Source organism: Pelecanus crispus, chromosome 9 (genome assembly GCF_030463565.1).
Source record: "Pelecanus crispus isolate bPelCri1 chromosome 9, bPelCri1.pri, whole genome shotgun sequence".
NCBI classification, from domain to species: Eukaryota; Metazoa; Chordata; class Aves; order Pelecaniformes; family Pelecanidae; genus Pelecanus; species Pelecanus crispus.
In genome coordinates, this window is record NC_134651.1 from 9751525 (window position 1) to 9812472 (window position 60948).

The following is a 60948-nucleotide window of genomic DNA, read 5'->3' on the forward strand; positions in this document are numbered from 1 at the left end:
ACTTGGAATGTAATTGAAGATGGTTGTCTTCTCTCTCATTTTATGTAAATTCTCCTATCACCTAGTATCCAAGTGCTTTGTAACCTTTCCTTGGGAAAGGGAACTTTTTAACTTTTGAGGTTTGCTCATTATTTTCCCAGGTAGGAGATTGTGTAGGCAGAGAGGTCTTTTTGCTGGCAGAGTTCACAGGTTTAGCAGACTGTTTTAAATTACACTAAAATATATTTTGGTTTCTAAGCCAAAATACAAGCTACTTGCAGAATTGTCCACCTTAACTTGGTCTCCTGCTTGCAGTGTTTCTAAGCTGAATATAATGAAGATCTATTCTAAGAATTCCTAAGAGATCTCTTCACACAGAATCTGGAACTGATCCATGGGTTTCCACACTTTAATCAATGCACTGTCTAATACTGATTTCCTTCAGAAGTCAAAGCGATTTGTTTCCATTCCCTTGAGACTTTGGGTTTTTACCTTTGGCTGCAGTCCTTGAATTAATATGGAAATTGAGAACATCACTTAGGACTAGTCTCAGGTGCAAGCAAAATGTGCAGTTGCATGGAGCCAGGTATCCTGTGCATGCTCAGACACTCAGATGACTGCTCTGTCTCCTCTGGCAGCTGGACGACTCACGCAATTCTTTGCTCGTCTCTCTCTAAGCGTCTTTATCTGAGGAGCAGAATAGTAAGTGACTTATTACCGATCTCTTTTTTCCCCCCCTTTCTTTTGATAGCTCTTCTTCATGTCACTCTGGAGTAAAGGTCAGCACAGTTGCCTCTGGAAATTTGCTTAGGCTGGTAAGGTACTAAGGAGCTGATTACAAGCCAGAAAGCAGCTACATGGAAAGCAGCCATTTCTCCCATCATTAATCCATAGTCACCTATAGGTGACTGTCTATCAAGCAAAAAGTTTCAGAATTGCAGCTACAGCCTAATACCTTTCTTCTAACCAGCATTTCTGAGCTGGCGATAAGAACGATCATAACACTGCCTGCGTGAGGTTTCCTTTCATCATTTGGCAGTGTCAAGGCAGAGTGGCTCTCACTTGCTTTATACCACATAAAACTGGAAATGAATTACTGGGGAATCAGATGTCAGCATCAGGGTGTTCCATGTTGGAATTACTCGTGTAAGCCTCAGTATCACAGAGGACTGAGGATCTCGTGCTTTCCTCTTCCTCGTCACTGTCTCTGTGCGCATGCTGCGTGCTGTACGCATGTAGGTACAATCGAGCGTAAAGAAATACATAGCATCACGGGAGCAAGGGCACCTGCAGCAGTATAGAGGTCATCAAAGTCATTCTTTTAAATTATATATGTGATCTTGTCAATTTGTCACGATGCCAAGGGAGCTGAAACAATTCCTCCTGGACACAAAGACACGAGTGCAGGCAGTGATGTAATCAGTTAGGGTCATACTCAGCCTCATTTGAAGAGTAAGGTTCTTGGTGGTGTTAAATGACAATCTGTCCTGAATTTGTCAGGCCCATATGTCATCAGTAACAACTTACAAAACACACCTCTCATTTTAGATCCAAGTTTGCATCTGTTCCAAACAAAACATGTGCCATCTCCCTGTATATTCCTAGCAAGTCTATATTAGACAACACAAGAGTAAGCTGAAAGTGAAACAGGAAAAAGTCCTTTCTATATTATAGGGAAAATAATTGCAAATCACTATCATTTTTGCCTGACTTTACTTGAATATAAAACCTCAGTGGAGAAAACATCTCAAAATACTTCACCATATTTCAGTGACATACGAAAGGTTATTGTAGCTCATGAACTATCCCTTAGGAGAAACACATTTTCATATGTTTTCCAGAATGTGATGGTAAACAACATATAATTTGCCCTGAGGGGGGTGGGGTGGGGGGGAATCAATCAAAAAGGTGTAGAAATTTAGTAACCGGTGACATCACAACGGATGCTTCAGTTGTGATTTGTCCATCTGTGTTTCATTGGTCCATTGTACAGGTAAGAGACATCTTTAAAATAAGGACCCAGGCTGAGAGGAATCCATCCCTGGATACTGAGATGCCGGACAGCTGATACAGTTTATGAGAGGTCGTAGCTTCAAAGGAATTGATTTATAAATGTTTTCTATTTTTAAATATGCAGCTGGACATCTAGTACGATTTACAGAAGCATCTGACTGGCTTAGATGCTTAATTTTCGTTGACTAACAACCAATGTTTAGGTGCTTCTATAAATCTCCCTAGCTGTTTCTCTTCATCTTTAGACACATAAATGCTTTGTAAAGCTGAAACAAAAAATTCAGGGCCTTACTTTCAAAATCTCAGATTTTATGTGACATCAATGGCCAGGTTTCAAAAATGCACTTTTCTCAGCATCCTAAAATCTTGAAAATTCTGCAAATTCTCTATCATTATTTGATATGTGCTTTTTCAGGAATTTTGAACTTCTAATCTGAACAAAATTAAGCCATATTGCAGAGAAATCTGCAATCCCAGAATATAAACATTTTAGCACTAATATTTACAGTTAAATGTTTTTTTACAGTTACAATGATGCAGAACAAAAAACCTTTGAAGTATAATTCTGCTCTAAATAAATATTGTTGGTGCTTTTTTTGCTTAGTCTTACTGATTTCAAATACACTCCCTTTACATTTTAAAATATCTTTTACGAAGTGACAGATCAGGAAAAAAAGTCAAACCCGTTTTCATATGTTTTTGTCAAGAACAACATTTCTGAAGGCTAGACTCTTTAGACTTCTAGACCTACGCAACCCCAATGCCTTCAGGGAGACCCTACAAAGGCAAGTAATGAAAATGTACTAATTCTGCTGTTGTACAATGTAGTAATCGAAACAGATTTTCATCCTCTTAAATGCATCGATTCCAGCAGGTATGGGAGAGCAAAAGTTTACTTTTAGCATTTAAGTGAGCAGCCGTATCAGAGAGCAGCCTTGTTGAACAAGAAGGTGCTGTGATTGCTTACCAGAACAAGACTGCTTTAAAGGGTTTAAATAACTGTGCTTTATTTAATATTCAGAACAGATTTGACTGTCCAGATTTTTTTTCTAAGAGAAGCTTCTGCTGGGCTGGCACTGAAATTCTAAGTTGCAGAACTGAGGAAGTGTTTCAGATCCAATTAAAATGAAAAAAAGAAAGCAAATAATGTCCCATAGAAATGCTGACACTAGTATAAACATGGTGACATTCTCAAGTGCTGCCTTCGTTATTAATGTTCTTATTTTTCCTTGTATTTACACTTTGGTGGTACAAGGTCACGCCATATACTAGCATGATTTTTGGAATTGTTTGCTGATATGAATATTAACATCTTGTAGAGTTCCTTCTCTCCTTTCTCTTTCCCCATCGTCCCTGCTTCCTGTTACATGTCAATATGAATAAAAAATAGGCCAAAAGGATTTGTGGTGATAAAACCTGAGATGAATTATAACTGAAGGGATAGAACTGCATTGCTGAGCTCCGCTGTGCTTTGAAATATTCTGCTGAAAGTGGATGAAATGCGCTGTACCAAATTATCTGCTTTCTAAACTGCAAGTCTTTCTACTAGGAGAGATGTTACGAGTTTCTAGTTGTTTTACAAGGCTATAGTTTGGGCTGCAAACTCCTATTTTTAGATACTTCAGTGACTACTGTGAGAGTTTGTGTGATAAGTAAGACTGGGAAGGCAAATTCACATCTTCCCAAATTAGCACCCTCTATGCACCCATTTTTCTGCTCTTTGTCCCATTTTGTGCAAGACCAGCTGCCCGTGCAAGGGTATAAAAGAAGGTGCTATCCATATGTATGCAGTGTTATATATTGTAGAATCTCTAAACATCTAAATGGATTTCCTTAGCAAATGCTTCAGAGTGCCTAATATTATATATATATAAAAAATAACCCTAAGTATTAGGGTTAGAGTTAGGCCTGGAATATATTTTGTTTGTTTGACTAGAAGTTTACTGGTTTTCTGATGTTTCTTTAAAACTAGCAAAAATACTTTAAAACCAGACAATATAATCAGAAAGATTTTTGGGACAACTTCATAGTTCAAGGGAAAGTAAGAAAATACTCAGAAAGTAAAAAAATCCCTATCTTCATATATATTCAAACCCCAAGTTTAGATTTTAAAATCACAGCAGTTCAATTTCAGTTTCAGATTCAAGAATATTTTAAAAATTAGTAAGGACCTACAGTTGGCTACTTACTGAGATGCCAAGCATGTATAAATCTGACCTGATCCAATACAAGATTTCCTAATTCAGAATAAGCCAAACGCAAGTTAAGCTCAATTATACATGAAAATTACTCAAGGAATGTACAGTTTAAAAAATTTCAATAAATTATGTATGAAATTGAGTCATTTCACCGTGTTGTTGTCACAAATGCGACATGTCAAGGAGGCCACATTAAAAAATTTGTGGGTGAATACAGAAAACACAAAACATAATTAACTCTGACTGCTGTTAGACTCACATTTTTCTTGCCTGATTAAAATTTAACCCAAATAAATTAAAAATAATTGAAAAAATCTCCCAGCAACCTGAAACCTCTTCCTAAGCTTTGTACACTTGCTGCAGTTTTCTTCCTGTAGTTGTGTTCACTCCAAACAGATAATAGCTGTGGAGGTTCTAGCAGGTAAATATGGCATTTTCATAAAGGTCCCAGTAGGGGAATGTGAAGAATATAGTCTTACCTGAAATAATGGTCGGATGAAAGTAGCCATCACCACCCCAGCTCTTCTCACGCTGCCAGGGCTACTTAAGGAAGACGAAGCCTATTCTTTACAGGTACCTCTCCCCACCCAACCCTGCCCCTTGCAGTAGGATTTAGCTCTAGTTAATTCAGAAGTGACAAGGGTGATTCCACTCGCAGCTCTTTTATAGAAAGGCCCAGTCGCCTCTCCCTTCCTTCGCTGCCAAACGGGTGCAGTTTCAGCAGTTTATCAGTGCTACTCTCTGGCACACGTGAGAGGAGCAGAAAAGAGGTTTGTGGCAGGAACAAAACCACCTGCAGCTAGGACAAGCTGTAGCCTAATTAAACTTAACTGTCCCCAAGTGCTTTCTTGAGAATAGTTACTCAAAATTACCTACAGCAATCCACTTTCTTAAAACCCCCTGAGGCTTTGTTTTCCTCTCGTTTATTAGGATTTTACCTTTCTAATGCCCCTGATTGTGATAATGTTGCTTTGGATTTATGCTGAGGAATCTGCAAGCAGAATTTGGCCATTAGGCATTAAGACAGAAGTACTCATCTTTATAGAGCTCTTCAGCCTGAGAAATGTTTTCACCCCTTGCCCACTAACATTAATCCCAGCGCTCTCCATCTGCCAGCAAGTAAGCTGCAAGCTAAACTGTTTATTAAAAGTTTTTGAGAAACACCAAAGTTAGGCCCTGAAAACAAAAGTTCACGGTGAGTTGAACAGCAGATTCAGGGCCTCAGAAAGAAAAAAAGAAAAAACTTTCTTGTTAATGAGAAAACATAATCTTCTATTTATATAACTCCTTTTATTCTAGAGAACCTCATCAGTTTGGGCTTGACCTTATCTTTCTCCCCATTTGTTCACCACTTATGTATCTTCTATGCAGTGTCTCACAATTACGGGGACTGTAAAAGCAGAATTAGGCCCTTTATAAGTGCATAGCTATAAATGAGTAATAATCTACCACTTAGCAAAAGCCTTTGAGAGGGCAAAAGAGCACCGCAGTGTTGTATAACAACTGTCACAGCCGAGTTCAGGAGAGGAAGAGGAGGAGATCCCAAATGGAAAAAGGGAGAATTTAGGTGCATAGATAAATGTAATTAGAAAAATGGAGTTTGGCTGTGCTGGCATTTCAATTTGGGCACATAAGAAGAGCTCATTGGAAATTTTCTGGAGGAATATGTTTCCTTTGGAAACTGCCGATAATATCAAAATGTAAACGTTTGGCTGGACTGTGTACTACGGCAGCGGCCTCCCCAGAAATCCGGCAAGGGAGGGAAATCTGCCCGGCCTTGGGCACCCTGCCCAAGCGCAGCTCTTGGATCCCACATCCTGCATTGCCCAGGCCAGAGCTTACCCTGCGCCCAGATGGGTTTTTCCCTGAACTTTAGGCACAGAACAAATAACCATTCTGTATAACAGCATACAGAATTATCCATACCTCCCCTTTTCAAGCCACTGCTATAAAAACAATGTAGGTGTTCCCAGCACTGTGGCGGGACTGTAGCCCCCATCTCCACCTCACCACCACATCCCAACGCGTCAAGTGTGCCTCTGTCGCGTAGTCCCAAGCGGGTAGGACTTACCCTGTGCCACATGCGCTGATGCTGGGCACCTCCCACACGATTCCCCACCTTGTCCCATGTACTCAAAGGACTTCTGTGTTCCTGGGAACAGACTGAGTTGGCCTGATGCTGAAGAAAGGCATCGAGGTGCTGGAGCGTGTCCAGAGAAGGGCAGCGAAGACGGTGAAAGGTCCGGAGCACAGGTCTTATGAGGGGCGGCTGAGGGAACTGGGGTTGTTTAGCCTGGAGAAGAGGAGGCTGAGGGGAGACCTTATCGCTCTCTACAACTCCCTGAAAGGAGGGTGTAGAGACGTATTTCATTTAATTGGCATTCCATTCATTTTTCCACAGTTTTAATGAACATACTTATTTACAGCCTTATTTTTACTGCAGAATTGCACTGGTATAATTTAAAATATGAATTTAATCTAATATGGTTAAACTAGTGCAGGAAAACTTAGGTTTCTTTTAGTTCAATTTAAGTGGTTTATTTTTTTTTTCATTTTATGTGAAATTGTTAGAAACATTTTAATCTAGTTGGCAACAAGCTACTCTTCTCACTAAAATAATAGGATATGCAAAATTTTTTACATTGATGTAATTATACTGGTAGGGAATCTGGTTTATCTTATATGAATGCTACTTTCTCATATAATCATCCTATGTGCACCAAAAAAATTAGATACCTATAGGTTTCCTTGCTTCTGTTGAAGGATCTATTTGTGAACATTTGACACTAGAAAATAATACAGCCTTAAAAAGGCTATTTTATCTGCTTGGCAGTCAATTTTCTGTTTAGGTGAATCTGAGTAGTCATATAAAGGCTGGGTTTTTTCCATTTCAAACATATACGACAATGGCCTTCTGGACCCTTTCCTAAGCAATACAAGACATATCTAAGCATTGTATTCTGCCCTCAAACTGTGGATTTATGCATAGAGGTAATACTTCTGTTCACAGAAGCCAAGCCTGAGGCCACCTACATTAACAATTACTCTCCAGTATTTGCTAAGGACCTTTGATTCCACTCATCATTGTGCTGTTACAGCCGTGCCTTGGTGGTTACAGAGTTTGGCAATTGAAGAACATAATGCAGAAGGTAAAGTGAAAGCATGGGCTAGATTCTAGTCTTGAACACCCCTGAACCCGTTCAGTTTGCACATCGTAATGAACACTTTGTAGGAAAAAAATGAGATGAGAGACAGAAAGAGGATAAACACAGACTTATGTATCCAATGAACTAATTTTTTCTATTTGTCAGCTGAATATAGTTGCATCCCACAAAATTCTCTGCTTAATGTGATTCTCTGCATACTTTGATGAAAACCACAAGAATGTACTAAAGAGAATACAACGCCTTTCCTGCACCCCCTGTTATTCTGATCAGCTTTGATCTATGAGGCAGCTGTTGCTTGAAAACTTCAAGAAATGGGTATGTAATTAATAGCAAGGGAGCCAAAATTGTGAAACTCTTAAGATGTGCGAAAGAATTTCTTATAGCAAAAAGGACTACAATTTTATCTCTTAAAGGCAAACACTTATATTTACTAATTTTATATAACATACTTAGCATGTTAGGTTCCTCTACCTAGTTAAGGAGGATAACTTTCAGTGGCAATACCAGCTGCTCATTTTTAATATCTGGGTATTTCAAGAACCTGAATTTGATTTTCAGGTTTTGAATGGACCTCAATATCGGTAATTTCTCTTTGGAATTCTTCGACACATGAAGCTGTTGCAAAGGCTTTGAAATCTGTTTTTTTCACTGAAATTTCTGACCCACTGGAGGATTTTAGGCAAGGGACTTCATCTCTATGTACCTCAACTTCCCCATCTAGAAATTGAGGATAATTGCATTTCTGTATATTACTTTGAGACCTACTGATTGCAAGTACTGTATGAGAACAGTACTATAAGAATTTATTTTGTGCAGTGCCTCCATCTTGACAATCAGAACAGTTTGGTTTTAATTCAAAGTGATAAGAAGAGACACAAATTAAACAGGGCAGTTTGTGTATATACGAGACTCATTTTTTTCATATATAATTCTTTTCCATATGAATGTATAAATTTCTTTTGGGATTTATTGTATACAAAGTCTTCCTGAAAAGTTCAGAGCTCTCACCTCCCTTAACTGTAAATTATTGCTCTGTGCAACAGGTCAGACTGTGTGCTGCACTGACAAGCATTGAATTATATTCTTAGAAGCCTGTTTTTAATAATTTCAGAGCATTGATAGTATTTTTAATATTTTTAAAGATGCAGACTATCCAACAAGATGGAGATTAAAGAAAAAATATATTCTGTGTCTCCAGCAGGCAATAATCTCAGTCAAATTCTAGCTCTGATTCAGGTAAGATTTACCCCATCCCTCTTCACAGTCAGTGGAGAGGGGATTTTTGACTATAATTAGACCTGAGGAGCTGGGTTCCTCTTAAGAGTTTGCTCATGAGCAACAGAGAGGTGAGCTCTTGTTGTTCACATCTTTGCCTGCTTTTCACAGCTGGGGAGCCAGCATTAACAAGACCGTTCTGGAGATAAATAGTGCCCTGGTGACACGAGACGGAAGAAGAATAGCAGCCGTAGTGTTGCAGGTAACCCTTCCCAGCCTTAGGTTTCACTGATCAATCAGCAGAGCCTTGCAGAGCCGGCAGCCAGGAGAGTATCTGCCTCTTTATCCCTATATGATGATTTCTTCTCCTCCTCATCTTTGGCATGTTTTAGTTTGGACCTTGTTAGATATGTGATTCAAAGCATTACGCATTAGAGCCCAGGCGTAGAAGCACATGCAAATAGTAGATTTATAAATGTCACTGGCTGGTATCTTCATTGTTGTGGCACACAAAAGGCTATTCTAAACTCTGGACTCCTTAAGGCACAGAATCGTTGAGTAAAATTGTTTAAAAAATACATGTCTAATAGAGCTTTAGATCCTTGTGCTTCTCTCTAGAGTAAAATGCATTAGTTCCATGGGGAACTATGGGAAATTACAACTGCTGTTCTAATTTTCTCAAGAAAAGAAAATTTAAAAACCTTCAGCAAGCACTCAGGAAATAGCACTTTGCATTTGATGTTTGATCATGATAAAAATATTTATTCAGTGGAAGAATAAATGTAAGATAACATTTTAAGGGCTTCTATATAGATTTTTTTCTACCCAAACTTATGTCAGACATAGGCCTGTCAATCACCTGAAATGCACGTTCCAAAAACCTTTCCAAAAAGTACAATGAAACTATGCTTTGAGAAAAAGGAAAGTTCTGAGTTGAATTTTATTTTATTTTTTAATGGTAGCTGTTTCCATTGTGACATTTGAAAGGTCAGATGTGACATTAATGGTTTGTGAAGATGAACTGGCCAGTGACTCAAATGGCTCCCGAATTCGCTGTCCCAGGAAACAGCAGGCAAAGGCAAGCTGCAGAGTCTGTCAAGAGTTCAGCTGTTTGATCTGCTGCCTGGTAAGATCTCCAGGCACTATGCCCTGCTCTAACCTGTTTCTTATTATTTGCAGTTAAAGCTACTTTTGAGTCAGTCAGCAATTATATATTGTGCTTTCTCTTTGCTAAAAATTTACTTAATACTGGTACAGGATCTATAGTTACGTATTTGTTTTTCTTGGAGAAATGTTTGCCTTGGCTGAAATAGGGGTAAAATGGAGGCCACAGTGTGATAAATTTCAGCTCTACTTTGCCATCTAATACCGTACTTCTGACATTATCTTTTCTCAAATGTTTCTTTTGCTCTAAGCCACAGGCCTCAGATTCAGAGATGAGCTGAAATAACTGCTGGCTGAAAAAGTTATAGATGATACAGATACCCACTGGAACTGGATTTTAGAGAGAACATTCAGGTTATACAGAAAGGAACACCAAATTATATGTCATTACGCATGGGTAGTTTCCTGTAAATGTTTTGAAAAATATAATTGTGGACTAATGCATTTGGGCTAAATTCACGGCTGCCGTTAAGTGTTGCGACTTCAGCAGCATTTGCTATTGCGAAATTCTGACCTTCCTGTATCAGTATTATCAGAAAACTTGTGGGGAGTGACGTAGCTTTCAGAACTCATGGAGATTTCAGCATGTTTTGAGGAGGTCCCAGAAGACTGCAAAATACATTCAGGGGATGGTCACAGATACCATTCCTTAGCAATACATCCCTGTTCAACATATCACTTAAACCTATGCTTGGTCCAGAGGCTTACAGATTACTTTGTCATATATCCTGATCTCTCCTGATTTCTTTCGCTTGTATGTGGTGCAATCTGTAGGTCTTCTTGTTACATCTGACCAAAAGAGGTCCAACAGCAGAAGAGGGTGCCAGCCAGGAGAGAACTTCCCATGCTCGGGCGTCGTGAAGGGCACGTCCACACCACACTATGAAATTGAGAGCAGAGTAACTTCTTTAATGCAATGTTCCTGAACTAATGAGTCTGCCTGTGAAGCTGGTGTTATTACCTCAGATTTGGCACTGCACCAAAGCAGCTACGTTGCTGTCAAGACCTCAATGCTTTGTGCACTGTCTGAATGTCCTAGTGCTGGTCAGCAGTAGTGATGGGTTGTCCCCATGGCGTGCCTACTGCCATAGAAAGCTGCCTGTGGGATTTTTGTGTGAAAGGCATAACAAAGTTGAAAGATATATTGTAGATCAGACTGTATATTGATGTGTAGATCCTGAATTATGTCACAGCCCAGACAGCTCATCAAACTTAAGGTGAATCCCCTATCAAGCCATGAACAAAGGCAGGTGTTGCCCAGGGGACTGGGTGACATGAGCCAACCACAGCTATCACCCAGTGTGGTCATGTACCGGGAGCAGCTGCACGGTCCACCAGCATGGCTGCAGCTGCCTCCAGCTCTGTGTAAGGCATCAGGGCTCGCCGTGCCGTGGGCTGGGATTTCTGTGCTGCATCACTTAGAAGCACAGCACAGGAGATCACCATTCATTTTTCTCCCCTGTGGTTTGGCACAAACAAATAATAGCTGGAACTAAAATGGTTAGCATAGGTTTATTAACTTTGAGGAAAACAAATCATAAAAGGGTAAATTGAAATTAACTGGGTTGAGCACAGTGTAAATCAATAGGATTATACAAGAGTCACAAAAAGGGAGGACTTTCTTCTCTTCCGTGACCTCTTGTGAGGACAAGCTTGAGGAAACACACGAGACAAAAAAGATTCTGAGCTCTAGCTAAATAACAATAACCAGATGTTTTTAGCAGGTGGTGTAAGCCATGAACAGTGGGATTTTGCTACATGATGCCTTATTTGTCTAAATCCAAAAAAGGACTTAGACTGAGGCCAGAAAGATGCAGGTGGCTATGGGCTCTGCTTCCAAAAGCTCAATGGCATCTCATTTGCTCTGGCTGGAATGCGGAAGGAAAATTTCTTCTCAACAGACAACTGAACTAAGAATAACTCCCTCAAACAGACTTTCAGGCTTCTTTTGTACATAGATATTAAGCACAAGTAATTCTATGATAATGAGACAAATTTTATTAGGAATTTGCAGAAAGTTCTTGACGATTTCAGTTCACCATCCAGGGCAGTTTATACTGTGTTTGCATAGTGTATTATAATAATGTCTAAGGCTGCAAGCTTGCATGAGCTATTGCTGCAGGCAGCAGTTGCTACAGTATCTACTATATTACTAGAAACTGGTTGAAATAATTTTGAGTATGGAATATAAAATTATAATCTATGCAGTGAATCATACTCATTTTCATAAATATACCTGTGCATACATACACCAAAATTGCGGTTGTCTCCATTCCTGGAATATGATTCAATTGCTGTGATACCTTTTAATGTAAGCCAAACAGTTGTTTATTTCTTAAAGCCAATGGTGAGTCAAGAGTAACATCAGATCCAGTTTGATAAATGGGCGCATGCTGCGTTAGAACAAGGTGACTAATTGTACAGTAGAGATCACTGGTAGGTCCTGGGAAAATACAGTCACTAATAACCTAGACAAAGAAGTAACTCACATGTTAGTGAAACCTCCCAACTGCTTTGGATGTGCTCTGGATGAGTTATGAAAAAAATGATAGAAATCAACTGGGAAATAATCTGTTTCCTGGAAGTCTTAAAAACTTGATTAAAAGCAACAACAATTGGATTCAACCTGGAAAAATACCAGCTAATCTACGTCAAGAAAAATAATTCAAGTTGTACATACTTACTGTGAGGGAAAAATCTGGAAAGCAGTAATGTGAAGGACTGAGAAATTGTTGGAGTGCCTGTCCTCATGCAACATGAATAGGGAGGTAATTGTTCATCTCTGTCATCAAATCGTATCATCAAATCTGATAGAAGAATACATGCATTTCTAGGTAGCTCATTACAACAAACAAAATTGAAGGTCACTCCATGTACAGCAGAAATAACTACTGAGGGATTTTTGAACAGACAAATGAGGGAAGATTGGAATGAATCAATATTTATAAGTTGGTGAAAGGAAGGCTAAGTGGTTGAGAATCAAAGAACTTGCCAAAAATCTACAAATGGGATAAGCAGCAAGAAAGAAGAGGAATTATTTAGGATGTTCAGAGGCAGAAGGAAGGAAGAAATGAAAATTTAGGCTGGATACTAAGATAAAAACTCTGATAGAGAAATGAACTATACAGCGTAAAATTCTCCCAGGGAACTATTTAAACCTCATTGCTTGAAGACTGGACAAAGTCTTGACTAAATTTATTTCAGCGAATAATTTATTTCTATTAGCATTAGGACATGACCTTCTCACAAACTCCCATTAACTTCAGTGCATTTTGTATGTGCCTTATGAAGCGGCAGCAGGGACTGGGCTGGCTGTTCGTGCTTGGCAGGGGTACAGCGAACTCCAAACAAAGGCAGTTCAGACCCATGACAGGACCTGGGACCAGTCCGACCTCCAAGGTGAGTCTGTATAGATCTACGTTGAGTGAGTACCCCCAAAAGACTTTTAAACTCGTAAGTCAGGTTGTGTTAGAATACAAACTACGGCAATTAACTTCTTTATCTATAACCAGCTCTAAAGTGAACACAAATTTAAAAAATAATGTCTGTCTTTGCTGTTTGTGAGTTTGTAGATTGTGTCTTTCCTTCCAGATTTACTTTTTGACAACTCAGTGACTTTCTGTTCTGGTCCTTAGGAATTGTCTTCATGGGAGCACTAAGTGTCTCACTGTCTTTGCTTTGGCTACAGGCAAAGCTCCTTGCTGTGATTTTCTCATTCTCCTTTTGCCATATCGTGCCACTGGGACTATCCTCACCAAACAGGCTCAGTTTCTTCCACGGGAAGAGGCAGTCTCCCCATGGGCTAGATGGGTCCGTCAACTGCAGACACACTTTTAAGGAATATTCACAGACTGAGAAAGCCCAAATCACTTACTGTCCATTGCAACCTCCCATAGTACTCACATCCCACCTTTAGTTCAGACAGGCTCAGACAAAATTAAAAGCCTCTGGACTGTTTGACAGCATACGTGAAAGTAATTGCGACTTCGAATCACAGATGATCTAGATAAAAAGTACTGAAAGCTACTGCTGCACCTGGCACCAACAACTCTGTTGGAAGCCACAGCTAGGTGTGTCACCTAAAGATGAATCAAAGAAAGATTTCCCACAGGAACCTTTGCAACCCAGTAAGATACTGGTGTGGGGGAAGTTTTTGCTGATGCTACCACAGTGTGTTCATATGATGCCAAGACTAAGTTATACCTTTACATTCACATTATTACTAAATTTAGGAAATAAAAGTCTACGCTATTATATCCCAAATCATTTGGGGTGACTAGCATGAGGTAGCACAAAAGTACACCACCTTTCTGTTGGTTTTGTGTTCCAGGACAAATGGAGAGACCACTTTCACCGACAGGATCCTTTTAGTTTTCAAGTGTGTTTTGCCCTGTAGAAATGTCCTCTGGTGTGCTGGGTTTTTTTGGGTTTTTGTTTGGGTTTGTTTTTTTTTTTTAATGTCAATATGGGAGTACAGTGTGTGCCTGGGAGCAAATAATGACTCTAAGATGATTAACGTGTTATTATTAAACTATGGGATAATCGCTGTCCTGTCAAAGTGTCAGTGCATGCATTTCATCAGCCCCCATGTGATCTGCGGCTCCTGCGCTGAACTCCCAGTCAAAGCGACTTTGATCTAAGGAGAATATTTTTTGTGGTCAGCTGCTGAATGTGACCCCTTTGGAACTGCAAACGGCATAAAGAAAACAAAGGTGGATAAACACTACTAAGTCACCCCCCAAAAATAATACTTTTTTTGTACCATTTGCAGTAAACCTAAGCTGACTTTTCAGATGGCAACATACTGGTGGGACCGGTAATAGTGAACAAGCTGAGGCATAAAAAAGTGCGAACTTCTCAACAAATATGGGTAATTCAGCTTTGCAGACTGGCTGATGAGTCACATAGAAGGCACCTGCATGATGAAAGGGACCTGTGCCGTATGCTACAACTGCCTTTGCGTTGGTCAAAGTGCAAAGGCTGAGTTAGTGCCCGGGAACGGGTACCTGCCCTTCTGGAGTTTAGCTGGCTAGGCTCAGGGGTTTAGCGGGCTGAGCTCAAGATCAGCTCCTTCGCTGACAAGGAATACCGCGAAGAAAACTAGAAGTGAGGGCCTGCCCCTCCTTTCCCTTGGGAGTTACTTTTCAGCTGAGGGTTTGCTATTGCTTTCCGCGGGTTACTTTGCAGCCACATTGCCGCTATGTCTGTGCTGGGCTCTGACCTCCAAATGTGGACCTGGACCCAGACCCACTGGCCGGTCTTCCTCGTCACTGAGGACTCACCGGGCAATCGCTGGGCTGTGTCGGACCCTGAGTGCTGTGCCCAGCCCCGAGCCTGACCCTGACTTGCCACTCCACATCCTGGCTCTGTGGTGGGGTCACTGGTCCCACCAGCCTCCTTGTCGGGACCACCACCCAGCTCACCTTCCCTTCCGCACACAGGTGGCCCTTGCTGCTGTCACTTTACTGATTTCATGTACCTGAGTAACTGAGTTAACGCTGCTTGTCTTGAGGGTTCAAAATAAAGCATCTGGACTTCTATAGTAATTGCTTTCCAAGGTCCAGCATGTTGCATAGTCAGCAATGGAAGTCAAATTTTTAAGTAACGGTGTATTTTGCCCAAGCAGATGAGTAAGACTGAAGGCAGGCAGAGATACCCTGTGAAGCGGTATGTTCAAACTACACTTCACCTGCTGGGAGACTTTAATTTCTACCACCCTGCTGCTGTGTCTTTTCAGCTGTGAGAGCCACTGTACAAGATCAGAGAACAAGTGGCTTTCTCCACTGAAAAATTCATTTGTTTTGGTTTTTGGGTTTTGCCAGGGAGCCAGCATTTAATCACTAAGACGTGTCATGCTGCTAAGCTGCATGACAGCTTGATCCACCAAAGGATGCTCTCCACTGAAAATGTAAACTATTTATGCTGTATATTTTTCTACCTAAGGAATCTACAGATTTTTGCTAGTAGTGGCTTTCCTTTTTTCCAGCTAAATTACAAAAAAGTGTCTGCATTTCCATTCTGCTGGTATCGGTGAAGCTAAACAGCTCTTGTACTCTTATCGTACTTTACAATATATTTTTCTTCTCTATGATCATTATTTTAAAGCATGAAGGCAATAGTATGTTTTCCTGTGAAAGGAAGATTTGTATATCACACTAGCCAAGCTGCCGCTTTCTCCTGCTCTTTCTGTCTTCTAACATAGTTCTTAAAGAGACCAAATGACTGCTTCATCTCCCAGCTGTGTGCGATGCAATTTCTGAAGTAGAATACAGAAGATTATGGCCCATTTTATGTACCAACAGGAACCTACCACTGCTCAGATTCTGCAATTACAATATCTTAGGCTTCTCTTTATAGCCCTTGTTATATTTTGATACCTCCATTTGCCCCTACTGAAGATATTATGTATCTTAATCTACTTTTTCCCTATAATTTCGCTGTCCTATATCCTCCCTCTACTTGTGCTGCGGGGGGAGGGTTTGACGGCACTTTGCAAGAAATGCTTTGTCAAAGACTCTGGATAGTTTCTGACCACCTGATACTGTAAATCATTTCTCTGCTGCCCACCCCTTACAAGAAGGCACTGCTAGCTCTGGTTAGGAAAGACTTTTCCATTTATCTTGGCACTCAATGTCAAAATGACCCTTGCAGTCTAGGGAAAACTTCTCACGTGTTGAAATTTCCAAACCTCTTCTGGACTGCAGGACCCAAAACGCTGTCTGGATGCCATATGTTATTTGAATTCACTGATTTTGAAGAAAAATTGTTTCTTGTATTTTTCAGATGCACTTTGTGATCACTCCTAACACAAGGCAGACTTTTTCCATTTTAGAGAAGCAAAGTGCTAAATTTGCATTATGAGATTAAAAACCAAGTTAGCGAAGTGAAAGATAAAAAATAATGGAATACTGCATTTAAGGACCTGACAATAACCTATTTCCTTAGCTGTCACTTCAATGTCTCAGAGGCACATCCTGGCAGTGGGAGCCGACAACACAGTTCAACCACATCTGCCTGAAGTGTTATTTTCAGGACCAAACTTCTCCTGGACTATTAACCTTCTGTTTAAACTTTTGATCATATGTATGCTATCTAGCATTAACCAAGCCTTATAGCATTTTTGAAAGTGTTACATCATTTCCTTCCAACTTGTCAACTTAAGGAAACATTGTATTGGAGCTTTGATTAACTCTCATTGTCAGTGAAGATACAGATTAGAACTTGACCACACCAAACTGTTCTTACAAGGATTTTGTTGTCGGCTATGTCTACTGACATAGACAGTATGTTGACATTTTGTACAGATGGAAAAATTCAGTTTTCTTTCTCCCACTTACTGTTCTCCTACACAGGCACACAGTTCCTCATGTATATATTTGCCAGGTTTAGGAGGATCAGATCATCACAATTACAAGAGGGCAGTTTTAAACACCAGTGGTTTAAATTTGCGTTTATTCCTCACTCACAATCAACTCAGCACAGAGTTACATCTGTAATTAGTTGTGACAGCAAACAATTCCATTTGCATATGTAAGAATTTCATTTGTGGTACTAATTATCATCCGTTCTTAGGGCATAATTTGCAAAGGTATTTACATGCCTAACCTACTTTTATGTTTTTTGAAACCTTCTTAGGCACCATTCTGTGACTTTAGCTGCCAATACCTTTAAAAACAGAACTTGGTATCAGTGTCATCGAATATGCTACAAAAGAGAGATGAATGGCATGCATAATTTTCATTTCAGTTTGTCTCTGCATTTGGTTTCAGATACAATATCAGAAGTTATATTTTTTTAAAAAAGAGAGAAATTCTGGCTCTTGCTGGACTTTTGACACAGGTCCCCTACTTCTACTCTAAGTCTGTGATTGTTACCTGCACACATATCACATCTTTCTTTCACAGCAGTATTATTTTTTCACATTTCAAGCTACCTCCTCTTTTCTTGTTTCTGCTGTAGATTTTAATTTGTTTCAGAGCTTCTGTTCTCTGTGATTATGTATTTGAGTTCAACTGCCTTAATAAAACAAGAATGTAGTGAAAATCAACAGATGTATATTACTTACATTTCAACAGCCCCTGCCAAACAGTGTCTGGACTTGGACACTTGATTGCACTGATGTGTTGTGATTAATACTTCCCTAATTGCAGACAGCGGTGCAAGCACAGAAAGTTTAATGCCTGATTTCTGACTTTCATGCTTGACCTGCAACCTGCTGAAGTCGATGGGAGCCCTCAAGTCCAAAAGATTAAGATCCAAAATCCATCAGAGGCACTGAATTTCCCATTATAAACAGTGGCGGTTGTTTCTGTCTCAGCCATTGTAACTTGTTCACTCAGCCAAAAGGCAAACTGGAACACCAGGCAACAGATTTTGCTCACAGATTTTAAAAGTTTTATGATACATATTGGAAACCTTTAATAATACATTATAAACCTAAATATAATTATGAAGTTCAGGGCAGACTTTTTTTGTCTGCTTGTTAATTTACTTGCAGATCAGTCCAGCTTTCTGGATTTAACACTGTGAGGAATTTACCAAATGTTTAAACAAACAAATATCATATACATACATCAGTTTGGCATTTCCGTATTCCACTTGGCCTCTGCTTTTGGTTGTTGATTGGAAAAACAAACCTGATCTCTCGGGAGACTAATGAGTGTCTATGAGTGACGGTTGCTACTTATGGCTGTTGGTTACTGGAATGATACCACCCAGACAATACTGGAATTAACTTCTCTTTCTATATGCAAAAGGATTCGTTAATCACTGCATTTCCAGACAATTCTTATTGAGATAAAAATTAATTGGAAATCATATCAGACCAACTCAGCTTATCAACTTTAATGGGAGTTTCACCTGCTTAGGACAAAACTCATTTTTTGATACTTTTTATTTGTTTTAAATAAAGGTATTCTTGTGCATTAAATGGGAGCAAACATGGAGATAATTAATCTGCATTGTTAAATTGCCAACTGTTTAACTCTTCATGAGTTAATTGAAACAGTTTTTAACTTTTTAATTGTAGTGTAGTTTAAACAGTGACAAATTTTAAAGAAGATAAGAGGCTGCTAATTAGTTTGTGACAATGGTTACATGCCTGGTTCATTGCGAGCAATTAAGAAAACAACTTCTGATATTTGTTATTTGCTCTTTAGCCAGTATTCATTACACATGCTGCACAAATGGAATGCTAGAGCAACTGACCATGAGATGCAAAAAGAAGTAGGTTGTTTTACCAGGAACAGGACTCCAAACAGTTTAGATCTTCAAAATACTTTAGAGACTTCTTTGAATACCTTTAGAAAGTCCATATATGTGACATGGCAATTTAGAAAGATGACAATTGCTGGAGAAAAAAATTTTACAATGAAAACATGAATACTGTTCTACTATGGATAAGAGACTTAAAAATTGATAGTAGTTACATGCTTAAACATCTCCTTGTAGTGCTTGCAGACTTGAGATCAGATATTCTTACTGTGTTTCGCTATATGATGGAAATACAGTTTTGGGTTGTAAGTAATAATCCATCCCGCTGACTGGAAAGTTGTGATGCTGACACTAAGTTGCAATGACTTACTCTAAAACTCAGAAACCAGGACGACTCTCCCTTGCTAGAAAGCAGTACATACTATCAGTCTATGGAGTGTTGGAAGCTGGAAAATTCATAAAAAACCCACAAAAACCGGTCGGCTCGGCATACCTTCTGCTGAGTCCCTCACGTATCACAGGAATTTGCTCTGTAGGCAGTATCTCTAGATATGTTGCAATCTGTACAGGTGGGTGTACACATATTGTCTGTGTCATGATTACCACTAAGTTGCCTGACTGGTGTTCCTGTCAAATAAACAAACCTTCATTCAGGACAGACAGCCTGTTTTTTTCATATTTAGGTAAACAGATGTCAATGCCAACGTTTCCTTCAGGAACATTTTCAGTCTCACCTGAAACCTTCAAACACTTGTCACTAATCTGCAGGCACAAAATGCTGCACTAAGTGCACAAGCAGTAATCCTCAGAGCCATACAAAGGCTCAGCAGTGCCACTGCCTGCAGTTTGACAGAAATCACCAGAAGTCAGAGTGGGTTCTCAGCTGACATTTCTCAACTATTATTTCTGTTGTATTCCAACAGCGTCTAATTGTTGATTCAGAGCCCGGGTAGTTTCCGCAGTCTGTCTTTGCATATTTATTACACACGACCAACTATTCTCTGGCTACACATTTCCAGAAATCTGAGAGGTGCAAAGGTCCATGACACCATAAGCAGGAGCTCAGCGTATCTCCAGGTGAGTCTCCATGTCGCTGATACCGTACTCTCTCTCACAGACTGTGCCCAAGTTGGACTTAACGATGAACTTGTTAAAAACCAAAATTCTTGAACGGGCATGGCTTTGGTTGTTCCGTCACTCTGAGTTTGGTGTTGTTTTCACACCTCCTCCACCATATTTGGTGATTATGCCTGCAGACATAATGTTTTCCTCAAAGTAGAGCTAACTGGCTAGCAATTATTTTGTGCTGAACTTCCCTTCATCACTCTTGAGCTAAAATAATATCTTGGATATCGTGTCATCTTTGAACAATCCCTTTGCTGCTTCATAAATTAACAGAAAGTCTGGGCAGCAGGACTGCTTTTGGCAGAATTTGCCAAAAATCTGACAACACAGCTGGAAGTATAGCTCTTCATGTTAATTCTCATCAGTACTATTAGTTTCATCTTTCTTTGCCCGAAGAACATATTTAGTTGAACATTTCACTCCCGTTTGCTAAAATTGATCTCAAATCTGCCCAAACTTTGCACAAAATAATACTTTGACAAGCATGATCTTGGAGGATCTAATCTTTTTGTCAGTGATAAAATACGGCTCTTGACACAAAATCTTTTCCTCCATGCGATTTTCTTGTAAGCTTTACCACTGATATTGAATACTTGGGAATGTTTGAAAAGCAGCTTGACCTTGTTGCATTCAAACTGTGCTTACTGGAGTTTGATGAAAATCTGCTTAGTATTTCACATATCCACTTTGAAATTCTATCATGCCTATCAGTGTTTGGGTTGTTCAGGGGCTCTATCACTGTGAGTTTGACCCTGGGTTCAAAGCTGGCTTGGTGTAAATTCATAAGCCTTGTACTGTGGGAGTTACAGGCTGCCTGATGGATTTGGGGAGCTGCCTTTAATCATGCATTGACCTAAACTGTCAGAAAATTTACATCAAACTCATTCAGACATGTCTGGTTTCAGAATATCTGGAATCCTCCTCTTTGAGTAGGGCAATGTGTTGACTTGTATTACTTTCTCCTGCAGAATCAGGACACTTTCCTGCCCACCCTCTTTGTGTATTTAGCATATGGGATGAAGCACTATTCATCCAGGCAGTTCCTAAATCAATGGAACAGAGGATTAATGACATCGTAGCATATGGAGCATGCCCCGTCCTCAGCCCTGGGGTCTCTTAAGCTGGGGTCCCTTAATCTCTTAAAAAAACTCTGGGTTTATTCCATACTGTTCCATTTAGCATTATCCCTGCCTCAACTGTAGTGGCTGCTATACCCTTTTATCAAAAACATTTCCTCTTGGGTAACTGAAGTAAAACAAGCAAAAATTGAAAAGAAAAAAAAAAATCCACCACTGAAAACACGCAGACATATTTTTAAAAGAACAGTGGATATCCAGGCAGTATGCCATGAGAGAAAAGGACGGCAAAGGCTTGCATGTGCCCTGAGTGAGGTGGAATGAAGCACAATATGCCGTAGCCTTGCTTTGCTTCTGAGTTCATTACCATAACCTGAAAAAGAGGAAAGAAAATACAAGTTCGTGCTCACATACCCTGCTCTGGCAAAGCTATTTCTGAAGATGGAATTATTTGCAGTATTTTAGTTTGTTTGATTAAGATAACTTCAGAATTTGTTGGGCCCAATTAAAGAAAGGATCAAGTTAAATATGAAGTGAACCTTCCTGTTCAGGGGCAACTAATCTACATTCTGTGTGTTAATATGTGTCTTGGTTTCAGCTGGGATAGAGTTAATTTTCTTCCCAGTAGCTGGCACAGTGCTGTGTTTTGGATTTAGTAGGAGAATATGAGAATTGCTACCATGCTGATGTTTTTAGTTGTTGCTAAGTACTGCTTATGCTAGTCAAGGGCTTTTCAGCTTCCCATGCTCTGCCAGGTGCACAAGAAGCTGGGAGGGGGCACAGCCAGAACAGTTGATCCAAACTGACCCAAGGGCTATTCCATACCATATGGCGTCATGCTCGGTATAGAACTGGGGGGGGTTGGCTGGGGGACAGTGATCGCTGCTCGGGAACTGGCTGGGTATCGGTCGGCGGGTGGTGAGCAATTGCATTGTGCATCACTTGCTTTGTATACTATTATTAGTTATTATATTGTTATTATTACTACTACTGTTTTACTTAATTTTATTTCAAGTATTAAACTGTTCTTATCTCAACCCAGGAGTGTTTCTCACTCTTACTCTTCTGATTCTCTCCCCCATCCTATCGGGGTAGGGGGAGTGAGCGAGCAGCCGTGTGGTGCTTAGTTGCTGGCTGGGGTTAAACCATGACAATATGATATAAATTACTGAATTTCCTAAAATGCAATTGATTTCTACTCAGAGAAGAAAATATCTGTAAGAAGAGTCCATAATTACAGGTGGTAAAGCTTTCATCATGATTTTTTGCTGGTATGTTAAGTCCAGAAGCCACAACACATTTAAAGTATTTATTCATAATGTCTTCCTTGTACATTGTGTGTGTATGTATCTGCATATTAGACTGGAGAAATGCTTACACAAGCAGAGTTTGTGCTTCAAACAACTTTTTGTATTGCTAGCTCTTTATATTTGCTCAGCAACACAAATTAACTCTTCTCCAAAATACCACTCCCTCAGATGAAACTGCCGTTATTTGCAATTGGGCAACACAGTTCAGGACATCGCACTTGCCGTGTGATCCATCCAGGAAAGGCTCCCTTTCTGCGCTGGATCTTTGCAGGTGCATTAACCTTTCCACGTCAATCTGGCTCTAATCAGTTTTAATCTCTAGAAATTTCCATCTAGTGTTCATGGGTTTTTTTCCACCATGGTAACCAGAAATCTAAGTACACACCTGGTCTTATATAGATGAGAAAGACTTTAAATCAAAATCCTGATGGCTGTTTGGTACATAGTAAGTGTTATGCCTCCTTTATCTTTTGTTATATTAAAACAGGGGGACAGGGAATGAAAGTAAAATATACATTTGCCCTTCTGGTGTCTTCCCCAAGTCTGCCATAGCAGCGATATCCCTGCTGGCTTTGAACTGAGCTTCTGAGACCAGTGTCTTTGGTATGATCCTTGCCCTCTCAGTCATGCTGCTTCCTAGAGGAGTTTGTGTCACTGATCTGCTGACAGCCAGATTGCTATTTTTTCTTCAACGTTGTACTGAGGGTAGAAGTGACATTATGCTCTTTGCAGTGGGTTTTCTTTTCCTCCCCCCATCTCTTTTAAAATTAATTATTAAATGCCATGCCAGGGACAAATTATTCTCGGGGACCGAAGAACTGTGATCTTTCTAATAGACTTGGGTTAATTCCAGCTGGTTCTAAGCACCTTTCTCTGCTAGCGAAGGGGTGATTAGCGTGAAGAGCCTCCTGATTTGTCTTTTTAGCATCTGAAGTTTGCGCCGGTAAACTGAACCACGGAATCCTGTATGAGGCTGATTTTAATGGCTCGACGATAGCCTCGGTGCATTCTCTTCTCCCGAGATACTTGCCCATCTATTATTTTTTCCTTTGTTTCAGCACAGCTATTCCGACAGAGCCGAACATGTCTGCCTGCCCACTCGGCCGTCCGGCCCGCACGGATGGCTGAGGGAAGGCCGCGGGCCGCACCGCTCCTGGAGCCAGCGCTGGGGAGACCGCAGTGGTGAGGCCCCGCCGTGAGCCCCCGCCAGCCCGGCCGGCCTCCAGCCCCTCACGGCCCCGCTGCCCGAGGCGCCCCTTCGGTTGTGCTCTTTGCCGGAATTCAGCGCGAACGTTCGAGCCGAGAACCAGCCGAGCACTGCTCGAGCGATGCTGCCCCCGCAGATCCGAAGAGCCTCCGCCTTCCCAAACACGCTCCACTCAAGGGCCAGAGACGTGCGCTTCGCCGGACGTGCCTCGGCCGCGCCTCCTCAGACCGGGACAGGCCGCTGAGGCAGCCCTGCCTCCTCCCGCCCACGCCCCTCTTCGAGCCCCGCCGCTCGCGCACGGGGCCGCGCTTCGCGCCCCGGGCCCCGCGGCCGCACCCCGCCCCAGCCGCGCGCGGCGGCGCAGCGCCCTCTCCTGACATGGCCGCCGCGGGAACAGCCGGGAGCGGCCGCCCGCGGCGCTGCCCAGCCGGCGGGAATTTACGTAGGCGCCTGCCATCTGTGTAACTTTTACCTTTTAGATTTTTACCTGTCGTTATTTTCGCAGCACTTTTTTAATCCAGGCGGCGGGAGCCCTGCAGACGGGCCCCGCAAACAGAGCCGGGGCACCCCGCCGCGGCCCCTCGGAGCGATCCCCCCCGCCCCGGTCCTCCTGCTCCCCAGGGGGCGCTGCGGCCGCCTGGTCCCACCCCGCTCTTGGCCCCACCCCCTCCGCGCGGCGCATGCGCGGCGCTCCCTATTGGCGCGGTAGGCCGGCGGGGGCGGGGCTTCCGGCCCTGGTTCCGGTTCCGGTTCGGGCGAGGCGGCGGCGGGATGGACCGGGAGCTGCTGCGTCAGGCGCTGAGCTACCACGGCCCCGCGCTGCTCTCGCTGCTCCGCGCCGAGCAGCACGACAACCCCGACTTCCGCGGGCTGCTGCCGCCGCCGGGGGCTGCCCTCGAGCCGCCCCGCGGGGCCCCGCCCCCCCCGGCCGCCGGGTGAGGGGCGCCGAGGCGGTGCTGTCGAGGGGAGCGAGCGAGCCGTGAGGGGGCCGCGGGGTGTTTCTCACCGGGTTCTCCTTCCCCTAGGAAAGAGAAGGCGAGCATTGACACCGAGATAAAGCGCTTCATTGCCAAAAAAGCTGATCTCCTTTTTGCTCACTCGTGGAAACCCAACGGGCCTCTCTCCGAGACGATTGAAGAAAATGAAGGTGAGCCTGCCCGCGGGTGAGCGCGGCTCCTCTGGAAGGCTGCCGCTCTGTAACGCCCGCTGGGTAGTGTAAGGACACTGCACTTAAATTCCCAGCGTTTTTAAAAACACGGTGAAAAATTTTGTAACTGCGTTTTATAGGCTGTGCATAAACTTACTTTTATTACAAATGAATCAGATGTTAACATGGTGTGTTGTTGTGAAGCATTTTGTGTTTTCAGGCTGTAGCTCGGTCGTTGTGTAACTGTGACGTTCTCATGTGTTGCAGAGTGCTATGCTGTTATGCCTCCCCTGGAACGGTTCATGGAGGTTCCCAGGGAAGACAGGAGAGAATTATTTTTTCGAGACATTGAACGTGGCGATATTGTGATTGGGAGGATTACTTCTATTCGTGAATTTGGCTTTTTCATGGTGTTGATTTGTCTGGGAAGTGGTGTCATACGGGAGATTTCAGATTTAGAAATCACTGTAAGATAGAGCTTTGATCAATGTTTTATTCTTGATATGTAATTTTTTAATGTATTAGTTGTCTCTTGCATCTCTTAATGGAGTGGTGTGTGTAAAGGTGAACTTAGGGATGGTGGGTGGTAGCTGAGTTTGGGGACAGCTTATGATGCTTTCCTGAGTTGGCAAATGCTGCTTCTTATGGCCCATACTCAAAATTTTATTATTTTTGAGTTGAAAAAATTATCATTTATGGATGCATACATTTTTATTTGAATAAGCCATGCTTTTACTGTCACGGCTCTGATGTGCATTGAGATTAAACTCATCTCGGGGGAAAAAAAAAAACCCTTCTGGCTTTGTTTATGATGTTCCTACTTTCTTCTGTTGCAGGCTCTTTGTCCTTTGAGAGATGTGCCTTCTCAAAGCAACCATGGAGATCCTTTATCTTATTACCAAACTGGAGACCTTATTAGAGGCAAGTAGCTGGAAAAGTTGTCAGGAGTCTGTTTGTTTCAGTTTGAGACGTTTCTGTAACTCTGTCCTAACTTCCGTTGTTTCTGTAGCTGCAGTCAAGGACGTTGATCGTTACCATGAGAAGCTCACGGTGTCGCTTTACAGCTCAGCTCTTCCACCCAATCTTTCCAGTACAAAACTGGGCGTAATTACTTCTGATGACTTCCCATTACACTATAGGTAAGAACATGCTGGTCAACTGCACTTGCTAGGTGTATTCAGTGTGTCTGAAGAGCATCTTTGACAGACTGTTCTTTAAACTTGTCGATGGTGTTTCTGATTTAATTTGATAATTGCATACCCCTTGTTGTTTATCTCTTTAACATCCTTGTTTCTGGATATGTCAGGTATGGTTGGTCTTTTAGCATCTTTCCCAAAATGTAAGGAAAGCAAAAAGCAGAGTGTGGTATCTGTCCCTGTGGGACTGTGTTAACAAAAAAACCCAAAAAAAGCAAACAAAAAAAACACCACACAAAAAAACCCCCCACCAAACAACAACAAAAACCACAAGAAACCAAAACCTTGGGAGACTGGAATTTGAAACTCTTAAAATTTTAAAATTACCCCGTTGTGGTTTAACCCAGCAGGCAGCTGCACACCACACAACTGTTCACTCACTCTCCCTCCCCTCCAGTGGGATGGGGGAGAGATTTGAAGAAGGGGGCGGGGGGGGGGGGGAAGTAAAATTTGTGGTTGAGATAAAGACAGTTTAATAGGACAGAAAAAGGAGACAAAATAATAATAATAATATACAAAGCAAGTGATGCACAGAGCAATTGCTCACCACCCACTGACCGATACCCAGACAGTTCCCGAGCAGCGATCGCTGCCCCCCCGGCCAACTCCCCCCAGTTTCTATACTGAGCATGAAATCACATGCTATGGAAGAGCCCTTGGGCCAGTTTGGGTCAGCTGGCCTGGCTGTGCCCCCTCCCAGGTTTTTTTGTGCACCTGGCAGAGCATGGGAAGCTGACAAAGTCCTTGACTAGTGGAAGCAGTACTTAGCAACAACTAAAACATCAGTGTGTTATCAGCATTTTTCTCACACTAAATCCAAAACACCATACTGTGCCAGCTACTTGGAAGAAAATTAACTCTATCCCAGCTGAAACCAGGACACTCTTAGAAGACAAAAGGACACAACTATCTCTGCAATTTTTGTAATTGTCCCGGAGATACCTAGATGGGTGCCAGAGTAGGTTTCAAAAGCTTGCTTAGGCTAAAGGATAATAAGGGTTGCTAAATAGTAGGAAAAAATGTGCCTGTAAAAGAGAACAGCTTGTGAGCAGTAATAAGTATCAGTATAAGCGTTTTTATTCTAAATATCATAAAATCGAGTATGGGGTCTGCAAGGTTGTGTTTGTGTACATTTGTGCTTTTTTTTTTTAAGGCGAAGTATGGAAGTTGCTAATACAGCAGAGACTTTCGAAGATGTTTTGCATCGTTCCCCAGGATTTGCTAATCCATCGTTAGTTGAATATTTAGCAGAAAAACTAGGACTAAGTGAATCAAATCCACCGTCTTTGATGAGAAGTCTTCAAATGTAAGTGATTTTTACATTGTTCCTGTCGTATAGCTTTGTGGAGATTATTCTAATCCATTGAAATAGACTTGTGAGTGGAAGTCCTAGACCACTTCTACTTAAACCTTTCTCATTTTGATTTGCATGACTTCAGCCTTAAATATTTAAAAGCAAACTCTTCCAGAGTAAGAAATTTATGTTTGAAATTCTCTTGCTCTGAATAAGAAGACACCCTATCGCACAAAATGGTTGTTGCTACATACTTCAGGAATTTATTGCTTAGATCTTGTCAGTATCTTTGGATTGCAATGTCGGATGTTAAAGTTTTAATGTTTTCTGTCAGATGTTTATTCACTGTGTTTATTTTAGTAATAGATCTGACCTCTTTAGTAAAATAGGCTCAAACCTATGCAATGATTGATGTTGTGAGCCATATATATATTAGGCCCCAAAGCAGGTGTGAATGTGGTATATTTTTGTTAAATGCACTGCAGCTGTACTAGTTCAATTCAGCACTTTTAGAATAGGCTGGGAAAAACTAGTTTCAGAAATAAGAAACAACGTTCCTGACTGAGGGAGAGCGGTAAGGTGATGTTGAAATAATATTTCAGCTTATTTCAACTGCATTACATATTGTAAGTTTTTAGTTCTGTAGACTCAGAAGGCCAACTTGATGGTTTTGTTTGGTTTTTTTTCCTTAAAGTAATAATTTCAATGAAGAAGATTTTGCCCCTGCATTGAGGAAAAAGCAATCTGCATCTTGGGCCTTGAAATGGTATGCAATACTTTTTCTTGTCAGAGCTTATTGTTAGATTAGGTTACAGGTTATATTTCTTAAAAAAAAAAAAATACACATTGAACCAGATTTTCCACTGCATGTGTAGTGATGTAACCAGGAGGATCTTCTTGAAAGTAACCCTAACTGCCAGGTGGCCATGTGACAGATAAAGTCTCAAGATTCAGTTCCAAAATACGTGTCAGGTTTAAGGGAGAACTTCTTAGAATGTTTATAATATTCTGTCACGTTGATGAAATGAGAGCAAGACTTGTGACAAAACCAAGTACGCAATTTTCTGTGTTATAATTATGAGTGTTGAATGACCTAATACTGGTTGTCATGCAACTGTAAATTCAACAAGTGCACTTGCTGTCTGAAAAGTTAAATGTATTTCCCTGGCTGCATTTGGAACAGCAGCTCTGGGTAGGTGCTACTGCTTTTATGCTATGCAGTGTATTTAGGCATGCTACAAGGTGGAGGAGGCAGGAATAAGAGAGACTTTTCTCCTAAAAAAGTAATTTTTTTTGTGGGAAAACTTCTCTTGAATCTCTCAGCTCAAAAAGGAAAAAAAACACCTAAGTGAAGACTCAGAATTTCTGTTTTCTAAGCTAACAAAGCAGTGTTTTTCTTAAAACAATAGTGTTTTGCAACTTTGATTAATTGTGGGAAAAGTTGCTTATAATGTTAAATATAAATTCTAATTTTTTTTAAAAAAGTCTGTAATTCAGATTTAAAAGTTTCGAAATTCACCTCATATCAGTTCTCTTCCAGTAAGTTAATCTCTTGGCAAATGTAGAAGAAAGTTTTGGGTAATATGAAATACAAAACCTCAAAATATTCCAGTCTGAGATGAACTGGTTTTGGTGTGTACCATCTACCCATCTCGCCTAGTGTCACTGGTCTATTGGTGATTTTTAGCTTTGGATGTAATTAAGCCTGTTCCAGTTTAATGGTGGTAGGTCACACATAGGCTTTTGTGCAGAAAAGTGCTTAAATATTCATTCTGTAAATGAAGAACAGTGTCATGTAGTAGGACTGTCTGCAGAAATGCTCTCCAGTGCCTTAAGAGTTTGGATTAAAGACAATATATGGTTGTGGAATTATGTCAATACAGCATTAAATTGAATTGCCAGCATTAAGTATGTGATAACAAGGTCAAGTTTTGTTACCTATCACTTGTTTGGCACCATAATTTGTGAGTAATTAACAGTATGAAGTCTGTATAGGCTAACTGTACATAATATTTTCTAAATATTTTTCTTCAGCGTGAAGGCTGGGGTTGATTATTTTAAGGTTGGGCGCCATGTGGAAGCCATGAATGAGTACAACAAGGCTTTGGAAATTGATCCACAAAACGTTGAAGCTTTGGTAGCACGTGGAGCTCTGTAAGTCTGCTTGTTTCACTGTTTTTTCCGCTTTGTGGAAGAGAAACGTCACTAAAATCTGTCCAACTTTTCTGTTGTTGTAGGTATGCAACAAAAGGAAGTCTGAACAAAGCCATAGGTGATTTTGAAATTGCTTTAGAAAACTGTCCTACCCATAGAAATGCAAGAAAATACCTCTGTCAGACACTTGTGGAAAGAGGCGGGCAGTAAGTGTTGGGATTGTGGTTTTGCTTCATTGTTAACAATTTTCTCATAATGTTTTTTAATACCATTCTAGTTAGGACACAGAATAGCATCTTCCCTTCCTGGCTACATGTTTAAAAAAAGAACAAGTCTTTGTTGGAAATGTATCTGCTTGTGCAGTTGGCTTACGTTTTCTCCTGTGTCCCAGTTAAAATCCTGGCAAAATATTTAAGGTTTAATACTTGATATCCTTTCACTGGTAGGTTACCAGCCTTGCATAAAGTCTTGTGAAATGTTTTGAATATATTCCAGTAGGTTTGTTGGGTGGTTTGTGTTTGTTTTTTTCTTTTTTTTAAAAGTAAGTACTTGTAACAAAATTATGTTCTGTTACTCTACTGCAATATTGGTTAACCACTGTAACACAGAATTTTACTTTTGAATATTCAGGGAATAGGTTTCTCCTAAGCCCTGTGTTAAGAAGAGAGAGACAGTATTTCTGAAACTGAAATTGAAATTTCAAAGAACAGTGTTGCTGCTGCTGATTAGGAGATAATATATCAGAAATACTGTTTTATTTTCTTCACTCAGGTGGGCTAGGAGGATAGAGGGGGTCTTGGATGGATGCAGTGGTAGTGTCATAGTGCAAATAAGAAAGGTAGTGCTGGAAATAAGAAAAATCTGTCAATCTGCGGCTTAAGTGTGTATGAATTATCACTTGAATTTTAGGTTGGAAGAGGAAGACAAACTACTAAATGCTGAGAACTACTATAAAAAAGCCTTAAGTTTGGATGAGACTTTTCAGGAAGCAGAAGAGGCTTTAACGAAACTCCGTAAGCACATGCAGGTGATTCTTTACTTTCTCTTCATATAGTGCTCTCAATGACAATAAATGAACATCAGAAATCATATTAAATCTTTTGAACAGGGAGAGTGTAAGTCGCTGGTTTGTTGTCTTCTCTGCTTCCCTTCTCCACAGTAAATCTTTCATAGTGAGCATTATGGCTGTACCTACCAGAAGAAAGGTACCTCTTGATGACCCCGCTGTTTAGAACAGGATAGTAAAGAAATGCCAAACAGTGGAGACAGGGAAAGAGCAAAGCCTGTTAACCCTGTCAGCTAAAGCAAGGATAAGAATATTCCATCACACGAGCATGATTGATAATGTTAAATTACAACATTCTGTGAATACAAACATGCAAAGTGTAAAACACTGTGGCAAGCCAAATAAACATTGCACACCATCGTACTGGCCAGATCCTTGTCGTTTGCAGTAATTACAAAAAGACAGAGTAACACCAGCCAAAGCTAACTCACAGGAAGATCCCCCGAGAGGTGAAATTAAGAGGTGATTTAAAGGAAAACAGCAGGAGGTGGAGGGTGGGTGGGGAGGCAGTTTTGATTATCTTTGCTTTCTTGTCTGCTGTCTGGGTTTTTTCCTCTCTTCTCTTGCACGCATCTAATCTGAGTTGTCTTTTTTTCTTTTGTTTACCTCCTTTACTTGTGTTGTCTTCCAGAGAGGATCAAAGAGTAAAATAGAGCACTGAGGAACAGGCTTGTTCTGTTCTGTGCTTCTGCATGTAAGGAAGGACATAGGCTGGGGTAGATGGCCTTAATCAATACTTCTTCAGTTGGTGGAGCCATAATGCTGACAGGCTGTCTTGAAAGAAGGGGGAAGAGGAGATATGACAATCTTTTTAATAAAGCTGAGCCACATCATAGATAAACCATTGTATGGTATTTGAGCACTATCCACATCTGGCTGCTTTAGAAAGAGGTGTCAGTCTCAGTTACAACGATGAAGAATATTCTCAGCAAGTAGGAGATAAATTTTGCTCTTTAGCATTTTCCTGGTATAATGGGTCATTGATGCAGCAGAGAGAAAATGTGATGCTAGCTATTGTTTGTTGGTTTGCATAGCCTTAACTGCAATTAAGGGTTTCCTTCTTTATATCTGTTAAGACAGTTGCTAAGTTTTGAAAACAATAATCAGACTTTCTGCTCACTCTGAATATGAGTAGAGCTACTCCTTAGAGCTGTAGATGGCAGGAGTCTGATCTCTAACAGTAGTTTAAGTAGTTTATCTTTAAGGATTATTCATCTCATGAGATGCTTTTCTGCATTTACATGTATTTTAATACCTAAGTCTGATACTATCACTGTTGTGCTAGAATGGCTAAAACAACACTCGGGTATGTTTTCCTGTAATACTGATTATGTGTTTTTCTCCAATGCATTTTCTTCTGAATTGGACCGTTGTTGCTGTATCTGACATCTGGTGCTGCTCATCACCAACAAACCCTTGGAACATGATTTCTTACGTAAACTATGCATCAAACTGGTCTGTGAAATTGTTACAAAACGGTTTGTATTCAAACATGGCCAACTTGAATACATTTTAAAATGGGTTCTGCCATGTTTTACTTGTAAACTACAATAATGATACTTTCCCTCAAACCTTTCTTTCCGCCCTCCCCCCTTCTTCTCCGTGTTGCTAATACTGTGGTTTTCTTGCATACTCTACCTATACCTTTTGGGCTCCATGCTTCACGGTGTGCTGGATCACGGGTACCACTGCAATGGCTGGTCAAATATATTTTTTAATGGAACAAAAACTGCAATATGGTCCTTAATATAAACCTGATTATCACAATGGCCAATGCCAAACTCCTGAACAATATTAATTCTTGATCTGGGAATCCTGGTAAAACATCGCTGGTGTAATTATACATTTGAATGGGGGGGACATGGGGAAAAATACCCGTATTAACACTGACTTTTAATGTAATTTTTTTATGATGCTTGGGTTCAAAAAAGAAATCTTTGGAAATGAGGGAGAAACAAGCTGCCAAAGAAGAGAGACAGAAAGAAAAGAAAGTAGAAACAAGTGCAGAAAAATTGCGTAAGCTCTTAAAAGAAGAAAAAAGGTAACTTTGTTATATTCAGTGTACTGATTACGTGGCAATAAGCGTAGATAAGACTATGAACAATCCATGTCCAAACAGATTGTCCAACAGTAAGCTAGGTAGAACTTCTACCTAGGTAAGCTGCTTTTCCTCCAGAATTTTTGTGGGTAGTGTCTTTTATTGCATATAACCTTTAATGGAGATACATGCGGAAGAGAAATTGTTTAAAAAATACTTTGCAATGTACTTTGCAATGTGAAGTACTTGCAACACGTAACACCATATTAAACTGGGAAAGATGCCTTTTATAACAAACTGTTCGGTGGATTTAATCTTAATTTTTTGATAGAGAAATGACACTTGAAATTGTCTTGCCAGGTCAGGCTCAGTTTCCATTCATGCCTTACAGTCCAATCTCAGCCAAATTCTGGGGAGTACGGATTTGCTTTCTACGTATAATTTTTACCTGATACTGAAGATTACCTCACAGGTTAATTACGTTTTTTAGGTTGAAGAAGAAAAGGAAAGTATCGACTTCCTCCTCCTCCTCCTCTTCCTCCTCTTCTTCCTCATCATCAAGTGATTCTTCATCAGATGTATCAATTTCTTCTTCCTCCTCTTCCTCTGATCACAAGAAACATAAGAAAAAGCGTCGGAATAGATCAGAGTCTGCCCGCAGCTCCAAAAAATGCTCATCTAGAGCTTGTTCCCATTACAAAGATCAGATTAGGAAAGAGGAGTGGTATTCGCCTCCGGCTGATACCTCTGCTTCCTTTCTTAACCAAAATTTTGAAGTGGAAAAACTGCTGGAAAGGCAGGACAGCGTAGCATGTCCAAAAACAGAAGTAAGAGAGAAAGACAGACACTGTTCTTTTTCGAGGACTTCAGGTGATGATGAAGACACTTTTGGAGGTAGGTCTGAAGATTCAAGAGATTCTTACAGTAGCTCCAGAACTCTGTCAGGTAGTAGCAAAACTGAAAGATATGGTAAAACTGATAGATTTTTCTCCAGTTGGAGGGGTTCTTCAGGTTCGTATCATAAGTCAGATGATAAACCCAGGATGCATTATTTTAGGAGATTAGAAAGGGACGTAGAGGGGAGAAGAGAGCACTTTAAAAAACACGGCTCAGGTCAAGACAGGTATTATATGTCTCCAGCAGGGTCTGACTATTCTGGCAAGTCGGTGGGAAAGTACAGATCATACTCTAGCACCTGCTTACGTGAAGGTGAGAAAAGTTCCGATAGTGATAGGCATGTGGAAAGTCACCATAAAAATGACAGCGAGTGTAAGAATAGGAAAAGAAGTTACGAGGAGACTAATAAAACAGATGAACCAGATGAGGAAATGTCTTTCAATGGTGCAGCACAAACAGAAAGTGGCATTAAAAGAAACCTGCCCCAGAATTTAGTTAACATATTCAATCAAATAGCTGAGTTTGAGAGGGAAAAAGGAAGTAAGCAGAAGAAACAGTGAAGTACCTAAGAAAACACTATTCTGATGAGTGTAGTTAAGTGAACTCTTCTCTGAGTATCTCTTGAGGAAATGCATATGAAGAGTGATAGAGAGGCAGAATTTGTTCTGTCTTGCAGAATGTCAAAGAATTCTTAAAGATTGTATCGTGGAAAGAGATGCAAGGATATCTTACATAAAATATTAGTTATTATTTAAAATCTAAGTTTCCTGTGCTCTTAACTGGGAAGTTCCTGTACAATATTCTCTGTCTGATGGGTTGAAATTCTTTGATACCCCTGGACTGTAGTTAGTTATGGAACTCACATCAAATATGCACTTTAACAACATGGGGTTGGTTTTTTTTGTTTGTTTTGGGGGGGTGGGTTTGTTTTTGGTTTGGGTCTTTTTTTGTCCCCTGGGGTATTATTGACTGTTATTTTTGTATCAAACTTAACTTCCAGCTATAGAAAGGGGATAACTGAATGAAAGTCACGTGCCGTCAATGTATATAGCTCACTTGATCATTAAATTTTCTCAATTTTTCTTAATTTGGTGTCTTGATTTTTGTTAACGGTGCTGGGATGTTTTATACTGGTGCACTGGTTATATATGCTGCTTAAGTGAATGGAACCCTCCAGTGTCTGTGAAGGCAAGTGTATTACATTCTTTAAGTGCATCAAACACGTTCTCTAAGTAATATAAAAAAAATCAACAGAAGTAGAAGAGGAGAGTGTGTTAAAACAGTGTTTCTTGTCGAGGTAAGTTCAAGTGTGGGCCTTTGGTTTTGTTTGGGGTTTTTTGTTAGGTATTTGCTTTACAAGCAGCTTGAAGGCAGTGGTCACACTGCTGTGGAAAAAGTTATGCTCTGTTTACAGTGCGTTCTCCAAAGATGGTTGGCAGAATGCACTAAGGAGCTAACATCTGGCAGACTATACAATACCAAGTGTACTTCAGCTGCAAGTTTTCCAAGTAATGCTGTAGACAGAGGTCAGTTGCAAAAAAAGGTACTGTGTAATTTTGAATAGAGTAAGTACAGTTTTACTGACTTACATACTGTCATCTTTTGATTAAGATATTATCTGAGATGACTATTTGATTAATAGTCAAGGTTGATCTTGAAATGAAGTATACATTTTCTTTCCCTGGTTGTTGCAATGTAATCAAACTATTTCGACAGCAGTGGAGATACCAGTTTACTAAAACTAATGGCTTTAACATAACTGTCCTTTTCATTATATGACAGATGAATTAATGGCTTCTGAAGGGTTTTGCAGATCTTTCATTCTTCAACAGCAAAATGAGAAAGTAATGTAAAGGTTAATTTATTTTGTCAATATAAAACATATGCTTAACATTTCTCCTAGGTAATTTATTGCATATTGTAGAAGAAAGGTGAAACATACTTCTGATAGACATAAATGCTAAGATTGCCAATAGACCTTGATAACTGAATAATCTTTAACTTATTTGAGAAGCCTTAACTAGTGTGAAGCCTTTACTATGGCCTTCCAGAGATTACTTAAGACTTTTTTTGCTTTTATAAATATCAGAGGTGCTAGTTCTGCTGGATGGCTGTGAACCAACAGCAGCTGCTTCTGCAGGAGTGTTGACAGGCAAGCTCAGATCTATGACTTTGAGTGATGAAGTTTGACCAGAGCCTGAACTGGTGCTTCTGGAGGATCTGAAAGACAAAAGTTTACTCATCAGTATACAGAAATCCCTGTATGTAAAATAGAGTTTCTAGTGGTGGCTTACAGTAAAGCCACCCAGCAGCAGTGCTTATCCTAGGTAAGATCCCCTACAAAGATCTTTGTAGACATTACCACTAATAGCTTAAGTAGCTTGTGGGAATGTTGTCAGATTGTAACTGATTCAACGTTACATGCGCTATTAGTTGAATATATGTTGAGCAAGGGGAAAAGGTATCAGTAAAAGCATACATGTCTGTATGTAGGGAATCCACACTACAAAGTGGCTGGAGCTCAAACTTGTGCTTTTATAATGTGAAACCACTTTTTAATTAGAGCACAGTTATCAAAAGTGTGTGTAATTATTCTGTAATTACAGTTTTAAACTGTGATGGATGCAGAAGTAAACTTAATTGTGTGCTAGAAAAATCTAGTAAAGGTGGGAGAGTATAAGGAGAAAGTTTTTACAGAGTGTTCAAGAAGTAGGGACAAGATGGAGAACACCTTCAGGAGTGAGGAATGCTGTCATTTAGGGACTAATTTTGCTGGTTTAAGCTTTAACTTTAAAAAAACAAAAACAAAGCCAAAAAACCATTGCTAGCACTTACCTGGTAGAAGCTAGTGAGCTTTGTGTGGATGATGATCGAGAACTTTGACTACTACCAGCAGAAGCAATTGTAGGAAGGTCTAAATTGGACTAGAAAATTTGGAAAGAAAAAAGAAGTTGACCTATTGGTTATATAATAGGACTGGGTATATCAGGAGGGTTTATAATCCTTTGCATTTGAAGAGGTGTTGAAAGCAGATGAACACTTGCCTCTTTTACCATAAGTATAGTTTACTGTTGAATTTAGGAGTTGCCCTTGAAAGACACTCAGTAGTAGACTAGAGCCCATCAATCAAGGTTTTGGTGGCAGTTAACTGGAAAGCTCACCTGGTGAAAGTACATTTGAAAAGGTGTAGTTAAATCAGAATTTGCTTCTAGAACATCAGCTAATAATTTGTCGATGTTTCTGTTGAAGCTTTTCAATTCACGAAGATCAATGTCTCTTTCTTCTTGTGTTTCTGTTTTAGTTTTCCTCAGAGACTGAATTTCTCTGGATAGCCTGGAACACTTAACATAAACATTTTCAAAGCATTGCTATTATGAAAATGCAGCGCTTCTTCAGAAACCTGCTAAGTTTAAATTGTGTGGCTTTAACCGTACTATGTGGTGAATGGAGTTAAATCCAGTAGGCAGCCTGTCACAAGCCGTGTTCCCCAGGGCTCTGGTTTGGGGCCAGTCTTGTTTAATATCTTTATCAACAGTCTGGATGAGGGGATTGTGTGCACCCTCAGTAAGTTTGCAGATGATGACACCAAACTGGGTGGGAGCATTGATCTGCTCGAGGGTAGGGTGGCCCTGCAGAGGGACCTGGACAGGCTGGACCGATGGGCCGAGGCCAACTGTATGAGGTTCAACAAGGCCAAGTGCTGGGTCCTGCACTTGGGTCACAACAACCCCATGCAACATTACAGGCTTGGGGAAGAGTGGCTGGAAAGCTGCCTAGCCAAAAAGGACCTGGGGGTGTTGGTCGACAGCCGGCTGAACATGAGCCAGCAGTGTGCCCAGGTGGCCAAGAAGGCCAACAGCATCCTGGCTTGTATCAGGAAGAGTGTGGCCAGCAGGAGCAGGGAGGTGATTGTCCCCCTGTACTCGGCGCTAGTGAGGCCGCACCTGGAATACTGTGTCCAGTTTTGGGCCCCTCACTACAAGAAAGACATTGAGGTGCTGGAGCGTGTCCAGAGAAGGGCAGCGAAGCTGGTGAAGGGTCTGGAGCACAGGGCTGATGAGGAGCGGCTGAGGGAACTGGGGTTGTTTAGTCTGGAGAAGAGGAGGCTGAGGGGAGACCTTATCGCTCTCTACAACTACCTGAAAGGAGGCTGTAGTGAGGTGGCTGTTGGTCTCTTCTCCCATGGAGTTAGTGATAGGACAAGAGGAAATGGCCTCAAGCTGTGTCAGGGGAGGTTTAGATTGGATATTAGGAAAAACTTCTTCACGGAAGGAGTGATCAAGCCTTGGCACAGGCTGCCCAGAGAGGTGGTGGAGTCACCATCCCTGGAAGTGTTCAAAAAAACGGGCAGGCGTGGCACTTTGGGACATGGTTTCGTGGGCATGGTGGTGTTGGGTTGATGGTTGGACTGATGATCTTAGAAGTCCTTTCCAACCTTAATGATTCCTAGTTTTACTTTCATTGAAAAATAATCCAGCCACCAAGCCAGGAAACATGAAATTACTACTCTCCCCTTAATTGGTTTAGTGGTTGACTTGGTAGTGTTAGGTTAATGGTTGGACTGGATGATCTTAAAGGTCTTTTCCAACTATGATTCTACTGTCTATCATTATAAAGTTAGAAGTTGTCATTAATGAATATACAGACCTGTTTTATAACCCTTTCTAGTTTTGGCTTCTGTTCTTCTATGTCTTTGTTCAGCTGCAAAATAAGAGCTTGTTTTTCCTTCTTGTGCTCTTGGAAGAGGGCCTCCTGCTTCAGTACTGTATCAAAATTTTTTTCCATGTTCTGCAAATGCATTTGAACAGCAGTTTTAGTGTATAAAGCTGTTCTGATATCCTTTCACTTTTTGTATTGCTTTATGGGAGGGTCTGTTATCGCTAGTACTTGTTTCTAAATGTAGCTCAAGCAATTAGTACTAATGATAACACAACTCAAAATTTTCTGCCTGTCAGACTGTTTCGTGGATAAATACCTGGATAAAGAGACCACCAGGTAATTTACATATCTTTAAAAAAATTACTTTAAAGGGACTATTAATGAAGTTACAAGTATGTGTTTTCAGCTGTGCCTCTGAGCAGTGTCTACAGATGATTTACTGGGTACGGTACCAATTTATCAGTGCAAGCTGTCTGAAGAAAAATAACATTGTTTCCTCTGGGAAGAGATGGACACCCTTAACTGGAATGAATAAAACCAGTGCCATAAGGGTGGCTCTGTTTTTGAATAAATAAAAAGGCAAGCAAAGGCTATGCCTTAACACCTCATTATATACTAGGACTTACTCCCTGCTGAAGATATGTGTCCTTCTTTAACTTCAGAGATTTTATTTCTTAAGTAAGGTATATGTCCTATGGTGGTAGAATAAGCAATTAGGAATATTTGTTGACCTATAGCCAGTGGCTCAGGACTTAGAATATCATGTGGGATATAACAGGGTGCCTTTGATTTCTTCTGCCTAAGAAAATTTTAACTAAAATGTCAAACATGAGAGTTAAGTGCTCTTCTTTCTTAAGGGCCAAGTGGACTTTTTGATAACAAGGGGAACCAAGAGTAAGTCCTTGATGTGGAGCCTGAACACAAGCTATGCTTTACCTGCATTTACTGCTCAGCTAGCTTTCTTTAGCTAAACTAATACTGTTAAAACTGCAGCACCCCAAATGCTAATAAGACAGAATATGTTCTCCTAGAAAAATCCTGGGACCTTGATGCCAGAGGACACAAGATGTGTGGATTTTAATTTCTGCAGTACTGGACAGGATGATACAATATAGTGTACAAAAATACAACTGCTTTCTTGGCTGTGAGAACAGAGCCTCTGTCAGTGTGCATCTGAGATTGTGAAACTTCTAGCTGTATGTGACTAAAGAGCCTGAAGTTTCACTGTGATTCAAGAAAATTCAAATAAGCACTCAATTTTCTAAAGGAGAGGTAGAGCCTTCTAAAAAATCACATCCATTCATACAATGCATGGGATTGGAAAGAACAGGCAAAAATTTGTCCCCAAATTTTCTGTTCTTTCATTAGGATGGCTTGCGTGGATTTAGCTACATGCTACAGCCTTGTCTGTTTGACCAGAACTTTTGCTTGTATTTTACCTGAAGATTTTCCTGAAGTTCCTTGATCTGTCTTCGTTTGTATCTGTATTTTTCATCAGCAGCCCTTTTCTCCTCCTCTAGTTTCAATTTTTCCTCATACTCCTCACCTGTGATCCCGAACAATGAGGCAGCATTAATGCTGGACAAGTAGTGTATACAACTCAATTTTCACTTCGATGAAGTTACTTTAAAGTGCAACTTATTTTACAGAGTATTACTATGTTAGTGTTAGGAGTATTACAGAGATGTTGAGGTTTAAGGTTTTTTGTTTGTTTGTTTGTTTGTTTTAAATACTCTCCTTGTCCAAATCACTGTGAAAAAGTAACTGGCTTCATGTGAGAGAATGATTTAAGAGGTACTGTTTCCAGAGCCAGCAGAGGGCACAAAAGTTAAATAATAAAATATTTGCTAGAATTAAGTTTATGTAATTTCTCATGATGATGCTTTTAATAAGCTAAACAAAGGAAGTTCCACTGAAGGAGAGCGCAAGCTTATGAAGTCTAAGTGGCAACAGAAAGAACAGATGAAGATATTTTCCAGAATTGCGAGGAATTTCCAATATCCAAAATTTGTAGTTAGGTAGGCCATATTTTAAAACCTGCTGACACTGCACTAAAATAGTGGAGTTTAAGTTTTACTCTTCCTCATCATTTTCCCAGATGACATATTACTACTACTTTTTTTTCCACATGTGAAAATCAGAGATGATGATGGTGCAGCTAAGGGATCAGCCTTTGTCGCCAGAGGATGTGTACCCAAGCTGCCTGTACAGTTGCTCTGGGTACAGTTTTGTGCCCCAGCTGGCTCAGTCTACCACAAGGCAGCCAGCAGCGGCACAGCTCGTGCTGCTTCTGTAATTTGAATTGGTAGCTCTGTGACACAGCACTACAGAGACAGTGGTGCTTTTTGTACTGTGCAAAATTTAATCCACTAGACCTATGTACTTCAGTGGGCACTCCTTTCTCCCAGAAATGACTTTTTCCCCCCAGTGATCATATTTATGCTTTGCCTCTTCTGAATGCTCCTACTTATGACTAGTTGCAAAATTTATGTAGGTTTAGAGATTTTCACATAAATCAGATGTAAGAATGTAAATATTTGTTAATTATACCTTACTGAACTTTCTTCTGTGCTTATTCTGCTGAACTATTCACAGTAGCATGTGAATTACACTCTTGTTTTGCTACTATTGGTTTAGTCTCTCTCTGTGATTCATTCTTTTGTGCCATGGAATTTCCCCACTATATACCTGAGTTTTACAATCATCCATAACTCACACAGCAATTTCTATTTTACATACTTGTCTCGGTGACTTCCTTGAAAGAGTTTCGGTAATTGCTGTTGCAGTTATTTAGTACACACAAAGTGTTTTCCAGAGCTACAATTTCTTTTTCAGCTTTGCAGATCTTTGCATCTAAATCATCACCTTCACGTTGAAGTGTTTCCTTTTCCTGTGCAGCCTGAAAATAAAACTCATATTTTAGGTAACTGTATGCCTACTGAAAATATTAGGACAATTATACAGAAAAAATACCTGCAATATTTAGGGCTTAAGCCCTATAGCTACCTAGGATTTTATCTGAGTTGTCAGGCTTGAACTGAGATTTGAGTTACTAGGTAACTGGAGGGAGTAGTTATTTACAGTATTGGAAGTTCTTCAAGGTATTGCATCCATGTGCATCTCATTATAGGTATCTGCCTTTCCACCTAGGCTCACAAAGTCCTGATCAGCGGTATCCATGCTGTGTACAAAGCAGTTTCCGTGCTTTGCACTGCTGATGTGAACTGCAGCACACACTTCACAGCTGTTTCCTTGACCCACAAAAATCCAAGTAAGAGTTGAGATTGTACATTATCTAAAACTACTGAGGGAGTGTTGAAAGTCATCCAGTTTGCCTGGGAATTACTCACTTGAAAGTCTTCATTCATTTGATCAGTGAGATTTAAGAAACACAGCCCAGCTGGTGGAGGGATGTATTTTCTATAGTCTGTCAGAAAAATCTAATACAGTGCAAAATCTTCACAGTTGTAGAGGGAACATACCCACAGTCACCACAAGGGTTTTACTGAGGGTCTTCTGCTGAATCTCACAGTAGCAGAAATACCATCATTAAGAAATTTAATGCTTAAGAATGAGAAAAAGATGGACTTGAGAGCCAAGGTCACAGCTAGAAGCATTTTGCTTTAAGGGGAAATCAGAGAATTTGTGGAGATCAAAAATAGTAGATTTTTTGTTCCAGAATCAGGGTATTGCATTATGGATAAAGATGTGATTTTCTTCTACCACCACCCCCCGCCAATGAAAAGCTGAAGTATGCACAGGTGATCAATAAGTAAAAGGGGAGAGTGGGCATTCTTCAAGGTTTAAACACGATATGCTGAAATAAATACCTAAAAAGAACTCTGAAGGGTAGAAGAATTTAAGATCATGAGACTACGATAAACTTGTTTTCAGTTTATAGCAGATAACCACATGACCAGTACTTCTTGTGACTTTGTAAATTAATGAACACTGAAGTGAAATTTTTCAAACTGCTTAAAATTAAGGTTCCACTGACGTTAGGACTGACCACAGAGATTCATGTGAAATTGCTGTATCATTTAAATAACCAACGGTGGCAGATAATGTAAAACAATTAGACTGAAAGTAAGCAGGAGGCAAGGAGGTTGTCTTAGTTACTCAAATAAAGCCCAGGGAAATCTATAGCTTAAATACTTGAATTATAATGAATTATGTTAATAAAATACCTTAATTACATAGTAGGTATGAGTTTTCTCCTCTTCTCCTTCAGGTGGCATCATGACAACAGTAAGAATTTCGTATCTGCATCTCAGTTTATCAATTTTATTTAGGCGATCTTGAAATTCAGCACTGATTTATTTTGAGGAAAAAAATAAATGGGTTGAGAAAGTGTTTGTCTGGTAGCGTTTTGTGGGCAGTGCTTGTTCTAGCGGTTTAAATAACTGGTGTTATTCCAGCAGTCTGCCCCTGTACTGGGAGACAGGCAGGGCAGCAGTTGTGCCGTTACTGGGTTTTGTTGCTTTCTGTGTTCTCCCAGCCACAGCCATCCGTTCTTCTGGTTACCTACACTTCTCTTGCACTTCTAAACTGAATTAAATTTATTTTCATATTCCAGATCACAACATCCTGGGAGGCTGTGCCACAGTCTTTCCCCAAAATTTTTAAAGGTCTGGCATTTAAATCCTACAGCTGCAGAAGCTGCCTCCTGCTGATTTTATCTTAATGTTGCCACTACTAGCTGAGCATAAGCAACAGTAGGCAACAACCCCAAATCAAATTACATGGAAGTATCAATTAGCTGTGTAATTATCAAAGGAAAAAAGCCACACAGTCTGCACTCTCGGTGAGCAGTTAAGCTTTAGTCACACTAAATCACTCTAATTTCCTATTGTGTGGGGTGTGGTTAGCAGAGGAGTGAATAAAAAGCCTGCCAGATTTCAGCAGCTGAGCTGCTGAAGCATTGATTTTTGGCTGGATGTAGATACTGGGACTTCAGAGCTAAAACTGTCCCAGATACTTTGCACTGATTACTACAGAAGGTGAAAGTTATTTCATATACGGTTACTTAATAAGAGGGTACATACATAATTCAGAAGATTTAATTTTGTTATGTAGGACACATAATGGAGAGCTCATTTGTTAAAAAGACAAAAAAAAACCTAAACCAAACAGCCTTACTGTACAAGTCAAAGAAATCACAGTTTTATCAAGCAGTTGGGAGTAAACCCTCTTTAAAAGCAACTCTTCTGTTTTAAATATTTTGTCATACCTCTGCACACACTGATTTCACATTTCCTGATTGTTCTGAAAAATGCATATGACATTTACTTTAAAAAGATGTCTGCAACTGAGGTTTCCTGTCAGTACTGTAGAGGATCATCACTAACAGAAAAAACAGAAATCTCTTGTTCACCAAGTGGTTAAAGCCGTAGGCTGGATTTCAGAGAAGGGATCTCTTGCTAGCCTCAACTGTTTCAGCATATAACTTTGAGCAAGATTTAGTTCATCCTCAGTTTCTCCAACTGGTGAAATTGGGTAAAATGCTTCTCTTTTTCAGCAAGTCCCCATGTAAAATATATAAAATAAAAGCTACGACTTTAATTTATGTAAGAATAGTTACCTTACGCGTTGCCGTTCCTGATCCACAAGTCGTATCTGGGAATCCAGCATTGCCTTATGAATCTTGATTTCCTCAGTTCTTTCTGCTATGGCTTTCTTTAACTCCAATTTTTGTTTTTCCAGTGTTAGAACTTTCTCTGTCTTATTACACAGAGTATCTTGAAGACGGTTCAGTTCTAGTTTTAAGAGATTATCTTCGACCATCATGTCCTAATAAATGCCAAAAAGGTCTCAAAATAAGAAAGCATCATTTTTAATTAAGATATTTATAACAGTGAATAAGTTAATAATTTTTTTGTAAAGCATCCATTATTTTATCTTTTATATATACACAATGGTAAGACTCACTTTGCTTTACCCTTAAAAATGTTCTCAATTTCTCATTTGCTAACAGTTTACATGGTGAGTTTGATAAGGGTAGACTGTTTCCTGAATGGTTTTATACAAATTCAGACTTTCTAATTCAGACTGAGTTATGACATTCCAAGAAACTTTCTGAAGCAGTTAATATCTCACTTGAACCATTATAACTGTCTTGGAATATGTTCTAGATTCTGTAGGTCTACAGGTCATGTTGTTATATGAACAAATTTATATATACCAGAACTCCTGAAAAGCAGCAAGTGGTGAACTTTGTTAGCATGCAAACACTTTGAATCACTTAAAAAAAAAAAAAAAAAAACCCACAAAAAAAACCCCCCACAACCAAAAACCAAACCCTCTTATGGATGCCAAACTCTGTACCATTTCTTCTCCAAGTTCTTTTATGCCATCAGCTTCTTTCTTTTGTTCCCCTGAATTCCATCCCCAAAGAAAAGTGCCAGGTTAGGGAGAGTTTTCACTGAGGAGCAAGTGCACCAGTTAAGTTGATAGCAAAACTTCCCCAGGCTACTTAGACCCTGTATTGTTCTGCTACCTTAGTGCTTCTTTTAGGAAGGCTAGAGCTTATTGCAGGAAAAAAAAACGTGCAGTAATTAGAGGACTGGGAACTGGGGTTTTTTCTGTTTTTTCAAAATATGGAGAGAAAGACTTCCACTTTGTTTCTAATACCTCAAATTGGAATGTGGATAGAGCCACACCATATGCTGGAAAAAGTCCCACAATTTAATAACAAAACTGAGCCAGACTCAGTAGTTGGCATCACAGATTGAGAATAAAAATTCAGTACTAGGTAAAGATATCCTTGGACAGTAAATACATTTTCTATTTTAAAGGCAGTAATGTCTCAGAAAAAAAAACACTGACCAGGTGGATATTGTGGTGTAAGTAATGTGTGATTAAATTGATTACCCAAAGAAACTTTATGCTGTATACACGAGAGAAGCAACACTTCACCCAGGAATATAACAGTGATGAAAGTGACTTCAAAGTTTGGGAAGGAAGGTGTAAGTCAAGAAGCTGCAAAGGGGGTTCTTATGGATATAATGATGTAGCACTGTGGGAGGCAGACAAGAACCTTGAGAACAAGTCATGAGTTTATGTGTTTTAAAAAACAAACAAATGTGTCCTGTATTAGAAGTTGCAAAATAATACTGTACCTGCTTAATGGCTTTAGCTTTTTTTAACTCCTGATCTGATCTCTCATTGAACAGATTTAGTTCATTTATCTTGATCATCATACCACTTGTTTCTTCTCCTGTCTTATCCATTGCTCTCTTGATGAAGTGTACATCACTCTGTTTCCAAATAAAGTTATGTTTAATTTATTCCAGTGAAAGTAGTTTGCACCAAAAGCTACCAGTTAAAATTAAATGAGATATTTTTAAGTCCTGGAACCAGGAACCACCATCTTCTTGTGTCCATATGCTGCTTTGCAAACAGCGCCTAGAGCATTGCAGTCCTCATGCAGAGTGCTGTTGCAATGTTAATGTCATTGCTTGTTTTATTTGGAGGGTGGTAATTGTTATTTATACAATATAGATCTTTAGGCCAATAAGGCAGTCCTAATATAATAATGTATTTTGGTCTAGATAAAAAAAGCTCCTGGTGTGTCTGACCGTGACTTTGATATTCGTAGTTCATCTTCATAAAATCATCTGTCTTTGGTAATACTCCAGAGTATGAGTAAGTTCCTGGAAGTGTGTTTCAATGTTTGATTATACTCACTGCTCAAATTTTGCATCTCCTCAAAACTGAAGTGTGGGTACCAGTTGCCCAACATTAAACCTTGTTATTGCATGGATCTCCAGTTAAAGGACTCTTCTAGAAGCAGTTTCTTCCCCTCACTAAATTAATCAAATTTTTTTGAAACTATCACTTTGATAAACCAGTTGTGATGTTTTATTAAAAACCTGACTTTTGCCTTCGTATGGTTTCTCTTTGAAAAGAGGTTTCAAAACATGCTAAAACATAGCTAATTATAATTTCTTTTTATAAGAAATGTAGTTGTGTATTACATTGGCTGCAGAATAACTGACTGGTTCATACCTACAAGAAAAGTAAGTAAGTGCATTTTTTAGAGAATAATGGTTGCTGGGTAGCAGAAGACCAGAGAACAAGCATGTGTATGCCAAATTTTCACATGGGAATAAAGACAGAAAAATAGTATTTCTGAATTACATATCAGGATGTGGTCAACTAACTCAAATTCTGTACTTTCAATTCAGTAATTTTACTTCATACAATTTTAAAGGCAACTGTGCTTACAGTTTTATGAAAAATACAAAACCAAGTAGTAGCATCACTGAGTAACGTTCTCCTGTTTCTACATGGTCCTAACAATAAATTCAGACATTTGCAAGTTGTCAGTCACATCTTGACATGAAAGCTAAGCTTGCCTTTCCAACGTTTCAATGCTTGCCTTGCAGCTAAGGTGCCTCAGTTGTGCAGTAATGACCTATTTCTCTGGAAGGTATAGGGACCGTATGAAATTCTCCACACAGGTTACACAAAGTTTAGATATCATCTTTTAATCTAATACTAATAAAGTTATTAATTAATAAGACCCAATCTACTTAATTCACTGAAGTTTCTAGATGTTGCACAGTCAACCTGATGTTCTAAGGAAGTTACCTGAAGTTTCTTGTGCTGCGTTTGTAAAACATCATATACATTTTTCTTTTCTTCTAAGGTTTTCTTAAGTTCAGCAACTTTTGCTTCCAATACTTGTTTTTCATCTGCATCAACCTCTCCTTCTAACCGTGACAGCCGCCTCTGTACTTGCTGAATATAAAAATCCTGTTAAAATAATTTTTGAGAGAATTGGTAGTCTGAGATAAGAAATTATAGCCTTCCTATAAAGCTAAAACACTGGATGTAAACTTGGATCTAAACATTGGCTTTAGGACAGTCACCCAATTAAGCTATTGTTTTATAATAATTTATGGCTTATTGTCATGGTTTAGCCCCAGCCAGCAACTGAGCACCACGCAGCCGCTCGCTCACTCCCCCTACCCCGATGGGATGGGGGAGAGAATTGGAGGAGTAAGAGTGAGAAACACTCCTGGGTTGAGATAAGAACAGTTTAATAATTGAAATAAAGTAAAATAGTAATGATAATAACAACAATACAATAATGATAATAATAATAGTAATATACAAAGCAAGTGATGCACAGTGCAATTGCTCACCACCCGCCGACTGATACCCAGCCAGTTCCCAAGCAGCGATCGCTGCTCCCCAGCCAACCCCCCCCCAGTTTCTATACTGAGTATGACGTCACAGGGTATGGAATAGCCCTTGGGTCAGTTTGGATCAACTATTCTGGCTGTGCCCCCTCCCAGTTTCTTGTGCACCTGGCAGAGCATGGGAAGCTGAAAAGTCCTTGACTAGCATAAACAGTACTTAGCAACAACTAAAAACATCAGGGTGTTATCAGCATTCTTCTCCTACTAAATCCAAAACACAGCACTATGCCTGCTACTAGGAAGAAAACTAACTCTATCCCAGCCAAAACCAGGACACTTATAGACCTCATTAGCAAAATATTCTTAGATGACTGATGTGTAGTGATGGTTCAGGAGTAATATTCTAGAAGAGGAACAAAGCATACTCAGCACAGTCTGCTGTAGGGACGCTTACAGTGGAGTTCCCATCTTGCTGCTACCAGTGGATGCTGATGGAAAAGAGCAGATTTTCAAAGTGGTGCATAGGAAATATGCACAAAATCCAATTAGTAAGTAACAGGATTTTGGCATGTACCTCTTGTATTGCTTTAAAAATTTACCCTGAGGTGTCTGTGTTTCAGAGGGATCAAAGTAAAGAACTGATTTGAGAAATGAGTGGGAAAAGCAGCAGATCAAAAAAATAATGAAATACACAAGTGCATAATGTAGGTAATACTATAGCAAGTTTCAGTTATTTGAATTTTATCCATACATCTAGAAACAGAAATAAATGCAGACTTCAAATTATACTGCATGGCATTTCCAAAATGGTAAGATGTTGACAAAGATTACAGAACTCAAGCAGTTTACTCTCATTAGACCCAAGAAACAATCATAGTACGAAAGTATGTTAGTATTTTACCTGGTTATACATTAGTTCTTGTTGTTTTAATGCATCTGCATCAAGTCTGTGCAGTCTGCTCTTAAGATTTTTAAGTGATGTTCGACTTCCCTCAATTTCTGCTAGAACACACTTCTCCTTATCCTTCTGCGCCTTTAACTCTTGAGTCTTCTTGAAAAGTAGTTCTTTTAACTGGTTCATTTCTGTTTCTTTTTCCTGGTGACAAATTAATCATTAAGTAGGAAGAAACAATTACATAAGAAGAAATTTCTGAGAAATTATTTGCCTTTATTAATCATATATACAAAGATTAAAAAATTTCAATACTATATCCATTAATATGAACACAGAATTTCATAGGTCTCCAAAATGGTTGGCAAGAAAAGTCTTTGACTTAAAGAGAAAGTGATTTTTAATTTTTTTTTTTTTTTTTTTTAACTTGGGTCCTACCCTACTATTACAGGGCCTTTTTTTCCCCATTATGGGAATGCTGTTCTTTTCAGCTTTTCAGAAAACTAAATTCCTGTTATCCTTTCAAAAAATCCCTCCTTATTGATTCCAGTATATGTGAATATTTGGACAAATATAAACACCAAGCTTTTCAATGGTTTATTAAAATTTGTAACTCTGTGTGTATGCACATGTATGTACATATATGTGTTTATGTAAGTTGGAATAATTTTCTTTGAAAAATTAATTACACGTTTTAAAATCAGTTCCTTATTCTCAGAGGTAAGTTGCTATTAACACACAAATCAGTGCAGGAAATGAGGTTTTAGTGGGGTCTGTTATGGTAAGGCAATGCTGAACATTTCAAGTAACCTGAAATGTACTGAAAACAAACAAAACAGAGATTATTTTCTTTTTATAACCTTAACAAGGAAGAAAACTTTATTCTTTCCCTCCCTTCTTCCACTCCCCCACCCAAATAACCAAAGACCTTCCAAAGCTCAGGGCGTTCAGCATGCTAGGTTCCTGTAAGGTACATCTCTAAAATGAGTGATGTGGCATCACAATCCTGTTCCAAAAGACATTTACATTTAACTGAAGTCTGGTGCAGACTTTGAAGATGCACATTTAAATTAATATAGCAAAACACCTTAGGATTCAGTTTTCTACATTGATTAAAAATGTACTTATTCTTGACTTTACATGTATATATTGTGAAATTTGCTTGTAAACCATCTTGCTGGCTTTAATACTGGTGAAAGATAACTTAACTCCTTCTCTTAAGAGTTCACAATTACATTCTACCAAACAAAAATTTTTTGTCGTTGAACTTGCTGTAGGTGCAATTCTAAATCCAAAACTCAGGAAGTAAAAAGCAGGTGTAAGTTTAATATTAAATCATTACAGCCTGTAGCATTTTACACTGATGTCAGTGGGCTTTGGATCATGTCTGAAAAAAGGAATTCAATTTCAGAAGTAAACTGGTTTTATGCATGTGCCCAATTCTGAGCTGTATTTCTGAAGCTAATGAGAATGATGAATTTGTCTACCAAAACTGGATCATGATTTGACCTTCATTTCATAGTCTTTTTTGCATATCTAAATTAATTTATTTAATAGAAATTGTTTCCCTTTAAGTGAGGTTGTTAATAAAGATAAGATGTTCAATAAGCTTTACTGTGTAACAGTGTTTTGCCACAGATTGAAGAGGGAGAAGTATCACAGAACTAAAGCGCAAAATGGTGACATTTCATCCACATTGTTCCTGTAAATATCTCTTCACAGTAAATTAATAGATGCAGCAAATAGCCATGTGTGTCTAATGGTGATGGAAAGCATGCTTCTGACTAATACATTACAGACATTGTTCAAGAACAGTTCATCCTAGTTAAAATACTACCCTAAAGCTGTGGAGCTGCCAAGCTCAATGTCACCTTAGGTTATCCGCCGCAAATGCAAATAAAGAAACCCTGGTAATGGTTTAGCCACCCTGGTAACAGTCTTAAGGGAAAGCAAATAAGGTTTTCATTTTAATGAAATGTTGTATCATTACAACTTGTTTTCAAATTATCTGAAAAACCAAAACAGTAAGTAAGGCCTGTAACTTAAGAAACTCTTTATAAAGGAAAGACATCCCCTCTCTAGTTTCTGTATGTATATTTAAAATGTACAGTTAATGCCTGTGGAGCTAAGAAGTTCAAAAAATAACACTCAACGTACCGCAAAGGATTATTTCACATACGTGCTACAGGAAACACAAAATAGGGAGGGGAAGGGGAAAAAAAAAGTAAAAAGATTATACACTGGTATGCACAGATACAGCTTTGTTGTCACTTGTGTGGGAACACCTGCTGTCACATTACTTTAACCTGGCCATTTTACTGTAAAGAAAGCCTCAGCATATCCAATACTCAATTATCCAGTAAAATGTTAAAAAAAAAAAAAAAAAGTATCAAGTTCAGTCAGAAGCTAAGTAGTAAAATAATTTAGGAGAATTAGTAGCAAAATGACAAAACAGTAGAAACATTTTCTGAAATGCAGGAAAGTTCAGATGATTGCATTACAACATTGCATTTATTCAAAAGCCCTTTGCAGTTTACCAGATGATAATGAATTAGGGTATTTTTATTCCGATAGTTAATTTGCAGTGTAAGAAGTGGGTTTTGAATTTAAAAAAAAAAAAATTATTAAACATGTTAAAAAAATAGTCACCGTATTACAGCTTGTACATGCCAGTTCCCAGATCAAAATCTTTATTCATCATGAATATGAAACCTAAAGTGAGCCAGTGATTATTTAATAGTCCACAACAAGTTAGATGTGTCAGAGTATCATGTAGTAGAATTAAAATAATGAAGAGGAGACTAGGCCAGCCAAATCTGATTAAAAGATTTCAAAATATTTTTTAATCCCAGTTTGCCAAAATCGTAGCTCTTTGCAGGTTTATAAGTTTTGGTGGTGTTTTACTAAAGCCAGAAAGTTTTCAGTGGTAAAGTTACTGAAAAGTCATCCTGACAAGCTTCTCACTCTTTAGCAACCTTATTGATGGGAAACTGATAGAAGTTCAAGAACCCTTGCTCCTCAGCAGCCCATAAACCAGAATGTTTAGAGACATAAACTCCCAAAAGAGCTAAGCAAAATAGAAGATTTTGAAATTTTTCAGTATTGTCACAAAGCAGAAGCAAAACAGTACTGTATCTTTTTAGTAAATTTTGCCACATTCCGGTAAATAACTTTTATTTCAATCTAGCCAAGAAGTTGTAAGTAGCTTTTAGCTGATGTCTGAGGTAAATGCCCTGTTCAGTACACTGATACAGTCAGAATACTGGTTTTATATCCGATCTGTACAACAACAGTTCCAGTATCCTATGTTAATATATGGGGACACCATCTTCTGAATTACTAGGACCACTTACTTTCCTCCAGAGTTTTCCCAGCACAGGTACTGATGTATCTACATGCACGTTACTTCGCTTGATGAAACAGCTACATGTCATATTAATAATTACATTTCATTTTAATCCATAAATGTTTGTTCTAGATAGAGCTTGCAAATTCAAATGAATCCTCATTTGCAGAAACCATGAAAAACATTTTACCTTGACAATTTTTTCTTCTTCCTTTAGTATTTCTTCCATCCTCAAAGCATTGTCTTCTGAACTGAGTGTCTCCTCAGTCACAAGCTTCAGCTTATGGGAAAGACTTGCATTTTTTTCTTTAAGAAAGCTTAATCTAAACCAAATTACATGATTTACAAGTTAAATGTATGTTGCATATACAACACCACCAAAACCAAGCAGCATACCTTATTGAGCAGTTGCCTAATAAAGCAGGCTAAACTTCAACCTATGATAACCAAGGCCCTAACTGATTTTTTCACGCCCTTTAAAACCAAGGATTACCAGGAGTATTTCCTAAATTGCCCAGTGCCAGAAACTATGCAGGACATGAAGTAACCAGAAAGTTGGAGGCTTCAATCATCAACTTTATTTAAGGTTCTTTGCCAGCTCAAGGATTTGATTATATTACTAATACTTACAAATTATATTTTTAAAGGTCTGTTTCTTACCTGGCTTGTTTTTTCTGAATTTCTTTCTTCAGATTGGTTACTTGTGTCCTCAAAGACTCTAGATCAGAAGCAGTTCTGTCCACAATGGATTTCAAAGCATCCAGCTAATAAATTACAAAATGGAGCAACTGAGCTCTTACAATTTTAAATATCCTAACATGTACAAAAGTAAGGAAGGGACCTATTTATTGGAAGGTATTCCGTTTCTTTTTAACAGTGTTTTACAAGTGAGAAGCGCTGCAATTTCTGAGGTGCTGTAATTGGGAACAGCTAGTAAACTCAGCAGACTACATAATCTGAATACTCGGACAAAATACAAGAATACAGAATGAATTATGAAGGTGCTGTGGGCTGTAATTCTTGTCCAACAGCATCTGTATAAGTGGAACCATGGTTTTATGGAGCACAGCTGACTTTGATGAGGTTCTTTGTGAACACGGATACCCTTATGTATCTACTAAATATTTCTCATTCAAACTTTGTTGGGTACATAAAATTATTTTGATTAAGATAAGGGAACGCTATGACAAAAATACACAGACATTTAATTTGGTAAAAAATACATGACAGCATACAGTCATTAAACAGGATAGGAATACTTTAAAATCAGTATCTCATTAGTCTTCACAGTATCACTTAACAGTGTAAGTGTAATTGTCATCACTTTCACAGATGAAGAAACCTGATCAAGGGTGTATATATAGCGGGTTTCTCTCTGTACCAGAATGAGAAACTGGGAGGTCACAAGTTGCATTTGAACTGTAAGTCCGTTTCTTTCCTTGTTTCTCACTTGCATGCCACAGATGTTCTAACACCTAATAATGGGAGACCGTTCTCATTATCACATTATGTAGTATTAATTGTGAAAAATATCGAGCAAGAATCTCACAGCTTAGAGATGAAAATCTACCAATTTTGTGAACCCTCAAGTTTGCATGGATTATAGGGTAATCTAATAGCCTACATCTTGTCTGAACTCCCTACAGTTTAATTAGGATATCAGTTTATGAAACACCTGCTACAGAAAAGCTATCCAAAGTTAAGACAACAGCAGATGGAGGTTTGGGGTTTTTTTAAATCACCAAGTTTGCCAAGTACCCCAGTGTTACCATTTTCTTGTTAAGAGAAAACTTACTCAGGTAATACAAGCGTATCCCTTCTCAACAGGGCCATAAGACTTCAATTACCTCTTAGAAATACTTCTACAGGCATTTAAGTAATTAAGCAGTGCAGCTCATTCCTAGCTTTAAGTGCAGATTAAATATAAGTAACAGAGTAAGTATGGACAGCATCAAGCAGCCCTATCCTACTGCCTCTTGATTAGAAAGCCATGTGAAAGTGTTTGGGTTTTTTTTTTTTTCTTCAAGAATTTTAACCTGACTACAAGGGCCATCAACACTGACTTCTGAGAGCACAGGAGAGGAATTGTTTGGAATCCGGAAGAGATTTCTCTCATCTTTATACAATTCTGCGGTCTATATATGTTAAAGGCAAGACACGCCTCCTTCTGAAGGATCTAACAGCATTACACCATTTAAGAGAAAATTCATCCATTTTATACCAACACAACAGAGAACACAAGCTAGTCCCTTCACCACTATCAATGAAAGGATTAAGTCGAGGGCTTAGGTCCCAATAATCATGAGTAGACTGAGAAGAGCAGACATTTTGTTGAATTATTAAGAGTCTAGTATAAAAACACAGAAAAGCAAATGCCATTCCTGTATTTCCTCCATCTAGTCAAAAGTTAGAGTTAAAAGTTATAGTTTCAGTCTGTTTTTCCAAACTGTTTTGTCATCCTTACCTCATCCTGCAGCTGAACTCTGTAAGTATCCTGAGTTTGATACTCGTTTCGGAGGCTGGTAGCTTCTCGTTCAGCCGAAGAAATTTTCTTTTCATATTCCATATTATTAAGAGTTTCATTTACCAAAAAGGAAGTCTTCTCTTTCAGCACAGTTTCTTTCTTTCTGATCTCCTGTTTTATCTCTGTTATTAGCTATCAGGATAAAAACATTTTAGATTTGCTTGCATTAGTTAAGATGTGTTAGATTAATAAAGGGTACAACCGGAAGATAGATTGCTGTTAAGACTACTCTTTGCATGAGACAGCCCAGTTACTGCATTGTTCTTAAATTACTTTATTCCACTAATACATCACAACACCAAATACTACAATTGGTTTGGATTGGAAACTTCCAAAATATTTCAATAATTGCAAAAAAACATGACACTATAAATTTGTATGAAATAAAAATAATTTTGATTGACTAGAGGGGAAAAAAAAAAAGCTATGTGAACAAAACTTCAGATAGATTTAAGATGGAGGAAATGCAAGAGGAAGATTACCAACAGTAGTGATACTTGCTGTAGCTGACATTTATAGCTATTCAGTAAAAATCGTGTATTTTGAAAGGTTAAGTAAAAGATTAGCTACTGAAAAAATTATACTGTAGTTCTAATGTTAACAACAAAAAAAGTCTGCTTACAAAAGCATCAGCAGGACTATTCTATGGACTACTAATATATGGGAGATTGGCGAGAGCTGGGTTTTTTTTGTTGTTGGGGTTTTTTTTTAATATCTGTTTGTTGTTTGTTCTTTGCAGGAATCCTCTGACCTGAAATACTATGAAATCCAAAATATTTCAGCTAAATTAGACCATTATATTTTCTGTTTGGTAGTATTTCTTCTGGCCTGTTATCTTCTATTATAATGGGGTTTTAGTGTTTTATCTTAAGCCTGTTTAAACCATGTTTCTGCTCAGTGTATACCTAATACCCATATGGGCAACATAACAAAGCTGATATTCTTTCAGCAGGAAAATATCATACTAGCAGAGCTAAAGATTTAGGTAGAGCCTTCCTGTACATGTAATTATGCTTTCCCTGCACCACCCCCCCCCAGCAAAAAAAGCCATTGTTACTTTAGAATCCACATTTATAAAACTTTTCTCCACACTGATCCTTCTGGCTTTTTCTGGTGCATCTGTTCTATTGCCTGCAGAACTTTCTGAGAAGTTCACACTTCTGACAAAGTCAGCATAAAATCTCTTTTATTTGTACTTCTTGCTATTATACCATCTGCGCGTAAGACACTGACAAAACCAAAGACACCTATATCTTTTAGAAATTACTACTGACTCATAATGCCCAAGAGGATCTTTTTTGGATTGGAAGAGTGCTGTTGCTTCTCTCCATTTGCAGAATATAATTAAGGACCAATTTTTAACCTTAATGCAATTACTTGTCATAATTCTGACATAAACGTTAGTCAGGTATTTGTTTACAGAGGTTGCAATGCTAATTCCTTCAATAATACATGTTCTATTTTCTCTTTTATATTGCATCCCAGACATAGAATCGCCTCCTTGCAGCTGACTGTCCTTACACACTAACAAATAACACTCCATCTTGTTGCTGCTTAGATTCTTAGATCACAGAAAAGAAAATACTGAAACTGGCATGCTTTACATTTTCCAGCGCCCTTGAGGCTGAAAATGACACCTTGCATAGTGTCAAGCAGAGCATCATTACTTACACTGAGAGATACAGCTTTCAAAATAAAGTCTATTTCAGTAATACCTGAGCTTTGAAACACCTTACTAAAATACAGAGGCAAACGCAAAGAGAACACTGAACATCTCAAAGACCCAATCGTTCTTTGTGCGACTGGCAAAATTCCTGTCAATATCATAGATACAAAAGTAGGCTGATACACTGATATGGGTCAGTTACAGCAGTTTTACCAAAGCGCAATGATCAATCTGTTGATCTCTTTTCTGCATCTGTTGTATTGCATTCTCCCACTGCCTGATGACTTCTTGCCTTTCCTGATGAACTCTGCGAAAATCTTCAGCTGTCTTGTCAAGCTCTATCTGTTTAAAAGAAAGCACCCCCATGATTTGCGATGTTAAAAGTTTCATATATAGCAAGATATCTTCAGGAACCTTAAAAACAAACCTGAGCTGTTATGGTTTCTGTAAGCTCATTATCAAGAGCTCTACGCTTCTGATTTGCTTGCATGGTCAACTTTTCTACTTGAAGGGTTAATGCCTAAAATGAAAGGATATGAAAATATAATGTATTTGAAAACAAATATATAGTGTCTTATAAATTCTTAAAGCTCTGCTATAATTAGGGGTGAAATTACTGAGGCATCAATTTTTTTGTATTTTAGAGAACACAACAAACTGAGAATCCAGCCTCCCAAATTTTTTATCATATAATAGGCCATAATCTCTTGTCAGCCCTTGGGACCAGACCGGAGCTAGGCCGAAGTAACTCTCCAACATGTATAAATGTGCACATGGTGTCCTCAGCACCAGCTATTTCACTCTACTCTTCCTACTATGCTGTGTGACTTGCTAACATAAATTATATCAGTAAGACTGTTTGTGTAAGGTAAAGTTTTTGGGTTAGGTATTTAATGAGTAAAAAATCAATTTTCTCCTCCCTGTATTTAAAGGCTCAAAAGAATATTAACCAAGGATACTTATCTCTAAATTAAGATTATACTTGAGAACTAACCCTTATAAAGTATGAACTTGTGACTGGAGTGTCTATTTATACCATCTTTCATTATTCTAGGCAGCTTTACTGAGATAGCCATAGTAATATTAAGAAGTATTTAGAAATTCAGTTCTAATGGGAAAATCTACACTATTTGTCCATAGTTGGCATGCATTTTTCAACAAACTCCTCTCTTAATTCAGTGGCAGTGTTTCCTAGACTTTATTATCCATTTGTGCACTTTCTCAGAAAACCTCAAACTTTACCCAGATGAACAAACAAATAATGTCTTCAATGATGCCTTTCACCTTTTGTAAAACCTGTTCTCTCTGACCTTTAAAATGAACCTCATATGGAATGGCACTGTTGTGCTAAGTGGAAACCAGTTTAAAAGTGCTGTTGTACAAAATCTTGTCTCCATCTTACCCAACTTGATAACATTACAAAGTCTTCAAATGCTAAAATGCTTCTCTGTTTTGTTTCTGAAAACTGCTGAAAACTGCTGTCATTTCTACTTACTCCTAGTTTCCCTTCATCCTGTTGTGCATACTTCTGGATTGTGATAGCATCATTATCTTTACGATTTGATTCCTTTATCCAGCTCTCCAGAACTTCCTCATCACAGTTCATCTGTTGTTTTAAGTTTTCCAACTTCTTAGTGGTTTTATTTATAGTGTTCTAATAAAATTAGAGGTAAATTAAAGGGTTAATATTAAACATCTAGTATTTTCTTTGAATAGTAATTGAAACAACCAGTTCAAGCTACTGTAACAAGTTTACATACATCTTGTTGTCAACAGAATTGCTAGTTTTCTTTTTTGTTAATTGTGTATTATACTTGAGGAATGCTAATGCACATCCTGATCTTAAAGAAGAAACAAGACAGTAGGTTACCACAAACTTAAAATGCAAATAATTTTAAACAGAATAGTCAACGTCTAGCGAGATACACCTATATGTGGGATATTTATTCCACATAATAAACTGATCTGAGGCATCACATGGTAAAGTTTCTCCCTCACACACTAAGGACCAGTTCTTAGATTCTTATCCTGCATATCAATTTACAAATGGCCCCACGTGAATGTGAAGAGACTTCCCGACACAAATATGAGAGAATCTGGATCCAGGTGAACAGCAAGGATATCTTCATCATGCTACCCATTCTGAGAGACCAGAGATTACAAACAGACTTAACGAGAAGAGAGCAAATAAAAATAAATAAATGTAATTTAAATTATATGTAGAAAAAAAAAAAAGAGACAGTTCCATTAAACGGAAAACTGTCTGTAATTAGATCGCATTAGATAACTTTTTTTTTTTTAATGTAAAGCAAATTTTTGATCTTGAAATTATGCCCCAAGTTTATTTTATGTGGGGAAGACAACTTGCCAACAACAATTTAATTTTTAAACCATCAAGAAAATACCTGCGACAATTAACAAGATGGCGATACAGATGTGTGGCTGTGTATCTGGCATTAAGAACATGAAGAACTGCAGTCTTTCAATATCTATTTAATATTTGCTAAGTTTTGACCAGTCTATGCAAGGAGATCCTCAGTGTCACTCTACTTACCTACACAGGGAAAAGTACATCCAGATCATTAATTATAGTATATAAGATTTAATTATAATTAGCTATTCTTGACTTATACTATTATTTCTGTAAGCACAAGTGAGGACACGTCATAAAATCTACTTGCAACATGGGTGTTCTCTTACAAAAATTTAAACCTTACTTCTTGACTGTTTTTCTTTTCTCTTAAGGAAACTATCTCATCTTCCAGTCGTTTAATCTCACTTTTGAGACGTCCACGTTCTCTCTCAGCAAGGGCTTTAAAGTGGTGTTCAGTTTCAATTTCATTCTCTCTGGCTTTGTAAAGAGACTAGAGAATAATACAGTTCAGCATTTTACAATTAAAAAAAAAAAAAAAAAAGAGAGGCATATATCAACAAAAACCCCCTTTTTTACATACAACCAAATCCCAAGTCAGAGATGGTATGATTTTTGTTATGTAAATATAGGAATTTTCAGAGCAACTTTATTGTTTGGATTTTAGTATCTCAAATGTATGTTTTCATATATATATATACACACACATTGTATTGTATCTGATATCCACAGATCAACAATTTATAGCCCTAAAAACACAATTTATAGACATTTCACCTAAGATTCAGAACCTTAATCTTTCAAAATCAAAATCTGAGTCTCCTGATCGCTAGTGGCTTTACATCAGATTCAGGAGGCACAGGAAAAGAAATAAATTTATTGTTTTGTGCAGAGACAGAACACCACCAGGCTGGCCTATAGCAGTATCTCTGTATTGTCTAATCTATCTGACAAAAGTGATTTAATGGGGTTTTCTTCCTTGTATAATAACAAATCTATTACTTACTAGAAGCTTCTCTTAAACAGAGACTAGTATGTGCTGTCTCTTTCTTTATGTGCAGATTAAAACTTGACTCTAGCACAAAAAAAAAATGAAAAAGTTGTTCAGCTGCAGGGAAGTTTCTAAAGACTTTTTCACCTAGGATATTCTACCCAAAAGGTGTGCCACTTTGACTCGGGACTCTTTAGAAATCTAAACCACCCATTCTGGCCAATTAACTCAGAGCGTAAGTGAAGACTTGCGCCTTAACCATCTCACTTCATTTCTCATGTCCCTGAATTAAGGGACTTCACTAGCATTTCACAATTAACTCTTGACCATTATAAAGATTATAAATTTGTTTTTCCCTTACACTGATGATTTATTTCCTTGACCAATTTTTTTCTTATCATCTACAAAAGTCTCCATTAATAAAGAATCCTAAAATGCATCCTTCTTGGCTTTCTTCTAGGTACAGTCATTTGATCTTGGATGGTCTTGTGATGGTCCCGTAACATAGTATCACAGAGATATATAGTTTAACTTGTTTCCCGTGAAAGTACTAACCAATCTCTAACAAAGCTGGCAAAATATATAGGGATACCAGCCACAGAAAGATACTCGGCTTACAAGTCTGAGTAGAGGTAGCGATTTACCTGAGTGAAGCTGAACTCTTGTCTTACGTTTTTCAAATGAGATGTCATTGCTTCTATACGCTCTTCAAAGTTGGTCAACTCATTTTGCAGGTTTACTTTCTCTTTTTGCATCTTCCGCAGCTATTTAAGAGTTAGAATTGTCAAGCAACCACTTTTAGCTGAGCACTTACTACCTGCAACTACTTAAAAATATAGTCATTGCTCTTACTAATCAAAAAAAAAGTAATAAGTATGCACTCAGAAGTAGCGAAGTGCGAGATTTCAGAAGAAAAGGTAGTGGCAAGAACACTTTTGCCGTTACGTACTGTTGCTCATCATCCAGATAACCAAAATGGTCGAGCCACGACAGGGCTGAGCGGGCACCCGCCTGGCGGCCGGACACAGCCCGAGCTTTGCCGAGGGACCCCGCAGCCTCCCGCCCCCGGGCTCGGCCGCCGCGGAGCCAGGGGGACGCTGGGGCGGTGCCAGGCCCCGCCGCCGGCCGGGCCGGGGAGCCCTGCAGCTCGCCCTTCCCAGGCTTCAAGGCCAGGCCCTCGCTGCCCATTACCCCCCGCAGCTCCGCGGAACTCCTGGGGTTTGCCTCCCGCTCTGCCCGGGCCCCGGCGGGGAAGGCTCCCTTCGGCCAGCGCCCTGAGCCGGGCGGGGCGGGGCGGCCCCCTCGGAGCCGATCCGGCGGCTCCGCGCCCCGGGCGGCGGCAGGTGCAGCCCTCCCGGGAGCCCCTCCCGGGCCGCTGGCGGACTCCTCTCCCTCCCCGGCCGCAGCCCCGCGCTCACTCCGTCCTCCAGCGCCTTGTTCTCCGCGTTGGCCACGGGGACGGCGTAGCCATCGTCCCAGCGGAGCTCGGCCAGCACGGAGGCGGTGGAGCGGCTGCTGACGCTGTCCATGGCCGCTGGCGGCGGCAGGCGAAGGGGAACCGCGGCCGGGCCCGGCCTGGCGTCGCCGGGCCCCTTGGCAACGGCGAGCCCCCGGCGAGCGGCCAAAGGCGGAGTCGCTGAGGCGGGAGCCGCCTCCCGCCCCGCCCCGCCCGGGCCGGCCCTTCCCGGCCGTTGGCGGCCCCTGCCCCGCGGCCTCGCCCCGGGAACGGCCTGGGCCTGCTCTGACCTGGGCGCGCCCACTTTGGAAATGGCTGGTCCACCTGCTTACAGCAGCCTACCAGTAGGGCTGGTTTTAGCGGGGTTACCAGAGCTGTCTGGAGACAACGACCTCGCCTGCGGTCTCTTGTGACCGTGCTGAAGCCGAGGGTGTCGGA

The 60948-nt window shown here is 39.5% G+C and overlaps 2 protein-coding genes across 3 annotated transcripts; one reads left to right on the forward strand and one right to left on the reverse strand.

Moving 5' to 3' along the window:
• Nucleotides 1–24438: 24438 nt before the first annotated feature.
• On the forward strand, nt 24439–34409 carry TTC14 (tetratricopeptide repeat domain 14). Of its 2 annotated transcripts, XM_075716755.1 has the most exons (12): nt 24439–24602; nt 24693–24814; nt 25082–25281; nt 25651–25735; nt 25824–25953; nt 27164–27316; nt 27999–28070; nt 29339–29458; nt 29542–29664; nt 30368–30485; nt 32456–32565; nt 33053–34409. In XM_075716755.1, the coding sequence occupies exons 1-12, from the start codon at nt 24439–24441 to the stop codon at nt 34017–34019; spliced, it is 2364 nt and encodes a 787-aa protein (XP_075572870.1). In that variant the 3' UTR covers nt 34020–34409. The 2 variants fall into 2 exon arrangements, 1 of the variants encoding a protein (XP_075572870.1); XR_012831327.1 differs by lacking the exon at nt 33053–34409 and having other exon boundaries at nt 30368–32002; nt 32456–32492.
• Nucleotides 34410–35513: 1104 nt separating this feature from the next.
• Nucleotides 35514–60583, reverse strand: CCDC39 (coiled-coil domain 39 molecular ruler complex subunit). The gene is made up of 20 exons (XM_075716685.1): nt 60473–60583; nt 59699–59818; nt 58410–58556; nt 57188–57346; nt 56120–56212; nt 55906–56034; nt 53967–54158; nt 52163–52266; nt 51693–51825; nt 48166–48360; nt 46711–46875; nt 45237–45374; nt 43700–43908; nt 42306–42429; nt 40858–41017; nt 39558–39664; nt 38107–38247; nt 36621–36800; nt 36295–36383; nt 35514–35679 (listed from the first exon to the last, which is right to left on the reverse strand). The coding sequence occupies exons 1-20, from the start codon at nt 60581–60583 to the stop codon at nt 35514–35516; spliced, it is 2862 nt and encodes a 953-aa protein (XP_075572800.1).
• Nucleotides 60584–60948: the final 365 nt, after the last annotated feature.

Excerpts from the sequence above, each read along its gene's own strand:
- CCDC39 (XM_075716685.1), bottom strand. The coding sequence starts at position 60,583 with ATGGACAGCGTCAGCAGCCGCTCCACCGCCTCCGTGCTGGCCGAGCTC. Across the intron at positions 48,361-51,692 it reads AAGAAGAAAAAATTGTCAAG|GAAAAAGAAACAGAAATGAA; the intron begins GTAAAATGTTTT and ends ATTTGTCACCAG. Across the intron at positions 38,248-39,557 it reads AACTTCAGGAAAATCTTCAG|AACATGGAAAAAAATTTTGA; the intron begins GTAAAATACAAG and ends ATGCATTTGCAG.
- TTC14 (XM_075716755.1), top strand. The coding sequence starts at position 24,439 with ATGGACCGGGAGCTGCTGCGTCAGGCGCTGAGCTACCACGGCCCCGCG. Across the intron at positions 25,282-25,650 it reads TTTCAGATTTAGAAATCACT|GCTCTTTGTCCTTTGAGAGA; the intron begins GTAAGATAGAGC and ends CTTCTGTTGCAG. Across the intron at positions 30,486-32,455 it reads AACTCCGTAAGCACATGCAG|AAATCTTTGGAAATGAGGGA; the intron begins GTGATTCTTTAC and ends GGTTCAAAAAAG.